This window comes from Lepidochelys kempii, chromosome 9 (genome assembly GCF_965140285.1).
Source record: "Lepidochelys kempii isolate rLepKem1 chromosome 9, rLepKem1.hap1, whole genome shotgun sequence".
NCBI classification, from domain to species: domain Eukaryota; kingdom Metazoa; phylum Chordata; order Testudines; family Cheloniidae; genus Lepidochelys; species Lepidochelys kempii.
In genome coordinates this window covers 56,731,929-56,802,875 of record NC_136388.1, presented here as the reverse complement: position 1 = coordinate 56,802,875, position 70,947 = coordinate 56,731,929, and the positions used below count along the sequence as shown (strand labels likewise).

General features: G+C 46.4%; 2 protein-coding genes and 1 pseudogene across 10 annotated transcripts in view; 1 reads left to right on the top strand and 2 right to left on the bottom strand.

Moving 5' to 3' along the window:
- The window catches only part of LOC140916812 (autoimmune regulator), a 14,314-nt gene extending 5,929 nt beyond the window's left edge, over window positions 1–8,385 (bottom strand). The window contains exons 1-7 of the mRNA XM_073358700.1: window positions 8,236–8,385; window positions 6,224–6,398; window positions 5,720–5,872; window positions 3,154–3,225; window positions 2,118–2,231; window positions 712–845; window positions 197–274 (exon numbers count right to left, since the gene is read on the bottom strand). Coding sequence (XP_073214801.1) covers window positions 197–274; window positions 712–845; window positions 2,118–2,231; window positions 3,154–3,225; window positions 5,720–5,872; window positions 6,224–6,398; window positions 8,236–8,385 — 876 coding nt within the window. The remainder of the gene's footprint in view (window positions 1–196; window positions 275–711; window positions 846–2,117; window positions 2,232–3,153; window positions 3,226–5,719; window positions 5,873–6,223; window positions 6,399–8,235) is intronic.
- Window positions 8,386–23,800: 15,415 nt separating this feature from the next.
- Window positions 23,801–31,359, bottom strand: LOC140917501 (uncharacterized; annotated as a pseudogene). The gene is made up of 2 exons (XR_013636239.1): window positions 31,015–31,359; window positions 23,801–27,609 (listed from the first exon to the last, which is right to left on the bottom strand). The product of XR_013636239.1 is annotated as an uncharacterized LOC140917501 (transcript).
- SCLY (selenocysteine lyase) lies at window positions 31,003–60,359 on the top strand. Of its 8 annotated transcripts, XM_073360518.1 has the most exons (14): window positions 31,003–31,289; window positions 37,491–37,608; window positions 38,045–38,156; window positions 38,657–38,769; window positions 40,884–40,984; window positions 43,129–43,312; window positions 44,142–44,269; window positions 44,981–45,145; window positions 46,325–46,431; window positions 48,620–48,656; window positions 50,347–50,430; window positions 51,512–51,614; window positions 53,587–53,662; window positions 54,596–60,359. In XM_073360518.1, the coding sequence occupies exons 3-14, from the start codon at window positions 38,056–38,058 to the stop codon at window positions 54,780–54,782; spliced, it is 1,386 nt and encodes a 461-aa protein (XP_073216619.1). In that variant the 5' UTR covers window positions 31,003–31,289; window positions 37,491–37,608; window positions 38,045–38,055; the 3' UTR covers window positions 54,783–60,359. The 8 variants fall into 8 exon arrangements, 6 of the variants coding, with proteins under 6 accessions (XP_073216619.1, XP_073216618.1, XP_073216621.1 ...); XM_073360517.1 differs by having other exon boundaries at window positions 37,491–38,156; XM_073360520.2 differs by lacking the exon at window positions 37,491–37,608 and having other exon boundaries at window positions 31,004–31,289; window positions 44,142–44,260.
- The last annotated feature ends 10,588 nt before the right edge of the window (window positions 60,360–70,947 follow it).

Genomic DNA, 70,947 nt, shown 5'->3' with positions numbered 1-70,947 from the left:
CTCTCACTGAGACAAGGTGGTGCCGCAAAGAGGCACACTGCTATCCACCACAAGAGAATCAAAAAAACGGGGTGTGGGCCCTGCACAACATTTGGAAAATTGTCCCTGGAGGAGAAGGGAATGACACTGGAGAGAAACGCTTTGCCTGCTCCTGGCAGAGGAGAAGAGAAGCTCAGCTCCTCAGCAGAGTTTTTACCTGGTAGAGGGTTTGATCCACGGTGTGAACAGGGGTGACATGGAGGCTGCTCTGTGAGTTTATTTTCAGCTCCCCATTCTGCAGAGTGAGATGGACAGGGGTGAGGCAGCAAATGCTACTGTGATCAGACTGGCGTTATAGATATAGATGCATGTCCTGACTCAGAAGGATGCTAAGTCTAGATTCCTGCAGTGGAGTCTGACTTGTGCCGACTGGCTGGAGTCGCTGTGGTGCTGAGGGAAGGACACTGCTCTGAGAGCGCTTTAGGCCGAGCTGGTTCAGAGAGTAGGGAAAGGTTAGCAACCCTCTCACATCTTTCACATACAGCACGAAGTCTGCCCGACCTGCCCAGGGCCAAGTCAAGCACAAACTTGCTCGATAGTTTATGAAGAAAAAGGACAAGGCTGAGCTGAGCTGTATGGGTGGAACCAGTGCAGAGTGTGAAACACCTTACTGCAAAGGGGACTCAAACAGGACAAAGAGGTAAAAAAAACTTGTATGTGCTGAAAGCATACGTATTGGGGCCCTTGAAATCCCTTGGCTCGCACACCAGGCTTCAGGCTTCGGCTTTTGTTCTTTCCCCCAGGTTCCTCAAACTTGCTTGGTGCATAAAACTCGCCTCCAACTTTGACACATTTCTTGGAGCCCCCTGGAAGAGAGGACACCCTGGCTTATGTAAGTTGTGTGCTAGGAGCAGACACACACGCTGCTCGAAAAATGCTCGGGTTCAGGGGAAGGTTTCATTGTTAACGTGGTAATGATGCTGGAGTTCAAGCAGATCAGGTGTAAAAAAGCATTACGTTTTAGAAATGTTTGAAAACCATCTTCTCTGTTTCACTCTCAAGGGCCCAGTACATGAGTCAGCACTTCCTCTGAAGCAGCTGATGACACCATGGGCCCCAGAAAATGTGGCAGGCAGGAGTTCAGGTCCCTGTTTAGCTGCTAGTGATGAAATGGACTCTTACCAGGGAACTTAATCCTGAGCCCAAGGCTTGGCAAGTAAATGAAGGATCTGACCTACATTGGCTTTGTCAAGAATCATCCACACTGGATGCTGAGGTTTCAAGGGCCAAATCCTAGGTTAGGGCAGAGAGCCAGTAGCAGGTAGCCATGGACCCTGCCAGGTGTAGCCTGTTTGTGAGAATCATGGGGCAAAACACCACCTGTCCAGCTGGCCCAGCAAGGTGGAGTGCTGGCTCCTGCTGCCACTTGCTACTTCATATTGCTGCAAAAATAACTCTTGTGCACCATGGCAGGATGCTACCTACATGCCCACATCACAACTACAAATTACAGCTCCACCCTCCTTATGCAGGCAGGGGGTAGCCAGAAGGCTGTGTTTGTTTATATTCTGCCAGTGTCTTTTAAAAAATTAAAGACCATCTATACTAGGAGGACAGGGTCTCCCAGTCCAGACTTACAGTACCACTATACTTTCCACCTGAACCGGACTCCCTTGGGGGGTTTCTCCATCCCCCAATATCCCAGCTCCTCCCCAGATGCTGACCCTATCCATGTCTCTGTTCTTCTTCTCACAGTCATCCACAATTTCCACCAGTGTATGCTACTTCCAGCGCCCTCTGGCTGGTCTGAGCTGCTAACCCCTCCCCCACACTGGTCCCAACATCCACTCTATTAGCCCCTCTGCAAGCCTCTACTGAAATCTTGCCCTACCTATAATTGCCTGGGTGGCTTCTAGCTTCACGAAGGAGGGTCCTGTCACTCTGATTAACCTGAACTAAATCTGTTCACTGGAACCAGGCAGTCCTCAGGAAAGGGAAAATCCTGGAATAGAGTTGGCCCACATTGTTGTCATGAGCACTGTTCTTTAACTCCCTAGATATTCAGCTGTGTATCTTATTATAGGCACGACCAGCCCCAAGTTCATGATTTTCTGGCCCCAGAACATTGGCATATCTACCTGACTCAAACACCTGTTTGATGAGAATTCCTTCTACAGCCCCGCAGCTCACTGGTAGTTCACTGGATGACACAGTGACAGCCCTCTGGACTGAGGCAGCCATACTCTGAATGCCTATAGTTTTAAAAACAGTCATCATCAATGAAACACAAAGCCTTTGTGCATATATTCTTCCAAGGAACAGGGGAGGGCTATTGTTTGAAGTATGTTAAAAACTGGCAAGGCATTAAATACAACCTGATGACCCCCAATCAGGGGATCCCCCAACCCCGATTGCATCTCCCTGCAAGGCCTGGCCCAATCTCTGCTAGATCACAAGCCCCTAGCTGGCCATTTGATGTGGTCCCATGCCTGGCTGGGCAGTAGAATGCAGACCTCTCTTCCCACCTGCTGCAATCAGCATCTGGGGAGGTGGGCTTAAATAGGGATTTGATTTCAAATGAAAGGAGATTGGTGGGCTCAGTCTAGTCCCAGTAAATCATTGGTCATATCACAAAACCAGCACACATTACAGGGCATGAGTGAAAGTCTCTGCACACTGGCCAAGCCCTGCTTTGAAGCAAGATGTGCTCAAGGTGTGTTGACAGAGCTGTGTAGGGAAAGTCATGCAGTTCATGGGTTTGCTGGGTTTTTTTAATCCATTGCTACTTGTCCTTTAGTTTCACAAACACTAAGAATCCTCCATTCACCCACTAATCCTCCCCATCTCCTTATACAAGCATGCTACCACCTAACCCTTTGAGGTGCCTATGTGGTGCTGCACTTGTCACCTGGTTCTGGGAGCTGCTGCTTCTCTGAGACATTTTACTTAACCTAATGTTGTGTATGGGAGACGCCAACCCACTAGCACTCTCAGGGTCCATGGCTCTGCGGGGTGTTGGATTCTTTTCCCATTCTGAAAGAGGCCCAGTGACACCCAGCTCAGGAGCGGTTTTAGCTTGTTCATTGCTGGATGGTGCTAACAACAAAGATTTTTCCAAACTGGGCTGCAGAAATGAGCGGAAAACTCACTGATGGGGTATGACACATCACTCACCATTTCCCAGAGGGAAACGCTGGATCTCCACACCTTCTGGTTTCTTTACAGCTTTTGTCTTTGGCAGAGTCCCTGTGTGGTTATAACATGGGTTAGAGACAAGGATACACATTGGATATTATTAGAAAGAGCCCTTGATTCCTCTCCTGGTGAGACAATGGAAACCTTACAAGAAATTGGAACAGTAGGCAGGGATGGTGAATGCTCCAACGTGAGCAGCCAGATCTAGCTATTTAGGTACTTAGATTGCACCTGCTTGGGTGTAAGAGAAACTATATCAGCAGTAAGAACTCCTAATTGAAAATGGTTACATTCCTTCTTGCACATGCAGCACACCTCTTGGCACAATGGGCAGCTTTCAAAACTCATCCGAACTCCAAAGACCATGAATAAATGATTGCATCTCCCTGCGATGTATATTATGGATTTATATTAACTTTCAAGAGATTCGTAGATTCCAAGGCCAGAAGGGACCATGGTGATCATCCAGTCTGACCCCCTGTATAGCACAGGCTAGAGACCTGCTCCCAAATAAGTCTGAGAACTAAGCTTTTAGAAAACGTCCAATGTGACTTTTCTTACATTTTCTCCAACTCTTTATTCTTTTTCCTCTTCTTCTGTCTATCACATTTCTCTCCTTTCAGCTCTTTTCCTCTCCTCTATCTCCATTCTTAAAATTCTCATTCTTCATTCTTTTCTCCTCTCTTCTTCCTCTCCTTCCATCTCTTCTTCCAGTCACCCTGGTTCTCCTCCATTCTTTCCATTTCCTTCTTCATTTCTACATTCTCCAGCTCATCCTTCCCTACTCCTCCTGCCCCCCCTGACAACTGGCATCTCCCTACAAGGAGATCTGGCATCTCCCTCACCTCAGTCCCTGGAAAAATCATGGAGCAGGTCCTCAAAGAATCAATCCTGAAGCACTTGCATGAGAGGAAAGTGATCAGGAACAGCCAGCATGGATTCACCAAGGGAAGGTCATGCCTGACTAATCTAATCGCCTTTTATGATGAGATTACTGGTTCTGTGGATGAAGGGAAAGCAGTGGATGTATTGTTTCTTGACTTTAGCAAAGCTTTTGACACGGTCTCCCATAGTATTCTTGTCAGCAAGTTAAGGAAGTATGGGCTGGATGAATGCACTATAAGGTGGGTAGAAAGCTGGCTAAATTGTCGGGCTCAACGGGTAGTGATCAATGGCTCCATGTCTAGTTGGCAGCCGGTATCAAGTGGAGTGCCCCAAGGGTCGGTCCTGGGGCCGGTTTTATTCAATATCTTCATAAATGATCTGGAAGATGGTGTGGATTGCACTCTCAGCAAATTTGCGGATGATACTAAACTGGGAGGAGTGGTAGATACGCTGGAGGGGAGGGATAGGATACAGAAGGACCTAGACCAATTGGAAGATTGGGCCAAAAGGAATCTGATGAGGTTCAATAAGGATAAGTGCAGGGTCCTGCACTTAGGACGGAAGAACCCAATGCACAGCTACAGACTAGGGACCGAATGGCTAGGCAGCAGTTCTGCAGAAAAGGACCTAGGGGTGACAGTGGACGAGAAGCTGGATATGAGTCAGCAGTGTGCCCTTGTTGCCAAGAAGGCCAATGGCATTTTGGGATGTATAAGTAGGGGCATAGCCAGCAGATCGAGGGACGTGATCGTTCCCCTCTATTCGACATTGGTGAGGCCTCATCTGGAGTACTGTGTCCAGTTTTGGGCCCCACACTTCAAGAAGGATGTGGATAAATTGGAGAGAGTCCAGCGAAGGGCAACAAAAATGATTAGGGGACTGGAACACATGAGTTATGAGGAGAGGCTGAGGGAGCTGGGATTGTTTAGCCTGCAGAAGAGAAGAATGAGGGGGGATTTGATAGCTGCTTTCAACTACCTGAAAGGGGGTTCCAAAGAGGATGGCTCTAGACTGTTCTCAATGGTAGCAGATGACAGAACGAGGAGTAATGGTCTCAAGTTGCAGTGGGGGAGGTTTAGATTGGATATTAGGAAAAACTTTTTCACTAAGAGGGTGGTGAAACACTGGAATGCGTTACCTAGGGAGGTGGTAGAATCTCCTTCCTTAGAGGTTTTTAAGGTCAGGCTTGACAAAGCCCTGGCTGGGATGATTTAACTGGGAATTGGTCCTGCTTTGAGCAGGGGGTTGGACTAGATGACCTTCAGGGGTCCCTTCCAACCCTGATATTCTATGATTCTATGATTCTAAGGCTCAGCCAAATTTCTGCCTGATCACAAGCCCCTGGGACTTTGATCTGCTCTCTTGCCTGGCTGGGCAGCAGAATACACACCTCTCTTCCCCACTCCATTTAGATAGCTCTGGAGGGGATGGGGAGCTACCTGAGGCCTACAAGAAGCCAGGATAGCAGCTGTTGGACCCAAGTGGGAAGAGCTGCTTCAAAGTCCAAAATAGGACAGCTGCTCTTCATTGCCTCTAGCGCCTGGGGGAATTGTGAGCGTAAGAAGGGCCTAGTGAGCTATCTGCTTGATGGGTTTGGGAGGCTGTGCACCAGCATGGCTCAGGATCCAGCATGAGCCAGGCAGTGAAAGAGACTCTGTACCAGGGTTCGAGTTGCATTTCAGCAAGGGCTGAGCTGGCTGGGGAGAGTCGCTTTCCTCTGGTGCTTTCCTCTTTGGCTGCTGTTTCTGCAGCACCAAGGTCTTCGGACTGGGGGGTGGTTTCCTCCCCCGGCGCTGTCTGCTGAGATCCACATCTGGAAAGAATGAAAGCAGAGAGATTGGCATCAGGGGTGGGGACACTCCAAACTGCCCAGTGCTTTGCTGGGGCTCTAGATTTCTTTAGGTCCCCAGTGATCTGGTCTGTACCCCTTGGTGCTGATCATTACTGAGACAACCACTGCTTGCTTCTCCCCTCCCCTCCCACTTCATTCCTGGTCTGATGGCTGCCATTTTGCACCTCTCTTGGGGCTGGAATTGGAGTATAAGAGGCTAAGCTCTTGGTTCCTAAAAAGGAGCAGGATGTGCTCTCTGAGGAAACCACATGGAGCAGAGGCCTGCTAGGTAGGGAGTCGTTCTCTTCACAGTCCATCTGAGCACCCTCCTACCTTTGGGAAAGCTGCTCTGAATATGCTGGAGCTTGGCGTATCTCTCCAGGTTGTAATCCTTGAAGAGGACCCTCCAGAAGTCCTGTATGGTGGATGAATCCTGGCTCAGTAGCCAGGTTAGCATGGCATGGAAGGCCTTGTGAGAACCCTCCTGCTCCTTCAAACTCAGTGTTTCCTTCAAGAAAAAAAAAGAGCAGTGTAATCAAATGTGCAGTTCTTAAGGGCATCCCTCATGTTCCCATGCCTCCCCTCCCCCTCCACCCTAGCTGTGCTGCACCCATGCTGTGTAATGCAGGCTATGAGCAAAGAGGGAGCCATGGTTACAGCACCTAGCACCCCCTCCCCTGGTGGTGCCTGGGTGTGCATGAATGGATGCTTCATTCATCCATTAAAGGAAAGCAAAAAGATCACATTCAACGGGAAGCTGGGGTAGGCTGTGTTGGGTTATGGGGGGAGTGAGACCCTAGGACGGAGCTGACTGAGTGAGGCTGAAACCATGTTTGACAAATAGCATGAGATTTGAAATTGTAGTGCCTAGAGCTGACGACACAGTCACATTATCACTGTAGCATTGGGGGGGAGGGGGGAGTCATGAAAACAGCAGAGGAAGGGCAGAAAGAAGCCAGGAGGCCATTGTAAATAGAAAAGCAAAGGGCTTTAATTGAAGATACCTTAAAAAGTACATTAAGTTGATTTACAAAGTTCCATTAACAACCTTCATATAAAATAGCCACTGCTTCCTAAAAATTGCTGTTAAGGGCCAAAGTGCATCTGACCTGCAATTTGACGAGCACTACAGTCTAATAACCGAGACTGAGCCTCTAGCACCGGAGGTCAGCTTTATAATTACTTGGCTCCACTCCTTTTGGTTTCATTCAATCAGCTCCCACTTCCTCCTCATGCTGTTCCCCCTTTTATTTGTGTGTTCCCACCATGAAAACACTTTTCACCCTATCTGTTCAAGCCAAGAGGACATTGGGGCCCCCACCAAGAAAACACCAAAAATCAAACAATTCAGAATGACAACAAACACACTGAGTATTCAACGTTCTGCTCCTTGCGAGGAGCTGCCATGCTGACTTCCTTGCAGTATTACATTCCAGACAGAAGGGGGTGCTGTGTAAGAATAAAAATAGCAGTATTTAAAAGCCCCACCTAATGACTCAAATGGAGTCCAGCAGCCACCTGCAGGAATTGAGGCCTCTGCTGATTCAAGAGAAAACTCCTGAAAACACTGCCCCCAAGTAAGACACAGCAGTTTTCACCCTCTGGGGAGGGCAGCTGAAAAAGGAAGAGGTCAGCTCTGCAGCATGTATCCTGCAGTTGTTTCTCCTTCCCTATTTTAACCTTGAGCATTATATATAACTCACCAGGCAGTTTTACTACAACTATATTTCAAATGTCTCTATCCACACTATCTGCACTAGCTTGTGCCAGTACGATCATCCTTGCTGATGAGACTCCCAGCTAGCTGAAGTGGGGGAGGGAATCAGAGCGTCAGATACAGATCAAGGAAATACACCTGGTCCCTCAATGGAATATTTCCAGTTTTTCCAATTCCTTTTCAAGAGTATAAATCTGGAGCTCCAGTCAAGCTTTTCAGAAGTGCCCAGTGGTTTGGGGTGCTCAGCTTGACAACTGACTTTCAGATGGTGGGTACTCAGCACTTTCTGAAACTTCTGCCCTTTTGAGGTGACTCTCATTGGGCACCCATAATCACTAGTTACTTGAAAATCTTGGTCTATGTATATGTACATGTGCACATACAGAGCAGTGCACAATCATTGCCCAGTCCCAAAGGAATGTAGTCATAACCCCAGTAATTCCCAAAGTGAGCTTAAAATATGACACTTTCCTCCCCCCACTGAGACACTGACAATCCCTTTTACAGTTCCTCACACCTCTGAGAGCCCTTCTTCCAGATTTACAGGTATCCACATTCAAACTACTTCTAGGGTTATAATCCTCACTAGAGCAGGTCACTTAGCATGGCATGCCCGTGTTCTTCTCACCTTGAACATCTCCTCTGTGACAACGTCATGATCAGCAAGTCCATGAAGCAATGGGAAAACGTCATCCACTGCCATGGAGATCTCCGTGCGGTATAGCTTCAGCAGCTGCCGCAGGTCCCCTTCTCCCAAGGGCCTGTCAGCGCTGGACATCCTGTAATGAATCCGTATATGTGGGGATTTCAGCTGGAGCGGGAGGATCTCCCCTACAGATCAACACCGCTGGGAGAGACTTGGACCGCAGTAACTGAGGCACCCGTGAGGCACCCGTGAGGCACCCGTGCTGCCTATGCTCTTACATCATTCCCTATGAAGCCTGGTTCTGGGACAGGCAGGCACTGAAACAGGGAGAAGAATGTGCATCTTACTTAGGACAGGACTTGCTGCGTCAAGACAATTGCCAAAACTTCCCTTTTAATAGACACCTAGGTGTCTTGTCACCAATAGCCAGCTCAGCTGTCAATCACTGGCTATTGAGCTGAACCCAGGAATCCCATTAAGTTCAGTTATTGCACTCACATTTGTATACTCATGTTAACGTCACTTTGCATGAATTTCTTCTCCTAGCGCTCCTCTCTGACTGTTCCTCACCTGTCCCTGGGCCAAGACACCACCAGACTGGATGTGCTATGCCTGAAGTGCTGACTCTTTGCCCACGCTGTTCAATAAGGCTGGGTGGTAGGTATTCTCCTCTGTGTGCATGTGTACACGAAGATACAGAAAGGGTGGGTGGTTGGTTGGTTGGTTGGTTGTACATCCACCAGCCACACTGAAATATGTTAGTTAGTAGCTAAGCTTGGTGTCTATGAAATCCAGTCTTTTCCCTTTAGCATGCAACACTTCCTTGGGCTCTTTATACAGGTTAATCTGTGGAGGGAGGGGAAAAAATATTATTATTGAGGAACCAATTGTGTCCCAAAGATGAGCTTCTGAAGCTTGATTGGAGTTGGGAAGGCATCTCTAATTAAGCTCATTTACTCAGTTTGACTTTCAGAGTTTGTCATTATTTTTCCCCGCTCACTTCACTTAAACCCTGCAGATTATTTTAAATTTGTGAAAACAAAATTGCTTAGTTAATTTTAGCCAGATGTAAAACTACAGTAGGTGCACCGTCAGATCCGTAATGTTTGTATGAAATAGTGAATACGCATTTTGCAAACACTCTCTGGCATTTAGTGGCCACAGAAGATTCTCCAAAAAGAAAAGGAGTACTTGTGGCACCTTAGAGACTAACCAATTTATTTGAGCATGAGCTTTCGTGAGCTACAGCTCACTTCATCAGATGTTTACCGTGGAAACTGCAGCAGACTTCAGTTGTCATAGGCCTTGTGTGCAGCTTGCTGTATGATTTACTATTTATGCCAAGTTTGGTTTTTTAACCAGTATAAAGTATGTAGGAATATTTTTGTTTATTCAGCCCCGGTCACATCTGATTTCGGAAGTGTTTAAGGTCTGGCTGCAGCTTATACCAGTTGTGTGGTTGTATTACAAAACAAAGACAGCTGGATGACACACATGTCAGCTTTTGAATAATTCTATTGATTTGATGGCAGTAAACTGTTTGGCAGTACCTGAAATTCTGACCTGCTCATATTGTCAGAATGACGAGGGTAGTTTCCTGCTCCTCTTAGGAACAGAACCTGCAAAACCTTAAATACATCCCTAACTTTCCAAGCAATATGAAATCAATACTCATGGGGGTAAAGTTATGCACATGTGTGATTGCAGGATCAGGACCTTAATTTTGAAATTATTAGTTGATACACTTCTGTTGTTTCCACCCAACCTTCAGTTTTTGTTTTGTCAGTGAACCCTTCTAATAACGGATGCTCAAAACTTCAAATGCATTTGTGTTTCAGCCCATGAGCAGGATGAGTATGTGTTTTGAGGCTTGCCTCTTCCATAGTTGCTTGCTACACAAGCTGCACTCTAACTCTTTAGGTGAATATTCTTTCAACTTCTGTAATTGAAGTCTGTATCTTTTCTATGAGTAAAATGCTGAAAACTGCTGTCTCCTGCAGAGGGGAGCCCCACACCAGCTTGTGGTCGGGAGCCAGGCCAGCTTGGTATGGAGTGCAAAGAGACTACTAAGGATGTTGGCTGGGCTCCTCACCCATGGAGCAGCAGGGCATGGTTTGGCATTTACAATATGACAAGCACCAGTTTGCATAGGGGTTCTGTACAATAAGCAATATATTCACACTGAAAAATGAAACTTTTATATGCAACTGCTTCCTCAGGGATGCTGTATACTGTGGGAAACAAACTTTATACTCCACCACCTAGCAGGAAGGGATCCTTTATTTCAGAATAAATGGGAGATCCCCTTCACCATGGTAAAGGTGGGCTTTTCAAGAGCCCTTGTGTAGATCTGTTCCATGTGTTTGGGTAACTATTAATGATGAATGCCTGGTGAAACTTGGAAGCCACAGAATCATTCAGATTTCCAAATGGAGTATCTCTGCTCTTACACCAATCAATGATCAGTACTACTTTCCCTATGAAGTATAATCTCTTCCCATAGTGTTCATTAGGGGGGAGGGATAGGTCAGTGGTTTGAGCATTGGCCTGCTGAACCCAGGCTTGTGAGTTCAATCCTTAAGGGGGCCATTTAGGGATCTGGGGCAAAAATTGGGGATTGGTCCTGCTTTGAGCAAGGGGTTGGACTAGATGACCTCCTGAAGTCCCTTCCAACTCTGATATTCTATGATTAGTGTCAGCTAATTGCTAGCTGTAGATAATTTTGTTTCAATATTAACCTTGATGAAAGAAATTCAGAGATTGCAGTTTATGCAAGGCAAAAGTAACCCAACCCTCAATATATTGGAGTTACTCACAATACGTTTCTTTGTTCTTGTAACGAACTAAGACTCACCTCAGAATTTATGTACTTTCCAGGGCATCTGTTTTTTTTCATCCAGAAACTCTCCTATGTAATTGTATCACTAGTGATTTGTCTCTTAACACTTGCTCCTGTTCTCAGTGAAGTCATTGGAGTCTTGCCATTGACTTCAGTGATGGTTGGATCAGGCCTGTATTGCACACAGCATGTAGTGCTAGAAGATGATGGCAGAGAAATTCAGCTCTGAGTTGAAAATCTAAGCAGCCCATGTTGGCTGAAATAAACTGACATCACATGTAGAGACACAATCTAGGAAGAAAAAGAAAACTGTTGCTTACTTAGGGCTACAGATTATCACAGGGTTGTACTGTAATTCACTGTAAAGCACTGTAATTCAAGGCTGAATATAGTCACTTGTTTATGACCTCTCTTGCCCCTTTAACAGTTGAAATGTGTTTACTTACCAACATTTTTTGTTCTTCTCCCATCCCCAGCTCTTCCTTACACTTCCTTTATACTGTAAGGCTGGTCATTATGTGTGTGCTGAGTTGTTGGCCTCTTCTGAGGAGTAGAAAATATTGTAGGATGCAATTCAGTAACCTAAATTTATAAAGGAAATTGCCTTTTCACAAAGTTTGTAGGCGTACAACATGACCCTTTAGTCTCCCCACCTCATACCTGCTCCACAATCCCTCTGAGCCCTGTCCTTCGCTAAGGACTCAGAAGACTCCCACAAAGTTTCTGGGAACAAGCTAGGCCCAGCTCCAGTTCTTTGGTGAAGGGTTTCAGGAAAAGGTTGTAAATGTTTATGGCAGCTCTGCTGATGAGTGCAATATGACAGTGGTGCTACTGCACCACTAGAGTTAAGGCTGCATCCTGACTTCTGTTTAAAGATTGCCCATTCAAAGTCCTCTAACATTAACATTCAGTCAGATTCCTTTGCAAATCTGTGTTGCTCAGGAGAGTGCAGGGCTTAGGCTTCAGGCCCCAGATTTGGGGTCACTTGAGTTTCTAGGTGGTTTTTATTTGTGTGGAGCTAGAGATCAAACTATTGATATGATGTGGGTCACAGTGGGCTCACTCTGGGCACATTTCCTCAGGTAATGCATAGTATACACTAAACCTTTGGAGATCTATGTTGAGAATGGTTCTAAGACAATGTGCATACTCAAAAAAAAAAAAAAAAGGCAGCTAGAGGGTTTCCATTCCTGTTTTATATGCTTTAAAGCTTGACTCTTGTCAGTGCTCTAACATCCAAATGGTTAACCAGATTGCTTCCAAATTTGGTGTGCCTCATGCAGTCAGGGGGCAGCATTAGTGATCCAAAATTTGGGGCTATTTGCCCAAAGTATTCCAAGTTATAGGCCCCTACCAAAAATCAGTTCCCTTCTGCTGCCTTGTACTGTTAAACTGAGAGGTACAAATGACTATATCAGTGGTTCTCAGCCTATTTACCATTATGGGCCACATATGCAGCTCTCAAGCATTATGTGGGCCATATCCACACTATATATATTATACCTTTATGGCCTTGAGGATATCATATGGGCTGCAAGCAGTCCATGGGTTGAGAACCATTGGATTAGATGAATCACAGAGCTCACTGAGAATGCTGGTTATGAACTCGCCCTTCAATTAACAGAACTAAGGATAAGTTTCTCACAAGCCCCCACCTAAGACAAAAGGAGTTTTGCATAAAGTGGCTAAAAGATACTAGCATTTGTGAGTCTTGGGGGGCAGTTTTATTTTGAGGGGAATGTAATCAAAGTATTTGGGGAAGAAAAATTAGACACATGAATGCTTCCCCATAGGGGAGGAATATTAGGGGGTAGAACAGTAGCAGAATAAGGGAAGAGAGGAGGGAGTTATGGGGAGGGGAATCAATGGGAATGGATTGTAGGGAAAAGAACATAAGAATGGCCATACTGAGTCAGACCAAAAGTCCATCTAGCCCAGTATCCAGTCTTCTGACAGTGGCCAATGCCAGGTACCCCAGAGGGAATGAACAGAACAGGTAACCATCAAGTGATCCATTCTCTGTTGCTCATTCCCAGCTTCTGACAGAGGCTAGGGACACCATCCCTGCCCATCCTGGCTAATAACTATTGATGGACCTATCCTCCATGAATTCATCTAGTTCTTTTTTGACCCCTGTTATAATCTTGACCTTCAAAACATCCCCGGGCAAAGAGTTCCACAGCTTGACTGTGTATTGTGCGAAGAAATACTTCCTTTTGTTTGTTTTAAACCTGCTGCCAATTAATTTCATTTGGTGACCCCTAGTTCTTGTGTTATGAGAGGGTATAAACAACACTTCCTTATTCAGTTTCTTCACACCAGTCACGATTTTATAGGCCTCAATCATATCCCCACTTAGTCGTCTCTTTTCCAAACTGAAAAATCCCAGTTTTATTAATCTCTCCTCATACAGAAACCATTTCATACCCCTAATCATTTTTGTTGCCCTTCTCTGAACCTTTTCCAAGTCCTATAAATCTTTTTAGAGATGGGGTGACCACATCTGCACGCAACGTTACCATGGATTTACATAGAGGGAATATGATCTTTTCTGTCTTATCTATCCCTTTCCTAATGATTCCCAGCATTCTGTTCGTTTTTTTGACTGCTGCTGCACATTGAGTGAATGTTTTCAGAAAACTATTCACAATGACACCAAGATCTCTTGTGTGGTAACAGTTAATTTAGACCCCATCATTTATGTGTATAGTTGGGATTATGTTTTCAAATGTGCATTACTTCGCATTTATCAGCATTAAATTTCATCTGCCATTTTGTTGCCCAGTCACCTAGTTTTGAGAGATCCTTTAGTAGTTCTTCGCAGTCTGCCTGGGACTTAACTATCTTGAAAAGAAAAGGACCCACAAGTACTCCTTTTCTTTTTGCGAATACAGACTAACACGGCTGCTACTCTTAACTATCTTGAGTAATTTTGTATTGTCTGCAAATTTTGCCACCTGACTGTTTACCCCTTTTTCCAGATCATTTATGAATATGTTGAATAGGACTGGGCCCAGTACAGACCCCTGAGGGACACCACTATTTACCTCTCTCCATTCTGAAAACTGACCATTTATTCCCACCCTTTGTTTCATATCTTTTAACCAGTTACCAATCCATGAGAGGACCTTCCCTCTGATCACATGACAGCTTACTTTGTTGAAGAGCTGTTGGTGAGAGGCCTTGTCAAAGGCTTTCTGAAAATCCACTGGATTCCCCCTTGTCCACGTGCTTGTTGACCCCCTCAAAGAATTCTAATAGATTGGTGAGGCATGATTTTCCTTTACAAAAACCATGTTGACTCTTCCCCAACAAATTATGTTCATCTATGTGTCTGACAATTTTGTTCTTTACTATAGTTTCAACCAGTTTGCCCAGCACAAAAGTTAGGTTTACTGGCCTGTAATTGCTGGGATCACCTCCGGAGCCCTTTTTAAAAATTGGTGTCACATTAGCTATCCTCCAGTCATTTGGTACAGAAGCTAATTTAAATGATAGGTTACAGACTTACAATTAGTAATCCTGCAATTTCACATGTGAGTTCCTTCAAAACTCTTGGGTGAATACCATCTGGTCCTGGTGATTTATTACTGTTTAGTTTATCAGTTTGTTCCAAAACCTCCTCTAATGACACCTCAATCTGGGACAGTTCCTCAGATTTGTCACCTAAAAAGAATGGCTCAGGTTTGGGAATCTCCCTCACATCCTCAGCCATGAAGACCGATGCAAAGAATTCATTTACAGTAGTTTCTCTGCAATGGCCTTATTGTCTTTGAGTACTCCTTTAGCATCTCAATTGTCTAGTGGCCCCACTGGTTGTTTAGCAAGCTTCCTGCTTGTGATGTACTTATTTTTTTTTTATATTTGGCTAGCTGTTCTTCAAATTGTTTTTCGGCCTTCCTAATTATATTTTTACTCCTCATTTGCCAGAGTTTATGCTCCTTTTATTTTCCTCACTAGGATTTAACTTCCACTTTTTAAAGGATGCTTTTTTGCCTCTCACTGCTTGTTTTATTTTGTTGTTTAGCCATGGAGGCACTTTTTTGGTTCTCTTACTATGTTTTTTAATTTGGGGTATACATTTAAGTTGAACCTCTATTATGGTATCTTTAAAAAGTTTCCATGCAACTTACAGGGATTTCACTTCTCGTGCTGTACTTTTTACTTTCTGTTTAACTTCCTCATTTTTGTGTAGTTCCTCTTTCTGAACTTAAATTCTACAGTGTTAGGCTGCTGTTGTGTTTTCCCCGCCACAAGACGGACAAACTTTTCTTGGTGGCCAGTCAAGATTAGATCGTCCTGGGCTTCAGCACAGTATGATTGGCAGGATGTTGAGGTCTGGCAACTCTGATCTTGGGCTGTGTCCTGGAGTTAGGTTTCCAAAGAACTTCCTTTTGGACCCCAGTTTATATATAGTTAAAACCTGGGTCCTACTAAGCTGTACCTTAACCAATCATTTTAAACTGAAGTACTACAAAACCGTATTTTTCACCAATCCTAGACCATTATGAAACAATTCTTTAACCAATTAGACCCCACTAGTTGAATTTAATTTGTTTTTGTCAAAATTTAAGAATAGACAGTGATAACTATAGGTAAACAAATGGAAGTATTACAAATTAAAGAACATACAAAAGCAATCAATGGTATCTTTTCAACCAAAACTTCTGGTAAGTGGTTTTGCCAAACAGACTGTTATCATAGAATCATAGAATCATAGAATATCAGGGTTGGAAGGGACCCCAGAAGGTCATCTAGTCCAACCCCCTGCTCGAAGCAGGACCAATTCCCAGTTAAATCATCCCAGCCAGGGCTTTGTCAAGCCTGACCTTAAAAACCTCTAAGGAAGGAGATTCTACCACCTCCCTAGGTAACGCATTCCAGTGTTTCACCACCCTCTTAGTGAAAAAGTTTTTCCTAATATCCAATCTAAACCTCCCCCACTGCAACTTGAGACCATTACTCCTCGTTCTGTCATCTGCTACCATTGAGAACAGTCTAGAGCCATCCTCTTTGGAACCCCCTTTCAGGTAGTTGAAAGCAGCTATCAAATCCCCCCTCATTCTTCTCTTCTGCAGGCTAAACAATCCCAGCTCCCTCAGCCTCTCCTCATAACTCATGTGTTCCAGTCCCCTAATCATTTTTGTTGCCCTTCGCTGGACTCTCTCCAATTTATCCACATCCTTCTTGAAGTGTGGGGCCCAAAACTGGACACAGTACTCCAGATGAGGCCTCACCAATGTCGAATAGAGGGGAACGATCACATCCCTCGATCTGCTGGCTATGCCCCTACTTATACCTCCCAAAATGCCATTGGCCTTCTTGGCAACAAGGGCACACTGCTGACTCATATCCAGCTTCTCGTCCACTGTCACCCCTAGGTCCTTTTCCGCAGAACTGCTGCCTAGCCATTCGGTCCCTAGTCTGTAGCTGTGCATTGGGTTCTTCCGTCCTAAGTGCAGGACCCTGCACTTATCCTTATTGAACCTCATCAGATTTCTTTTGGCCCAATCCTCCAATTTGTCTAGGTCCTTCTGTATCCTATCCCTCCCCTCCAGCGTATCTACCACTCCTCCCAGTTTAGTATCATCCGCAAATTTGCTGAGAGTGCAATCCACACCATCCTCCAGATCATTTATGAAGATATTGAACAAAACCGGCCCCAGGACCGACCCTTGGGGCACTCCACTTGATACCGGCTGCCAACTAGACATGGAGCCATTGATCACTACCCGTTGAGCCCGACAATCTAGCCAGCTTTCTACCCACCTTATAGTGCATTCATCCAGCCCATACTTCCTTAACTTGCTGACAAGAATACTGTTGGAGACCATGTCAAAAGCTTTGCTAAAATCAAGAAACAATACATCCACTGCTTTCCCTTCATCCACAGAACCAGTAATCTCATCATAGAAGGCGATTAGATTAGTCAGGCATGACCTTCCCTTGGTGAATCCATGCTGGCTGTTCCTGATCACTTTCCTCTCATGCAAGTGCTTCAGGATTGATTCTTTGAGGACCTGCTCCATGATTTTTCCAGGGACTGAGGTGAGGCTGACTGGCCTGTAGTTCCCAGGATCCTCCTTCTTCCCTTTTTTAAAGATTGGCACTACATTAGCCTTTTTCCAGTCATCCGGGACTTCCCCGGTTCGCCACGAGTTTTCAAAGATAATGGCCAATGGCTCTGCAATCACAGCCGCCAATTCCTTCAGCACTCTCGGATGCAACTCGTCCGGCCCCATGGACTCGTGCACGTCCAGCTTTTCTAAATAGTCCCTAACCACCTCTATCTCCACAGAGGGCTGGCCATCTCTTCCCCATTTTGTGATGCCCAGCGCAGCAGTCTGGGAGCTGACCTTGTTAGTGAAAACAGAGGCAAAAAAAGCATTGAGTACATTAGCTTTTTCCACATCCTCTGTCACTAGGTTGCCTCCCTCATTCAGTAAGGGGCCCACACATTCCTTGGCTTTCTTCTTGTTGCCAACATACCTGAAGAAACCCTTCTTGTTACTCTTGACATCTCTGGCTAGCTGCAGCTCCAGGTGCGATTTGGCCCTCCTGATTTCATTCCTACATGCCCGAGCAATATTTTTATACTCTTCCCTGCTCATATGTCCAACCTTCCACTTCTTGTAAGCTTCTTTTTTATGTTTAAGATCCGCTAGGATTTCACCATTAAGCCAAGCTGGTCGCCTGCCATATTTACTATTCTTTCGACTCATCGGGATGGTTTGTCCCTGTAACCTCAACAGGGATTCCTTGAAATACAGCCAGCTCTCCTGGACTCCTTTCCCCTTCAAGTTAGTCCCCCAGGGGATCCTGGCCATCCGTTCCCTGAGGGAGTTGAAGTCTGCTTTCCTGAAGTCCAGGGTCCGTATCCTGCTGCTTACCTTTCTTCCCTGCGTCAGGATCCTGAACTCAACCAACTCATGGTCACTGCCTCCCAGATTCCCATCCACTTTTGCTTCCCCCACTAATTCTACCCGGTTTGTGAGCAGCAGGTCAAGAAAAGCACCCCCCCCCAGTTGGCTCCTCTAGCACTTGCGCCAGGAAATTGTCCCCTACGCTTTCCAAAAACTTCCTGGATTGTCTATGCACCGCTGTATTGCTCTCCCAGCAGATATCAGGAAAATTAAAGTCACCCATGAGAATCAGGGCATGCGATCTAGTAGCTTCCGTGAGCTGCCGGAAGAAAGCCTCATCTACCTCATCCCCCTGGTCCGGTGGTCTATAGCAGACTCCTACCACTACATCACTCTTGTTGCACACACTTCTAAACTTAATCCAGAGACACTCAGGTTTTTCTGCAGTTTCGTACCGGAGCTCTGAGCAGTCATACTGCTCCCTTACATACAGTGCTACTCCCCCACCTTTTCTGCCCTGCCTGTCCTTCCTGAACAGTTTATAACCATCCATGACAGTACTCCAGTCATGTGAGTTATCCCACCAAGTCTCTGTTATTCCGATCACGTCATAGTTCCTTGACATCACCAGGACCTCCAGTTCTCCCAGCTTGTTTCCAAGGCTTTGTGCATTTGTATATAAGCACTTGAGATAACCTGTTGATCGCCCCTCATTCCCAGTATGAGGCAGGAGCCCTCCCCTCACAGACATTCCTGCCTGTGCTTCCTCCCGGTATCCTGCTTTCCCACTTACCTCAGGGCTTTGGTCTCCTTCCCCCGGTGAACCTAGTTTAAAGCCCTCCTCACTAGGTTAGCCAGCCTGCTGGCAAAGATGCTCTTCCCTCTCTTCGTAAGATGGAGCCCGTCTCTGCAAAGTTCTTCTTACACATTTTAAGATTTGTCTGTTTGGTCACTATTGGTGCTATTAGGGCAGAAATGCTTCTTAAAAACCTAACATATTATTTTGGTGCAGTTTAGATGGGACATCATATGACTCCCTGCCTCTTACCCCTCATGGCTGCTGCTGCTTACTGCAGAAAGCCCTTCGCCTGCAACAATCACTCTATATTTGACCTCTCAGTTCTCATATCAAAGGAAACCTGCAAAACCCCTTGAATAGAGCCTGAGAGCTTAAATTCATAACTTAACTGGACACTAAAAATCATGGACACAATAAAAACACTGGGTTTATGGCTCATTACAACAATTTGTAACCCACTAACCCTCCTCTGTCCTATGACTGCGGAGGTGTTAACTGCACACTTCACATTGAATAGTCTCTTTGCAATGTGTTAACTCCTTATCTGCTCCACCTTGTCTTTAGCTGTGACACTGAAGGCAAGTATACAGTTAAAAGGCTGCATTGGTGCAGCTGCACCACTGTAGCGCTTTAATGAAGACACAGTGGTTTTCAAACTTTTTTTCTGGCAATCCAATTGAAGAAAATTGTTGATGCCCGTGACCCAACAGAGCTGGGGATAAGGGGTGGGAAGGGCTCAGGGCTGAGGCAAAGGGTTGGGGTGCAGGGGTGAGGGCTGTGGGGTGGGGCTAGGGGTCTGAGAGGGAGTCAGGGCTCTGGGGTGGGGCTGGTGATGAGGGGTTTGGGGGAGCTCCAGGCTGGGGCAGGGGATTGGGGCGTGGGCTTACCTCGGGCAGCTCCCGGTCAGCGGGGGTGCTAAGGCAGGCTTCCTGCCTGTCCTGGCACCGCAGACGACGCTACACCCCGGAAGCGGCCAGCAGCAGGTCCGGCTGCTAGGCAGAGGTGCGCAAGAGACTCTCGCTTGCAGGCACACACACACCCCATCTCCCATTGGCTGGGAACTGGCCAATGGGAGTGCCAGAACCAGTGCTCGGGGTGGGGACAGTGTGCAGAGCCCCGTGGCCCCCCTGCCTAGGAGTTGGACCTGCTGCCGGCCGCTTCCGGGGTGCAGCACGGTGTCAGAACAGGTAGGGACTAGCCTGCCTTAGCTGGGCAGTACCGCCGACGGGACTTTTAACGGCCCAGTCAGCAGTGCTGACCAGAGCCACTGCAACCCAATGCCTTACATTCCGCAACCCAGTACTGGGTCACGCCCCACACTTTGAAAACCACTGCTCTAAGCTGACAGGAGAGAGTTCTCCAGTCGGTGTAGTTAATCCACCTCTGCACCAACATAGTGTTGTCTACATGGGGGGGTTAAGTTAGTATAACTATGTCGCTCAGAGGTATGAAAATGTGGATTTTCACACCCCTGAGCAACATATTTATACCGATATAGGTCTGTAGTGTAGACCAGACCTGAGTACCTTTGCCTGACCTGAAGAAGAGCTCTGTATAAGAGCAAAAGCGTGTCTCTTTCACCAACAGAAGCTGGTCCAATAAACAATATTACCTCACCCACCTTGTCCCTCTAATATCCTGGGACCAACATGGCTATAGCAGGCAAATGGTAACTAATTGACATATATAATAATTATTGTGATGTAAGTGGCTAATAAACCAATTAGCAGTGGGACTCCTCAAGAGAAATGGGATTAAAAATACAGATAAGGAAAAGATGTTAAAACCATTAGAAATATGCGTAAGATAAAGTGGGTATTAGCATAACAAAATAGGCATTGAGTGCTCAGAGATGCCATGATAACGAATACATACTGACTCTTGGGTATCTCCTCAAAGGATCATGTAAATAATGCAAGCGCTGGACATCTGGCCTCTGATTTACAAGGGGTTAGATTAGATGATCTAATGGTCCCATCTAGCCTTAACCTCTACAAACTAGGAACATTATCAAAGCACTACACAACAGTGTTAAAAATCATATTCAAACCACGCTGGGTTCCTGTTTAATACATTTCAGTTTACATCACTTGCTGTATGTGTAGTGTGAAGTAGGTCTTACAGCAGGGATTGAAAATCATACTGTTCCAAGATCTAAGACTGGCCACATTTGTTGTTCAAGCAGTGCTGCTGCTGTTAATGCCCAGTGACTGGTTAAAGGTCTAATATATATCTCAGGTCTTGAAGGCAAGAAGTTTAAATGTGGCATGCAATCATTAAATTTAATTTGCTTTTAAACTTTGTTAATGACAGAGTAAAAACTATGTTTACTGAACTGAGTTTGGTTAATATTTTGGAATAAATCCTTAAGGGACTTCAGCAGTTATTTATGTGAAAGTTAACCAAGTAACCAATAAGAAAAGCTAAGTATATTATTCAGAGAGACAGACAGTTACATCCTTTGAGGGAGAGAGATAATGTAGATACATATACTTGAGCCTGAGAGGCAAGGCCATTCACAATACCTCCTTCACAATACCAGCAGTAGTTCTTTATTCCATATGAATCTGAAATGCAACATTAAAACTACTAATTTAAGTAGGTACTCCCTGGGACTGGGATTTCAAAGCAGTCGAAGGACAAAGATAATTAGTCCCAATTCTAAAAGGTACTGAGCATCCTCAATTCCCACTGAAATTAATGGGAGTTGTGACTGCTCAGCATCTGTACTTTAAATTAGCTTTATCAACAATTTTGTATTACTCCCCAGTAGTCAACTGGAGTCCTGTCGACACTATTGGCCCACCATTGTTATCACTGGTAGAGCTGCAATGGTGGGAGTTTTCCCCCCAAAAAGTCTAGTATAGACAGGGCCTTAGATGAAGAGACTTGTTGTGCTCCATAACCGCCAGATCTCTAAGCCTTCATATCATTAGTTAAGGACTTCTTTTTCCTTTGGAGTTCATAATCTTTTAGAGTTTCTCCCAATCTCATTACTTCAATGCTCTTCCCTCCAAGGTGGATATTTCTGAACGTTAGCCCTGGTCTACACTAGGACTTTAGGTCGAATTTAGCAGCATTAAATCGATGTAAACCTGCACCCGTCCACACGATGAAGCCCTTCATTTCGACTTAAAGGGCTCTTAAAATCGATTTCCTTACTCCACCCCTGACAAGTGGATTAACACTTAAATCGGCCTTGCTGGCTCGAATTTGGGGTACTGTGGACACAATTCGACGGTATTGGCCTCCGGGAGCTATCCCAGAGTGCTCCATTGTGACCGCTCTGGACAGCACTCTCAACTCAGATGCACTGGCCAGGTAGACAGGAAAAGAACCGCAAACTTTTGAATCTCATTTCCTGTTTGGCCAGCGTGGCAAGCTGCAGGTGACCATGCAGAGCTCATCAGCAGAGGTGACCATGATGGAGTCCCAGAATCGCAAAAGAGCTCCAGCATGGACCGAACGGGAGGTACGGGATCTGATCGCTGTATGGGGAGAGGAATCTGTGCTATCAGAACTCCGTTCCAGTTTTCGAAATGCCAAAACCTTTGTCAAAATCTCCCAGGGCATGAAGGACAGAGGCCATAACAGGGACCCGAAGCAGTGCCGCGTGAAACTGAAGGAGCTGAGGCAAGCCTACCAGAAAACCAGAGAGGCGAATGACCGCTCCGGGTCAGAGCCCCAAACATGCCACTTCTATGATGAGCTGCATGCCATTTTAGGGGGTTCAGCCACCACTACCCCAGCTCTGTTGTTTGACTCCTTCAATAGAGATGGAGGCAATACGGAAGCAGGTTTTGGGGACGAAGAAGATGATGAGGAGGAGGAGGTTGTAGATAGCTCACAGCAAGCAAGCGGAGAAACCGGTTTTCCCAACAGCCAGGAACTGTTTCTCACCCTGGACCTGGAGCCAGTACCCCCCGAATCCACCTAAGGCTGCCTCCTGGATCCAGCAGGCGGAGAAGGGACCTCCGGTGAGTGTACCTTTTAAAATACTATACATGGTTTAAAAGCAAGCATGTGAAAGGATTACTTTGTTCAGGCATTCACGGCTCTCCTGGATGTACTCCCAAAGCCTTTGCAAAAGGTTTCTGGGGAGGGCAGCCTTATTGCGTCCTTCATGGTAGGACACTTTACCACTCCAGGCCAGTAACACGTACTCGGGAATCATTGTACAACAAAGCATTGCAGTGTATGTTTGCTGGCGTTCAAACAACATCCGTTCTTTATCTCTCTGTGTTCTCCTCAGGAGAGTGAGATATAATTCATGGTCATCTGCTTGAAATAGAGTGCTTTTCTTCAGGGGACACTCAAAGGAGCCCATTCCTGCTGGGCTGTTTGCCTGTGGCTAAACAGAAATGTTCCCCGCTGTTAGCCACAGGGAGGGGGGAGGGTTGAGGGGGTAGCCACGTGGTGGGGGGAGGCAAAATGCCACCTTGTAACAAAAGCACATGTGCTATGTATGTAATGTTAACAGCAAGGTTTACCCTGAAAGAGTGTAGCCACTGTTTTATAAAATGTGTCTTTTTAAATACCGCTGTCCCTTTTTTTTTCTCCACCAGCTCCATGTGTTTCAATGATCACAGGATCTTCTTCCCAGAGGCTAGTGAAGCTTAGAAAGAAAAAAAAACGCACTCGAGATGAAATGTTCTCTGAGCTCAAGCTGTCCTCCCACACTGACAGAGCACAGACGAATGCGTGGAGGCAAATAATGTCAGAGTGCAGGAAAGCACAAAATGACCGGGAGGAGAGGTGGCGGGCTGAAGAGAGTAAGCGGTGGGCTGAAGACAGGGCTGAAGCTCAAATGTGACGGCACCGTGATGAGAGCAGGCAGGATTCAATGCTGAGGCTGCTGGAGGACCAAACCAGTATGCTCCAGTGTATGGTTGAGCTGCAGCAAAGGCAGCTGGAGCACAGACTGCCACTACAGCCCCTGTATAACCAACCACCCTCCTCCCCAGGTTCCATAGCCTCCACACCCAGAAGCCCAAGAACGCGGTGGGGGGGCCACCGGCCAACCAGCCACTCCACCACAGAGGATTGCCCAAAAAGAAGAAGGCTGGCATTCAATAAATTTTAAAGTTGTAAACTTTTAAAGTGCTGTGTGGCATTTTCCTTCCCTCCTCCACCACCCCTCCTGGGCTACCTTGGTAGTCATCCCCCTATTTGTGTGATGAATGAATAAAGAATGCATGAATGTGAAGCAACAATGACTTTATTGCCTCTGCAAGCGGTGATTGAAGGGAGGAGGGGAGGGTGGTTAGCTTACAGGGAAGTAGAGTGAACCAAGGGGAGGGGGGTTTCATCAAGGAGAAACAAACAGAACTTTCACACCGTAGCCTGGCCAGTCACGAAACTGGTTTTCAAAGCTTCTCTGATGCATACCGCGCCCTCCTGTGCTCTTCTAACCGCCCTGGTGTCTGGCTGCGCGTAACCAGCAGCCAGGCGATTTGCCTCAACCTCCCACCCTGCCATAAACATCTCCCCCTTACTCTCACAGATATTGTGGAGCACACAGCAAGCAGGAATAACAGTGGGAATATTGGTTTCGCTGAGGTCTAAGCGAGTCAGTAAACTGTGCCAGCGCGCCTTTAAATGTCCAAATGCACATTCTACCACCATTCTGCACTTGCTCAGCCTGTAGCTGAACAGCTCCTGACTACTGTCCAGGCTGCCTGTGTACGGATTCATGAGCCATGGCATTAAGGGGTAGGCTGGGTCCCCAAAGATACATATAGGCATTTCAACATCCCCAACAGTTATTTTCTGGTCTGGGAATAAAGTCCCTTCCTGCAGCTTTTGAAACAGACCAGAGTTCCTGAAGATGCAGCGTCATGTACCTTTCCCGGCCATCCCACGTTGATGTTGGTGAAACGTCCCTTGTGATCCACCAGAGCTTGCAGCACTATTGAAAAGTACCCCTTGCGGTTTATGTACTCAGCGGCTTGGTGCTCCGGTGCCAAGATAGGGATATGGGTTCCGTCTATGGCCCCACCACAGTTAGGGAATCCCATTGCAGCAAAGCCATCCACTATGACCTGCACATTTCCCAGGGTCACTACCCTTGATATCAGCAGATCTTTGATTGCGTGGGCTACTTGCATCACAGCAGCCCCCACAGTAGATTTGCCCACTCCAAATTGATTCCCAACTGACTGGTAGCTGTCTGGCGTTGCAAGCTTCCACAGGCCTATCACGACTCGCTTCTCAACTGTGAGGGCTGCTCTCATCTTGGTATTCATGCACCTCAGGGCAGGGGAAAGCAAGTCACAAAGTTCCATGAAAGTGCCCTTACACATGCGAAAGTTTCGCAGCCACTGGGAATCGTCCCAGACCTGCAACACTATGCAGATCCACCAGTCTGTGCTTGTTTCCCGAGCCCAGAATCGGCATTCCACAGTATGAACCTGCCCCATTAGCACCACGATGCATGCATTGGCAGGGCCCATGCTTTCAGAGAAATCTGTGTCCATGTCCTGATCACTCACGTGACCGCGCTGACGTTGCCTCCTCGCCCGGTATCGCTTTGCCAGGTTCTGGTGCTGCATATAACTGCTGGATAATGCGTGTGGTGTTTAATGTGCTCCTAATTGCCAAAGTGAGCTGAGCAGCCTCCATGCTTGCCTTGGTACGGCGTCCACACAGAAAAAAGGCACGGAACGATTGTCTGCCGTTGCTCTGATGGAGGGAGGGGCGACTGAGGACACAGCTTACAGGGTTGGCTTCAGGGAGCTAAAATCAACAAAGGGGCTGGCTTTACATCAAGGAGTATTTCAGGCAGGACTTCACGGAGGGTTCCAATAAGAAATGGTGCACCTAAGTTATTGTTCTTATTGGAACAAGGAGGTTAGTCTGGCCTCTGATTGATACATGGCTAGATTTACCTCGCTGCACCTTCTCTGTGAGTGACTGCAGTGTGACCTAGAGGAATGAGTCCCCTAGACATGGGAAGGGGGGGAAGCAAATGAGTACAAAACAAATCTGGTCTATTTCTTGTTTTGATCCACTCCATCTATCTTTTACATCTTTGGCTGGCAGCAGACGGTGCAGGAGGACTGCATGCCATCCACATCTCATAGCTGCTCGGCAGAAGATGGTACAGTACGACTGCTAGTCATCCTCATCTCCTGCCTGCCCGGCAGAAGATGGTACAGTACGACTGCTAGCAATCCGTATCGCCTGCCTGCTCACCATAAGACGGTTCAATAGGACTGACTGCAGAACTAAAGAGAATGACCTCGTCAAGTCACTCTAAATTTAGTCCCTGCGCTCATGTCTGCCCAGGCGCTCCCAGCCAACGTGGCTAGGAGCACCTCGGACACGACGAGGACGGCTACCAGTCGTACTGCACCGTCTGCTGCCAGAAGGCAATGGGTTGCTGCTACTGTGTAGCAATGCCGTACCGCGTCTTCCAGCACCCAGGAGACATACGGTGACGGTTACCTGAGCGGGCTCCATGCTTGCCGTGGTATGGCATCTGCACAGGTAACTCAGGAAAAAAGGCGCGAAACGATTGTCTGCCCTTGCTTTCACGGAGGGAGGGAGGGAAGGGGGGCCTGATGATATGTACCCAGAACTACCCGCGACAATGTTTTAGCCCTATCAGGCATTGGGATCTCAACCCAGAATTCCAATGGGCAGCGGAGACTGCGGGAACTGTGGGATATGTATCCACAGTGCAACGCTCCGGAAGTCGACTCTAGCCTCGGTACTGTGGATGCACTCCGCCGAGTTAATGCACTTAGAGCATTTTCTGTGGGGACACACACACTCGAATATATAAAACCGATTTCTAAAAAACCGACTTCTATAAATTCGACCTTATTCCGTAGTGTAGACATAATATTAGAGTATCTACATCAGTGACTTCCAAATGATCATGGTATTTCAAGATCTCCTACACATTTTGTTGCTAACTTCTACTACAGTAGCCTCGGCTTGAGACAGACATGTACTAGCAGTTTTTAAACTTGTCAACTGTCTCATAGAACCCAGGCCTAACTCTCCTGATGCTTATACGTATATGTTGACACTCAAGAGGCATACTATCACCAGCTGATGTTGGTGAGCTGGCAGTCCACGTGGAATACAGATGCTTTCTTTTCCCTTTAGATGAAAAATCTGGAACACCTTCATCATCCAACTCTTCTACAACATATGATTCATTTACACTTATACCTTCATCTGACTTCTCATCAGTTTTGTAAGTCTCTTCTTTGACTTCACTTGCTTCTTTTTTTTCTGCAATTTTTCTCAAGTGCTCCAGGCACTGGAGTTTTCTTCTTTCCATCATCTTAATTTCTTTCTTGTCCATGATATCTTTATGGTACATTTTTCTTTCACTTCTTTGATCTTCAAGAAATTTCCACTCAACATCTGTCATTTTTATACCACTGCATTGTTCCATCTCATTTCTTATCACTGTGTCTGTACAAAATATGTCAAAGAGCTGTTCTGAACTCCTGTTGAATGTGTCTGCCTTTTCTGTAAATGACTGATTTTGTCTCTCCTTTCTAGTTTGATAGAGTTTTGTGAATTCTTCATACATTTTGAGAATATTAGTTCTTTATATTTTTTGTTGCTATGGTGTGTAAGTTGCAAAACAGCCAGTGTTCCTGCAGAAGTTCAGCAAGCAATTGGGCTGCATCTTCTTTTGACTGTTGTGCTTGCCCAACTCTTTTGGGTTGCAACAGATACAACATGTTCTGAATGACATCCTTATTTGTAGGCAGAATTCCTTGGGAAAATTCTGATGACTCTACATAGTCAATGTTTCCTAGAGTTTTCTTTGCTTTAGATCCTGTATCCAACGGCTCCATCACTATTCTTTATTGTCTTGTAATTTTGACAACCTGAAAGTAAAATGAAACTCAAAATTAGATTTTTGCAGCAAGAACAAACATCAGAACAGGCTGAGAAAAGGACAAAGTTTACATGAAAAAAGACATTCTAAGATATTATGGTATACACAGATACTGTTGGATAGCTACTCTCTTAGATCAGTCCATCTAGATGTCTGCACAATGAAACTGTCCTGCTGGTCTAACTTCTTTATATAATGTTAATATTTATTATTTGGTTAGTTTTGTCACTTTTTTGACTGAATTTCTTAAATATTAGCTTTTCAATATTACAAATGCTCAATCCATTGTGCTTCAACTTTTGAAACACAAAGAACTGAGTGTGTCCACACTAGCCACTCTGAAACAGTCTGAGCTTTACCCTGCATCCACACTAGGGCTGCCTTAAACTGATGCATCTGTAGAGTGGATGGGCTGTGATCTCAAAGAAGATCCAACCTCCTCACCCCACCCTTTAAAATGCATCCTGGCCACATCATCCAACTACTGCCCCTAAAGTATCCAATCCCCCTATAAACCTCAAAATACCCACAGGATCTGGTGCTGAACACTCTACAGCAGGGGTGGGGAAACTTTTTGGCTCGAGAGCCACATCAGGGTTGCAAAACTGTATGGAGGGCCGGGTAGGAAAGGCTGTGCCTCCCCAAACAGCCTGGCCCTCGCCCCCTCCAGAACTTCCAACTCATCGAAGCCCCCCTGCTCCTTGTCCTCTGACTGCCCCCTGGAACCCCTTACCCCTTATCCAACACCCCCCCCCCGCCATGCTGCTCAGAGCGGCAGGACTAGCAGCTGCGCCGCCCAGCCGGAGCCAGCTGTGCTACCCACACAACAGCATGGGAGGGAGGACAGCAGGGGAGGGCTGGGGCTAGCCTCCCTGGCCGGGAGCTCAAGGGCTGGGCAGGACGGTCCCAGGGGCCAGATGTGGCCCGCAGGCCGTGGTTTGCCCACCTCTGCTCAACAGTGACACTGTTGAATCCTTTGCAAAAAATTATTCATCGTCATCAAAAGATGATGTTGCTCTGTTAGACCTAAACAGCTCCGACAAAGCAGAGCCCTAATAAGGCACTTTCTTTTGGCCCCGGGGAGGGAGGGAGGGGGTATGGAGGTGTGGGGGACTGCTGTCAATGGAATCCAAGCATCTGTATTATTTGGTTCATCAGCCGTAAGTCATGATTTGGCACCTGTACTTGCAGCTGGTGAGCCACAGTTGGCTCAGTTTGGGACATCTGGTGGCCAGGACAAGAGGTATGACTGAAGTGGGGGCAGGGCATTTCAGGGATGAGGGTTAATGGGGTGGGTTCATGGGCAGAGGGGAACATTTAACAGGAGACTGTATACTCTGGAGGCCACTGCTAGGAGGGGGACCCCAGAGGGAAATGTGTCAGAAGTTCACACCTGGATTATTAGCTTAGAATGTCTATGCAGGAACCCTTAGTTGAACATGGAGCTTTTGGAGGGAGTGGGGGACCATTTCTGGGGAAGAGTACTCTGAGGAAGTCATGGTTTGAAAGGGGACTCTTAGCTGGCAACTAAGGAGGCTCACTGGCTGAAGGGCCTGTCACTTCTAAGCTGTGTCAGTCAGTAATGCACAATTGTGCCAATGTTCATGCTGGATTGATCCCCAATTGATTGAAGTATTACCCCTAAAAATTTCAGGCAGAGCATACTCTAATTGTTACATAACACTGGTTGAAGCACTTCTGTACATGGACACAAGGTGCTTTTCACTTTATTAAGGGGGAACAATCTACATTAACCCTGGTACATTTTTCTAAAGGTGACAAAACCCATGTGTGGGGTAGGGTTACCAACTTTCTACTCTCACAAAACCAAACAGCCTTGCCCCACCTTCTACCCCACTCCTCCTCCGAGGCCCAGCTCCCGCTCCCTCCATCCCCCCTCCCTCTGTCGCTCACTCTCCCCACCCTCACTGACTCGCTCATTTTCACTGGGCTGGCTCAGGGGGTTGGAAGGGGGTGAGGGCTCCATCTGGGGGTGCAGGCTCTAAGGTGGGGCCAGAAATGAGGAGTTTAGGGTGTCAGAGAGGGCTCTGGGCTGAGGCAGTAGATTGGGACATGGGAGGGGGTGAGGGCTCCAGCTGGGGGTGTGGGCTCCAGCTGGGGGTGTGGGCTCTGGGCTGGGGCCAGGGATGAGTGGTTTGGAGTGCAATCCGGGTTGGGGAGGGAGGGAGCCAAGCAGTTCGGAGTATGGGAGGGGGCTCCAGGCTGAAGTGTGGAAGGGAGTGTGGGCTCTGGGCTGGTGGTGCAGGTTCCAGGGTGGGGCCAAAAATATGGGGCTCTGGGCTGGGGTGCCGTAGGGAGCTCCAGGCTGGGACTGAGGGGTTCAGAGAGCTGGAGGGGCAGGGGGTTGAGGAGCTGGTGCTTGGGGCGGGGGCAGCACATGGAGCCCCCTGGCTGCCCCTACACCTAGGAGCCGGGGGCGGGGGAAAACAGGGGACATGCCGCTGCTTCTGGGAGCTGCACGGAGCCACCGCAGGCAGGGACCCTGCCTTAGCCCTGCTGCACCGCTGATTAGACTTTTAACAGCCGGGTCAGCAGGGTCCCTTTTCAACCAGGCATTCCGGTTGAAAACCACACACCTGGCAACCCTGGAGGGGGACGGAGAGAAAGGGTCAGCTGCCCTGGTTTTGGTGGAGCCAGGAGTTTGAGTAGGACCCCCTTGCTTCACAAACACTGTTAGCAACTACTGCAATTTTAGGTTTCAGAGTAACAGCCGTGTTAGTCTGTATTCGCAAAAAGAAAAGGAGTACTTGTGGCACCTTAGAGACTAACCAATTTATTAGAGCATAAGCTTTCGTGAGCTACAGCTCACTTCCTCAGATGCATATAGTGGAAACTGCAATTTTAGTTAAAGTTTTGTGCCTTTTGATGTCCGTAAAGCCCCAGCTGCTCCCGGACTCTAGTGATTCCATGAGAATCTCCATTCATTACATGCCAAGAACGGTTCTAGAGTGCAGAGAAAATCTGACCGCATAACATGAAAGCACAAAACCCCGACATTCGGGGGGAAACCCATTTGTTACTAACATCCAGCTCCTGATCTGTAAAGCCTGGGAACTGGCCCTACGGTAGATTAGGTGGGTGGAAGCACAACCCAGGGCCCCTAGAGGCAGGAGAGCGCCTCAGGCCGGTCCTATGCCCCTGCCATCCATGCCCCCCCAGCGCGGCCCTGACACCTCCCCTCCGCCCCCGCATTGGCTGCTCAGCACGGACCCCGGAGGACGCTGTGGGCTCGACATGTTAAAGCCCCGCAGGTTCCTAGGCCCGAGCCGTGTGCCCTGACCCACCCCGGCCCAGCCCCTCGGCAGATCTCGCCGCCGTCTTAGAGACGGCTCTATGGAGTTTGCGCAGCTCTGGGGAGAGAGGGCGGAGATACCTGCGCCATCTTGGAGAGGGGCAGCGCGGGAGCAACACCCCCTTCCGGGAGTTCCGTCCTAGCCTGGCCTCTCTATGGCCTAAACCGGAACTGCTGCTCTTGCTGCGTCTTCTCCTATCGCGTCTGCCCGTCTTGTCTTTCCGCCCGGCCCGACTCTGTGACCGGCGTGGACAGAGCTTCTGCTCTAACGTACGGGAGCGAGTAATCACGGCTACTTGCGGCAGCTTCTGCCCGCCCCTGCGATCGGCCCAGGCTGCCTTCGGCGGGCGGCGCAGGTAAGGGGGAGAGGACTTTGCCAAAAGAGCAGCCCCTGCCCCTAGACAAGACGATGATTGGTCGGTGCCTGGATATTAACTGTTGGTAACCAATGACCACTCCCTGAGGGCCAGTGAGTTGATTGGTCAGTGCCTGGGTATTAGTGCTAGTAACCAATGGCTGAAGGACAGGGAGCGGATTGGTTGGTGCCTTGGTATTAATAGTTGGTAACCATTGACTGCTGCCTGAGGGCAGTGTGCTGATTGGCCAGTGCCTGAGTATTAGTGCTGGTAACCAATGGCTGCTCTCTGAAGCATTGGGTGGGTTCGTTCCAGTACAACCCACCGATGAACCAGTACTGAGCTGGTGTCTGAAGGAGAAGTTGGCTGGGTAGAGTTGGACTGAATTAACTGTCCCTAAGCTAGGACCAAGGACTTGCTGCTCCAGGTCTTAACAGTGGGCTCAGCTGGACATATGCAGCTCTCTCTCACTACACTGTGATCAGACCCAATCTGAGGGCAGGAATTAACCACTGGTAGCCATATGGCTCATTGCAGCAGTAATAGTGGTGTTTGGTATCAGGGCTCTTTTTTCTGTTGCTGGTATTTCAAAGGCCTTCCTCATACTCTCAAGCCAGGCATTTGCTGACCATTGCAGCCTGGTCCAGCTGGATGAAACAGTAGAGCAGAGGTGGGCAAACTACGGCCCATGGGCTACATCCGGCCTGTGGGCCTGTCCTGCCCAGCCCTGAACTCCTGGCCTGGGAGGCTGTCCACCACCCCTGTAACCATGCCGCCATGCGGCGCAATGCTTGTGGGCAGTGCAGCTGCAGAGCCTGGCCTGACCCGGTGCTCTGTGCCGCGCGGCTGCCTGTCCTGGTGCAGCCGTGCTGCCAGCCACTGGTGCTCTAGGCAGCATGGTCAGGGAGCAGCGGGGGGGGGGGGGGGTTGGATAGGGGGCAGGGGAGTGCATATGGGTTGGGGCAGTCAGAGGGTGGGGAATGGAGGAGTTGAAAGGGGGCAGGGGTCCCAGGGGGCAGTCAGGAAGGAGAGGAGGGGTTGGATGGGGTGGGGGGGCAGTTAGGGACAAGGGGTCGTTAGAGACAAGGGGTCCGGGGGCAGTCAGGGAGAAGGAGTGGATGGATGGGGCAAGGGTCCCAGGGGGGCAGTCAGGAAGGAGAGGAGGGGTTGGATGGGGTGGTGGGAGCAGTTAGGGACAAGGGGTCTGGGGGCAGTCAGGGAGAAGGGGTGGATGGATGGGGCAGGGGTCCCGGGGGGGGCAGTCAGGAAGGAGGGGGGGTTGGATGGGGTGGCAGGGGGGCAGTTAGGGGCAGAGGGTCTGGGGGCGGTCAGGGGACCGAGAGCAGGGGGGGGTTGGATGGGGCAGGAGTCCCGGGGGGGGCCATTGGGGGTGAGAAGCCAGGGGGGTCGGGCCCTGGCTGGTTGGGGAGGCACAGCCTCCCCTAACCGGCCCTCTATACAATTTCAGAAACCCAATGCGGCCTTCAGGCAAAAAAGTTTGCCTGCCCCTGTAATAGAGCCTCAGAATTATGAACTGACCAGTCAACCATACGTCCCATTTGATACCAAAAGTACACAATCAGGCAACAGGGGGAGAGGCGGAAGCAAATACAGTATAGTACTGTGTTAAATGTAAACTACTAAAAAAATAAAGGGAAAGTTTTGAAAAATTTGATTTGGCAAGGTAAGGAAACTGTTTCTGTGCTTGTTTCATTTAAATTAAGATGGTTAAAAGCAGCATTTTTCTTCTGCATAGTAAAGTTTCAAAGCTGTGTTAAGTCAATGTTCAGTTGTAAACTTTTGAAAGAACTGTAATGTTTTGTTCAGAGTTACAAATATTTCAGCTTTACGAACAACCTTCATTCCTGAGGTGTTCGTAATTCTGAGGTTCTACTGTATATCTGATGCAATAACTAGGAATGTTTACAGAAGGATGGGATGAGTTTGGAATTAATAAAGACTATTAAAATGACCACTTCTGAAGGTATAAAGTACAAGACACAGAAGCACTAATTACATGAGTCTAGCAGGTAAAACATTAAACAAACACTATCACTATCACCACTTGTTTGGTGGCTGTAGTTTTTTCTTTTCCTTTGTGTGTCTGTAAAATGTTCTAGGTGTTTAATTCAAAAGGCCTTGGTCTACATTTCACAGAGAAATAAGAATCTTTTAAAACTACTTTAATTTGCTAAATCTTAGCTGGCACACTGTCTGCAGTCTAATTACAGATAGAACCATAAATGTTGATAAAGGAAGGTGAAAATGAGATAAAATGTAAAATCTGAGAAATGCCATAGAAGATTCTCTGTCAGTATTGGAGACAAGACTGCTGCTGTCTTCATGCTTAGATAAGGGAAGCTTTAGTCTCTCTACTGTGGATATGGTTTAATCAATTAATGATAAAAGCCAGTAAAAGAGAAGCAACTACTAATTTAGCAAATAATTAAAACAGCTGTTCATTTTCTCCAACGGAAGAATAAGATGCCACTCAGGGGTTTAAAATTGCCACTTTCAAAGTATTTTCTCTTTTAATATGTTTAGTACGGCTCACTGTTCCTATTTAACGTGATCAATCAGAGAATTTTTTTTCTCATCAGGACTGTCAAATGACTAAAAAAAAATCACAATTAATTGCAAGATTAAAAAAATAGTTACAATTAATCGCACTTTTAATTGCACTGTTAATAATAGAATACCAATTAAAGTTTATTATAAATATTTTGGATGTTTTTCTACATTTTCAAATATATTGATTTTAATTACAACACAGGATACAAAGTGTACAGTGATCTTTATACTATTATTTTTTATTATAAATATTTGCACTGTAAAAAAGATAAAAGAAATAGTATTAAGGTTTAAGAATCTGAAGTGCCTTCCAAAATCTGAGAAAGATGAGGTGTGGAATATAATGTCAGAAGTCTTGAAAGAGCAACACTAGAACCCGGATCATCAAAAAAGAAAATCAACCTTCTGTTGGTGACTCAGATGATGAAAATGAATGTGCGTAAATCGACACTGCTTTGGTTTGTTATTGAGCAGAACCTGTCATCAGCATGGAATCATGTCCTCTGGAATGGTGGTTGAAGCATGAAGGGGCATGGGCGGAGAGTATAATAGGCCGGGGGAGGCTCAGCCTCCTGTGGTGCTGCCGGGGCCACCGGACCCCCTGTTGCAGGGTTTTGGAGGGAAGTTTTTTATTTTTTATGCCCCATGCAGGTTCCGGGGCAGCTGAGGAGGTGGTATGTGCTATTCAGCTTCCCAGGTTCATCAGTAATCTCCCTGAACTCTGGAGCATACTAATGTTTAACACATCTGGCACGTAAATACCTTGTAACCCCAGCTACAAAAGTGCCATGTGAACTGTTCTCATTTTCAGATGACATTGTAAATCAGAAGCAGGCAGCGTTATCTCCTGTAAATGGATATAAACTTGTTTGTCTTAGCGATTGGCTGAACAAGAAATAGACTGACTGGACTTGTAGGCGCTAAAGTTTTCCAATGTTTTGTTTTTGAGTGCAGTTATGTTAAAACAAACAAAACCTACATTCGTAAGTTGCATTTTACAATAAAGAGATTTCACTATCATACTTGTATCAGGTAAATTGAAAAATACTGTTTCTTTTGTTTATCTTTTTTACAGTGCAAATATCTATAATAAAAATAATATAACGTGAGCACTTTGTAATTGAAAGCAGTATATTTGAAAATGTAGAAACATACACAAATATTTATAATACATTTAAATTGGTGTTGTATTATTGTTTAACAGTGCAATTAAAACTGTGAGCAGCCACTGCTCTCCAGCTGCCCAGCTCTGAAGACAGCGCTGCCACCACCACCAGCAGCAGCACAGAAGTAAGGGTAGCAGTACCACAATTCCCCTACAATAACCTTGCGACTCCCCCCCTCCCCAACTTCTTTTTGGGTCAGGACTAGGGTGACCAGCTGTCCAGTTTTCGACCGGAACACCCAGTCGAAAAGGGACCCTGGCGGCTCTGATCAGCACCGCCAACTAGGCTGTTAAAAGTCCTGTCAGCGATACTGCGATGCTAAGGCAGGCTAGTCCCTACCTGTCCTGGGGCACTGCTCTGCGCCCCAGAAGTGGTCAGCAGGCCCAGCTTCTAGGCAGGCGGGTCATGGGGCTCCACGCGCTGCTCCTGCCCCAAGCACCAGCTCTGCGCTCCCATTGGAAACAGGGGACCAGCCAATGGGAGCTGCTGGGGCGGTGCCTGCGAACAAGAGCAGTGCGTGCCATGGAGCCTCCTGCCCTTCCCCGCCTAGGTGCTGGGCCTGCTGGACACTTCCGGGGTGCAGCATGGAGCCAGGACAGACAGGGACTAGCCTGCCTTATCCCTGCTGCTCCGCTGACAGGGAGCCGCCCAAAGTAAGCTCCAGCCCTAACCCTCCCCCCCCCAACCCAGAGCCCCCTCCTGCACTCCAAACCCCTCATCCCCGACCCCACCCCAGAGCCCGCACCTTGAGCTCAGAGCCCATACTCCCTCCTGCACCCCCGAACCTGCACCCCCAGCCCAGAACCCTCAGTGAAGATTTTATATATAGTCTTAGATGACAAGTGAAAGTATTTGGTACTCTTAACTGTATCCTTAGTGAATATTCATATCCTCACTCATTTTGCTTTAATCACTTCCTGTTTTAATACTGCCATTCCTCTTTTTTATATCCAAGTACAACTTAGTATCCACATGATATTATGGTAGCCAGACTATTCTCCTATTTAAAAAAGCCAGGATCACTCATTCTCTGATATCTCATTCAGATTTGGCCCTTGAAGTGTTTAACTGGTCTTGGGACAGATTCAGATTCTACAGAAAGGAAGCTTTCATGTTTTAAAGAAAAACTTCTGGTTCTTATGGTTATGAATAGAATTTGCCAAACGTGAAGCAAGTGTAACGGTTCTCAAAGTGATCTTGGAATCTGCAGAAAGCCTGAAACAAGGCTTTGAGAGGTGTGAACTGTTCCAGTCAACTCAGTGGCATTTTAACTCTTAAGACTGATTATGACCCTTTTAACAGCCAGATATTAAAACAGTGTAGGTGTGCAATTGCATGCTTAATTTACACAATTACTGCAATTATATGTGTCAAGGTTCCTTCCCCACTCTGAACTCTAGGGTACAGATGTGGGTACCTGCATGAAAACCTCCTAAGCTTACTTTTACCAGCTTAGGTTAAAACTTCCCCAAGGTACAAACTATTTTACCCTTTGCCCTTGGATTTTCGCTGCTACCACCAAACGTTTAACCAGTTACTGGGAAAGAGTTGTTTGGAAACATCTTTTCCCCCCAAAATCCTCCCAACCGTTGCACCCCACTTCCATGGGGAAGGTTCGGTAAAAATCCTCACCAAACTCTTGGATCTTAAGAACAATGAAAAAGCATTCAGTTTCTGAAAAGAAGAATTTTAATAGAAGTAAAAAGAATCATCTCTGTAAAATCAGGATGGTAAATACCTTACAGGGTAATTAGATTCAAAACAGAGAATCCCTCTAGGCAAAACCTTATGTTACAAAAAGACACTAAGACAGGATTATCCATTCCTTTCAGCACAGCGTATTTTCTCACCCATTTAAACAAACATAATCTAATGCATATCTAGCTAGATTACTTACTAAGTTCTAAGACTCTATTCCTGTTCTGTCCCTGGCAAAAGCATCACCCAAACAGACCGAGACCCTTTGTTTCTCCCTTCCCCCAGCTTTTGAAAGTATCTTGTCTCCTCATTGGTCATTGTGGTCAGGTGCCAGCGAGGTTATCCTAGCTTCTTAACCCTTTACAGGTGAAAGGGTTTTTCCTCTGGCCAGGAGGGATTTTAAAGGTGTTTACTCTTCCCTTTATATTTATGACAGCATGCATCAAGAAATTGTAGACAAGTAAGTAGCCTGATAAATGAAGGACAGGTATACCAGGTACTTTTAGGGTCACTGCTGTCGTGTTTTCCTACTGAGTGATGCTGAATGAAACAGTAACTTTACTAACTAAAATCTGAGGTACATAAGACCCATATTGATCTTGGTACAAGCTTCCAGTTGTTACTGGTGGGAACTCTGCTGTAGACTGAGAGCAGTGTATGGCCCTTGATGTGCAGACTTGGCTTACAGACAATCCTTAAAAATATAGTTTAGCCTTCTGTATAGAATGAATAGACATCTTTATTTTGGTTAAACTCTGGTGCGTAGGTATTACACTACCCGACACCACAGACAAGGCTGCTACAGAGTGAAGGATCAGTGGATCGCAGAGTTCAATAGAAGCTCTCAAAGAATTGTGGAAAAGAATCAGAACCACTTTAGAAAGGTGAGGATATTTTCACAGATGGTATAGGAGAGATGTAGAATGAGAGGGAGGAGAGAGGGTTCCTGATAAAAACCTCCCCAGTCCTTTCTACTAGAGCATTCCTGAAAATACACATCATGTGCCAAGTATAAACAAACCTCTGAACCCTTTTATTAAAACTTCACTGGAAAGGAGAGGCATAAATAATATGCAGAAATGTTACTGTAGAGATATGTTTACTAGGTTACTAGAGAGAGTCAGCATTTCAGCATCTCATCAAGAATTCTGTGATTACGATAAGTTTGCATAGAAACTACAAAATGTTTAGGGAAGAATGAGACAAACTATAGACACTTGTGTTTTATGTAGAAATCATAATATGATCAGGAGACTCGTGTGTGTGTGTGTGTGTTTGTCAAGCTTAAACTTTTACTGTTCCTACTGATCTTGTATGTAGATTTTTGCAGAATGGAGGGGAATCAAGTGGAAAAAATGGTGCTAACAAAAGATGGGAGAAAAACTGCTGTGGATAAGAAGTGTGATAGGGAAGAAAATAAGTCAGTGGAAAGGTGAGTGAGTGGCTTCTCTATTTTTCCTGGGTTGTGGAGGGGGAGGGGAGAGTGGAGAGTGAGAGCATTTTTATAAAAAAGTAGAAGGTTGAAATTTTTCTGAGTTACTGGGAAATCTATGCTTAAAATTCATAAGAACAGTAACAGGTTTTAGGCCTAGATATTCGTGCAGGTCATGATTAAGACTCAGCTCAAAATGTCTGACTTAAGATCCAGTTGTGATCTCTTCTGACATGGTGATGGTCAGGGCTGGGATCTCTCCGTTTTTTTTGGAGGGGGGGTGGTCATTCTGCTCTAGTGCTATGATCTTATATGAAGGAGGAGGAGGTTAATGCTTGCTTCAAATGAAACTTGGTTAAAGCACTATTTTAGGTAAAAAAGACGTGTTCTCTCTGATGGAGCCGTAACGTTCATTGTTTGGGGATCCTGCTGAAAGCTGACTCTCTTCTCCTCTCCTATTCTAACTTTCTCTCTCTTTCTCTTTGCTTCCTTACCTACAGCAAGGTTTACATGGATTACAATGCAACCACCCCAATGGCACCAGAAGTGATCCAAACTGTAACAAAGGCCATGCATGAGGCCTGGGGCAATCCCAGCAGTTCTTACACAGCAGGTAAGAGCAGCTTTTGAAGGAAGGGAAAGAGGTGATCTCAGGAAGGAGAGGGGGAGTTGGGTTCACAGGCAGTCCTGATCATTATGAATAGAAGATTCCACTAGCTGGAAACCTCTTTGAGACTACTCGTGTGCAAATGTTTGCAGGATTAAAGCCTATTATTGTAGAAAATTTATAGTTACAAAGCTGAGCATATGCAGACATGAATTTTAATGCTTTATACATTGCATCGTATGTAAGATTTATGTCTACATATGGCTAGTGGCACATGCTACACTAAAGCTTACAGCTAGGGATGTCTGGAAGACAAGAATTCCATTTTGTGAAAAATTTGAAAGTTTCAATATTTGCTTCCATTCAAGTGCAGAATGAAACCAAGACTGTTCTAAGTTTTTTGTGGGACCGGGGGGGGGGGGGGTGGGAATAGAGAAAGAGTAGCAAGAATAGTGAAAAGCAGGGATTTGACATTGGGTCTGCCACAACCCTGATGAGTGCCCTAAACACCAGGGTATTGGCTGTCTGGGGTGGGTTGGTCTCTCTCTCTCTTGCTTTCATCAGAAATTCCATCCTGGACCTGAGAAACCTTCCTGTCACAATTGATATGCTTCCACGACAGGTTTCAGTTTTGATAAATCAGCATTTTCTGACAAAAAAGTCTTTTGTTGAAAAGTTTCTGACCAGCTCTAATTGGAGCCATGCCAAATGTAAATGTTCTGCCATTTTTTAGTTATTTGCCAACAAAAACTTAGAATGTAAGCTTTTCAGGGTGGGAACTGCCTAGCACAACGGAAACCCTAGATGCTAATGCAATGCAAATAAATAATCATACTAATAATTAGTAATAAAGGCTGCACACTTTTTAAAAAGCTGGTGCAGTGTAATTTAACCCACTCCTGTAACTCAAAAATGGCAGAGCTGATTGAATTCAATCACTCTAAAGAGAATTTCACCTTGAACTGAGACCAAGCATGATGACTTTCATACAAAAATTAAAGTTTTTGACAGTGTTCATGAACAGTAGAAAAAAGGGTCATAAAAAAAAAGCTCACCTCAAGAGTCCAGGATTTTCAAAAATGGGTGCCTAAAGATAGGCTCCTAAATCTATATTTGGTTATCTAAATAAACATCCTGACTCTCAAAAAACAAAGAACAGTGCTTCCAGCAAGTCTCATTGGTGCTCAGCACTATTAAAAGTCAGGCCACTTATTTAGGTGCCTTAATATGGACTTCAGAGTCTAAACTTTAGGCATCCACTTTTGAAAATCTTGGCCCCTAGCTACAGAGTTCATGACCCAGAGAAATTAATAAAAATAAACTTCTAAATAAAAGAAAACTTTCTCATTCTTTCAGATTGGAGATCAGAGAGTTACAGCCTCTGCTTGGTTGTTCAGTGTAGGTGCTGTTAGGACACCCCTTAGTGAGAAACATAAAGTTCATTTAAATGTCAATTTAAAAAAACCAAACCAACGTTCAAAAAGAGTTCCAGGGAAACAAGTTCACCTACTGTGCTAGCTCGCTCTGACTCTGAAACATTCTAGATACCTCCTTTGTCTTTTCTCTCCCTGCTCCTGTCTGCTAACTGATTCTGTTTGAACTGTGATTTATTTTTAGTTTGTTTATATTTTCAGGTACTGAGCAACTGCACTGAACTTGCATGGAGGGGAAGAGCTTCCTCATAAGTCCCATGATTAATATATGGACAGTGCACATATGAAAGGAATATGTCTTTAGAAAGAAGTACATGAAATTTAAGGAGGCAATCCTTTTTTGCTGAGTGCAGCTTCTAACTGCAAATGATGGGGATTTCCTGTGTTTGTGATGTCATCTGTATGAAAGTGATTTTTGTTTGCTATCACTGTCACCCAAGGACACTCTCTTCTAAACACTCTATTACCTCTCCTTGATCTTTTAATCTTACAGAGAGAAAATCAAATAAATGTGGATAAGAATCCACCTCATACATTCAATCAAACATCTGTGGAAATACATTAAATCCCTTTTAAATGAACTTCTAGTACAAGAATAAACATCCAGTGTTGCATCCTTTCTAACAGTTTTCTACTGTAAATATGTAATAAAAACAACTTGATCAACTGTGTACATGGATCCCGCAGGTAGAAAGGCCAAGGAGATCATAAATGAAGCTCGGGAGAGCCTAGCCCAGATGGTGGGAGGAAGGCCCCAGGACATCATTTTCACCTCAGGGGGCACGGAGGTGAGCATATGAATCCTAGCCCCAGCCTTTCCGAACAGGATGAGTGCTTATATTGTGGCATTTGAGAGAACAGACAGTAATGGCTCCTCTACATGCGGTGATGCACTCTGCAGGGCTGGGGGGAGAGTGGCATACTTAAGTGCACTAAAATGGTGCTCATTAGTTGATCCATGTAGAAATTGCTGGTGCACAATAATGGTTCCATGATACACTTTAACATCATACTGTTTCAAACAGCACTGCGTGCTTTTACAAAGACCGATTAATGCCAACTATGCATGTAAATATGATGGGGGTCTAAATTAGCTGTTACCACTCAAGAAAGAGATCTTGGAGTCATTGTGGATAGTTCTCTGAAAACATCCACTCAATGTGCAGTCAAAAAAGCAAACAGAATGTTGGGAATCATTAAGAAAGGGATAGATAATAAGACAGAAAATATCATATTGTCTCTGTAAATCCATGGTACTCCCACATCTTGAATACTGCGTGCAGATGTGGTGACCCCATCTCAAAAAAGATATATTGGAATTGGAAAAGGTTCAGAAAAGGGCAACAAAAATTATTAGGCGTATGGAACAGCTTCCGTAGGAGGAATAAGACTGGGACTTTTCAGCTTGGAAAAGAGACGACTAAGGGGGGATATGATAGAGGTCTATAAAATAATGACTGGTGTGGAGCAAGTAAATAAGGAAGAGTTATTTATGCCTTCTCATAACACAAGAACTAGGAGCCACCAAATGAAATTAAGGGGCAGAAGGTTTAAAACAAAAGGAAGTATTTTTTCACACAGTGCACAGTCAACCTGTGGAACTCCTTGCCAGAGGATGTTGTGAAGGCCAAGACTATAACAGGGTTCAAAAAAGAACAAGATATACTCATGGAGGATAGGTCTATCAATGGCAATTAGCCAGGGTGGGCAGAGCTGGTGACCCTAGCCTCTGTTTGCCAGAAGCTGGGAATGGGCGACGGATGATGGATCACTTGATCCTCTAGGGCATGTGGCAGTCAGAAGACAGGATACTGGGCTAGATGGACCTTTGGTCTGACCCAGTATGGCCATTCTTATGTAATGCATAACACATTAGTGCACTTGAGAAATCCTGCCCCTCAATAGAGTGCATTACCCCACTGCATAGACAAGCCCCAAAACAATAACAAACATAGACTCATAGAAGATTAGGGTTGGAAGAGACCTCAGGAGGTCATCTAGTCCAACCCCCTGCTCAAAGCAGGACCAACACCAACTAAATCATCCCAGCCAGGGCTTTGTCAAGCTGGGCCTTAAAAACCTCTAAGGATGGAGATTCCACCACCTCCCTAGGTAACCTGTTCCAGTGCTTCACCACCTTCCTAATGAAATAGTTTTTCCTAATATCCAGCCTAGACCTCCCCCACTGCAACTTGAGACCATTGCTCCTTATTCTGTCATCTGCCACCACTGAGAACAGCCGAGCTCCATCCTCTTTGAAACCCCCCTTCAGGTAGTTGAAGGGTGCTATCAAATCCCCCCTCACTCTTCTTTTCTGCAGACTAAATATGCCCAGTTCTCTCAGCCTCTCCTCATAAGTCATGTGCCCCAGCCCCCTAATCATTTTCATTGCCCTCCGCTAGACTCTCTCCAATTTGTCCACATCCTTTCTGTAGTGGGGGGCCCAAAACTGGATGCAATACTCCCCCTTTAGTCTGTTTTTTATTTGAAAGACACAACAATGCAGTCTTTTTCCTCCTCTGTGTGGTAAGTTCCAATTCTCTATGAAGATATAACCACGAACCTGTTAAACTGACAGAAACTGTATACTGGCTTTATAGCATGACCTTTTCCCTTATTTATAACTTGTAAATGGATGTGTTTTGAAATGAGAGCCTGGAGTGAAAACTGTTACCCAGAGATGATGAGCACAAATGACCCCTCCTCTCACAGTCTGAAGATGGCCTAACGCCCTTGGTTAAAGGATCTGTTAGAGGAGTTCATTTCCCATTGACATTTTCAGTCTGCCCTAATGATTATGTTTTCACCAAAAGTATTTTAAGCTCTGACTTGCATACAGCTAAGTGAGAAATTGAAAGTAAGGGATTCTGTGCCCTACCCACTGCCCTTGGTTATACCCTCCTCTGGCGGTTTCCCTCTTACCTCTCTGCAGGCAAATAATTTAGTTATCCACACGGCACTGAGGCATTTTAGAGAGAGTCAGATGCTGGGACAGGATGGGCCTGGTGAGGATCACAAAAGAGCAGCCGGGGCCACTCCTCATTTCATTACATCTAATGTGGAACATGACTCAGTCCGTTTGCCATTGGAACACCTTGTGAAAGAGCACATGGCAGGTGAGTACATGGGGATTGCAAGGGAGTGTCATTGATATATACTCCCCACCTACAGGTCCTCTGTTGAGCTGCTTTTCACAGCAGCTTTTGTTTCAAAATAATATAAGTTTCAGTTCTTTCTTGCACACTGGACTTTTCCCAGTGCATGAAATGAAAGGTTCTGAATGGGGTGCTAGCAAAAGCAATCTCAAGCAGCGTAGTTACTGGAGTTACTTTGTCAGATCATTATGATCAAGGTCCTGCAGGGAGCACAGAGTTTGAGGTGCCGATGGTAGCACCAAGGGAATTTTCACTTCTTTTAAACTACAATGGAAAAGTCCAGTGTTTTGTGCTGTTTTCTTCAGCCTTCAGTGAAGGGAACATTGCACTCCCCCTCACCCTCTGACCTGGCCAAATGTTGCTTTCCCTGGGCAGTAAATGTAGAATTTTAATGGCAGCTATGAAGGCTTTAGCTCAATAATCTAGGCCTCTTGCCCACCTTTTCTGTTTGTCCTCTCTATCCTGCATTCACTGTGTATGGTCAGGAAGGCAAGCAGCCACCACATCTGCAAGGACATCCCTCATGTGGCCACTAGCTGGTGTTACAGCATGTGTATTTCACCCATTGCTTAAAAGCTGGGAGCATAATCCTCATATCTAGTCAAATGTCTCCTTCCCCAAGATATGAAAGACCCTGAGTAGTTTCTGACATTCCACCCACCCTCCCTGTGCAATATGCAACCACTGTTTTATCACGCCAACTGCTAGACTATACTCTTTAAGTTCTTGTTGTTGTCTATGCGGTATTAGTCTGTATGATGAATCTAATTGCTCGTGTCTTGACATGCAGAAGCCACCTTTGTTCCAGTGTCCAAGATGACTGGACAAGTGGAAGTTGATGATACCATTGCAGCAATCCGTCCAACCACGTGCCTGGTTTCCATCATGCTGGCCAATAACGAGACTGGGGTAATCATGGTTAGTTGGTCCCTGGGTTTTATTTATCATGGGTTGGAGAGAAGGGGGGTTAAATCTGTGCTACATACTCTGTTTAACATTTGTTATTTTGGCATCTTCTGTGCACTGAGGTGCTTCTCCTGCCTGGTCTTTTGACCTGGTCTCTCTTTCCCTATCTCTCTTTTCTTTTCTCCCTCTTTGTCATCCCTTTCTCATATTCCTATCTTCTTCTTTGCTCCCCTCTGTCTGTCAGCCTAAAACAGTGGTTCCCAGATTGTGGTATCTGGAGCATTTTTTGGTGGCCTTCAAAGATTTGGCTGGTCACTTGCTACTGGTGTCTCCTCCTAGTTATTAGCTGCTAAATGTCATTAAAAATGGCTACACTTCAGGTTAGACAAACACCGGTCAGGGATGGTTTAGGTATACGTAATCCTGCCTCAGCCAGGGGATGGACTAGATGACATCTTGAGGATCCTTCCAGTCCTACATTTCTATGATTCTTTTATTACAAAAGTATTCAATGTCACTTTTCCATGCAAGCTCTTTCTTTATGGGGATGTTATGTGATAGTGAATGGAGGGAAGGTGGCCTGCAGGATAGTGAATAGGAAGGGAGACAGTCGCCAATAGAAGGGGAGGTGTTCATGAAACATTCTAACAAGATGTGTTACACAGTCTGAAGAGTTTGAGACCCCAGTCACCTGTCACCTGTGACAGTGTTCTCTCCCGCCAGCCCATCTCAGAGCTCAGCCAGCAGATTCAGATCCTGAATCAGAACAGAATGGCATCAGGGCTGCCCAGGATTTTGATGCACACAGACGCGGCCCAGATGATAGGGAAGGGGCGAGTGGATGGACAGGAGCTGGGAGTGGATTACCTCACCATTGTGGGACACAAGGTATGCCTCTATTCCCCTTGGATTTCTCTCTTCATGTCACACTGGAGCTGTCCATATATTTAAATCGCCTTTCAATATGAGAACCTTCTCTTCTGAATTGCTGCATCCTCTGAGTAGAGGCTTTGTATTCTCTGCCTTAGGCTGGCCAAAGAATGGCTGATGATGAAAAGCGGTTTTCTAATTTTTTACAAAAGGGAAAGGAAAAGCCAACTTTCTTAGTAGAAGTCTGGAGGACAAAAACCATGCCTGCAATGGCTACATCAGGGCTAAAACATGTTACCCCAACCAGTATTGTGGCAGGGGATTTGGGAATCCAAATGCTGTCCGCATGCTCTCTGCTTTTCTGACTCCAAACGAGGCATGTGGGTGAATGTTCTTCTCTTGTCAAGGTAGTAACTCAGGATTTGGGTTGATCTACTTGTGTATGGCTCACATAGACAGAGCATCCTCATCTCCCTGTGGCACAGAGAGAGAGAGGAAATAAGGCAGTCCAGCCAGTTTCTCTTTCTACTGTGGAGGATTTAGTGCATTAGACTTTTAAATATTAAAGCTTCTCACTAGATGGCACTCTGAAGACAGTCTTTACTATACCCAGCTGTCTTTTGTACGTGTATATATACAGTGTGTGCATACAGGTGGATACAGTGATGTGAGGACATGGACAGTGGACAGTCAGTTATACACTACTTTACTTTTGTTAAACACTCTCAACCCTATGGCAGACTTGTGTCTACATAACTAGCCTTGGAGCAAGATGGTACAAAAGTTGAGAAGGTTCCATGGTTCCTAGGCCATCAGTAAAATGAAAATGGAGGATAAGGCTTTTATTCTTGTTCCAGAGGTATCCTGTTTGCAAAAGAACCACAATGAAGGAGGAACTGGAGTTTGCAACAGCAGGGAGTTGACTAGGATTGTGCAGGGCTGTTGTGAGGACTAACTGGAGAGAGATAGTAAATTGCTTGGAATGGGAAAAGAATACAGTATAGGGGAAGTGCTGAGTATTATTCGCAGAGGGCAAATTATTATTATAAATTGTTGGGAAAGTGAAAGTGAGAAGGATCAGGATCAGAACAGGTAGAATCCAGCAACCCTCTCCAAGAGGTGCAAAGTGAAGTGGGGAGGGGGAATTAAGAAGTTTCCTTGAGTTCCCTTTCTTAGAGGTGGTATTTGTCATTGCAGTTCTATGCCCCACGGATTGGAGCACTGTACGTGCGAGGGCCTGGGGTCACCACTCCTCTGCATCCCATGCTGTTTGGAGGGGGACAGGAGCGGAATTTCCGTCCTGGGTAAGATGGATGGCCTGATGGGTAAGCAGATGTTTCATGGGTCAGTACATTTAGAGGACTGGCTAAGTAAGCAGATGGCTTTGCTATTTAGTGAATGCACCCTGTGAGAAGCTTTGGAGTACTCACTTCCATTGGTCTTTCTGGGGTGACAAGTTGTAAAATGCTTAGAGAAAAAATGAGTTAGTGTGTTAATTGCACTGAAGATGTCAAGTGTCATATAAATACTAAACACAAAATTGTAAGCATTGAAGGCCACCAGGATTCCATCACTATACTCCACGACGCAGTTAGAGCCTCGCAGCAGCAATGGGCCTAGAACCCAGAACCTCCTGATCCTGCACTTGAGCTGAGAAACTCTGTTACTTGTTAGTTGTGTGGGGCCTGATGCTCAGCTGTGCAATTCTAATCTCTTCCAGTAGAGGGCGAAATGTCAGGTACATGTAGCTACATCCTCCATGAAAGACAGGCTGCATCCACACTTAGGGCGGTATGTACCTACACAGAGCCATGAAAGGGAAGCTGACGGAGCCTTTCCCCACTGCCTCTCCCCTCCCAGAACCTTTTCCTGCTGCTAGAGCCTTTCACTGTGGAGAGGAAAGGTGCTGGTGGAGGGCTGCCGATGACTTTCTCTGCTTAAACAAAAGTCTCAGAGCCCTTCCCCATTGCCTTTCCCGTTGTTGGAGCCTTTCACCGCAACAGGGAGGTAATGGGACACTACATGGCTAAAAATTACAATGTAGACATGGGAGGCACTGCTTGGGCATGTAGATAGTCTTGTAGGTATACACCCTAGGATTCAGGAGTGTGGGGCACTCTACTTGCCTAAGCTGTGCCTCAGCATCTACATTATAGTTTATACCTGTGCTAGCTGGACATGTAGTGTCTGTACTCTATATGCCACCGCATCAGTAGATGTATCCTAAAAGTCCACATGGTTGGAAGTCTTTCCACATTGGAAAGAACAGTCTCATCAGTCAGCCAGTTTTAGGGTATAGTTAGATTGAAAATCAAACACATTTCATTTTATTCCCAGCCTGTGTCTCCTGTGAGAACTGTCCAAAGGACAGTAAGATTTCTTGTGGGTATGGGAGAACTGTGCTGCTGACACATTGGTGTCTGTTATGCTCTTGACTAAATGCATTCTGAATACAGTATTGTTGCTGGTACCCAGTGCCGAGAGGCTAAACAACAGCTGGAGTTGGTTCGCTACCCGGTGTGCTATACCCAATAATCACAACGAGGTGGGGAAGCAGAAAAGTTTATTTGCAGCTGCAAAAAAGTACAGGGAGAATAAAATCTCAAATCCTGCACACAGAGCAGGAAGTTACACAGGCTTTTATACATCCTTTTTCCCAGCATACTTATCCAATAGCAAGCTGCCCCAAGTATCCATATAGCCAGCTAATCCAATTCCCAGCTAGTTCCCGTGTTCTCTGTATCATTTCTTAAACCATACATAAAGCTGCTTTATTCAGAATTGTTCTTCCGTATCTGCCCTGTTTGGCCTTGCTTAGTTTCAGGCAGTCTGACTCTGCAACATATTGTTGCAGATTCTCAGCATAACTGCTGTGTGTGCCTCCAGGCGGGGGGGGCCAAGGACACTTGGGCCTAGTACACAGAGCTGCTGCGAGTGCCTCCAGGTGGGAGGGGGAGCCAAGGACACTTGGGCCTAGTGCAAGGGGGCTTCATCGACACTCGTGGTCTTCCATCCCCTCGAATTACCTAGTGGCCATGCCCCAGTGTCCCCAACAGTATCACTGACTTTGTGGAAGCCACATGTCAAATTTCTTTGGAGTCACAAAGAGAAGACCATTTTGAAGTTCTCTTGGATTCCTAAAAGCCATCTGCAGACATCTCAGTGAGAGCTTCAAGCTAGTAACTGATTTTTGCAGCCAGAGGTAGAGTTTTCCATGTAGGAAAAGGAAACATTGATTCTCTTGACGAACTGAAAAATATCAGTTTCCCTTACCACAGCTGTGAACAAATAGGGAGTTAAGCACCAAACTGGCCATTTGTGCACACAGTTGTTTATTGTGGTAATTACCCCACATGTTGCCGTGCAGTTGTGCTCACATTACTTGTGTATGCAAGTGGGGCTACTGCCTTTTAAAAATGGGGCTCTCGGCGCCCATTGATTTCCCGGAGAAGGTGGAAATAGATAATTTCTGTACAAATGTTTCTCTTTCAGGACAGAGAATACGCCAATGATCGCTGGCCTTGGCAAGGTGAGTTCAGAAGGAATAAAGGGAGAAAAAGGAAGCATGTGAGTCAAACATTAGTGCTGCCTGATGGACAAGTATGTAACTTGTCTGCTGTACTGCAAGCTCTTTTAAAAGAAAACCTAACTAAAAAAGAAAAGTCAATTTGTAGCAAAACAAAACTGCAGTGTAAACCCTTGTTTTCTGTCATTAGCCAAAGGAAATTTTTCAAAGTGCGTCTGGGAGATTTAGCTGAACAACTTCCCATGCCAGTAAAGGGAGTCACCAAGCTAAATCTGCACAATGCTTTGAGAATGTTGGGATAAGTGTGTATTTCACAGGAAGAGGGGAAAGTTGTGTGTGGTGGATATGAGTCTTAGAAAGCATTAGTCTTGACCTTGAAAAATGGCCTCTGTAATTCATGAAAGATCTGTAATAAAGCACAGCACGATCTGCTCTTTCTTCTACTTCCCCCTCCTTTCCTCTTCTGAGAACTATACAGTCCTGTTCCCCAGCGCTCACGTCAAGGTTTGGGGGAAGATGGCTACAAAATGTTTGCATTCACTTGTGGAGTAATAGCATATTTGAAAACTATATCACCCAGAAGAGATTTTTTTATAAAGAGGCCAAAACTACATAGTGGTTTTCAGTGTACGGAGCTCTGATTAGGAAAAGTTAGAGCTAGGGGACTTCCCCGCCCCTTGTGGAACTCTATACCAAGTTTGTTAGAGGGGCTGGGGGGAAAGCTGAGAGCCCATGCACAGTTTGATATCCAGGAAGCATTCTTCAGAGAAGATGAACAAACTACATAGTGCCTAGCACTGGTTTGGCAAGTCACCAGGAGCCTGAACGCTGCACCAAATTGTCCTATAAATGTGCCAAACTAGGGCCAGGACTTTGTAAGGAGCTTAGCTCCTGTTTAGGCATTGAAATAAGGGAACAGATTTTTGAAGTGCTCAGTATGCCGAATGCAGAGCTGTTGTGAAATCTGGCCCGACACCACACAAACAAATGTGCTGGTACTTGGGTTCTGAAAGTACCCCTTGGAGGAGAAACGCTTTGAGGGTCCAGAGTATGTGGAGTTTGGGATTCATTTCACCAGACTAGGATTTGTGCCCCACTGATGGTACCAGCATCCCCCTCAAGGTGGCTTCCTTCTCTGGATTGGGGGCTAGGCACCTTAAGAACATAAGAACAGCCATACTGGGTCAGTCCAAAGGTCCGTCCAGCGCAGTATCCTGTCTTCTGACAGTGACCAATGCAAATTCCACCTCGGTGGAATTAGTTCATGTATAAGCCTTTCCACCCCCAAGTGTGCCTCCTTTCAGGTCAGAAAAGTTGGCTTATATACAGGTACATGAGGCAGAGGAAATGATTCCATTCTGACTGGTTGTTAGTACTTGTACACCCATATCCATAGTTCCTGGTAAAGGCAAACATATTCCTACCTTGACTTAGACTCAGAAGCTGAGAGTGGACAACAGGGGATGGATCACTCTATGATTCCTGTTCTATTCATTCCCTCTGAAGCATATGGCATTGGCCACTGTCAGAAGACAGGATACTGGGCTAGATGGACCATTGGTCTGACTCAGTATGGCTGTTTTTATGGTACATTTCCAGGGGATTACTGTTCTTCTCACATGATTGTCACCAGGTCTTGTGTTACAATTGCTGAGAAATATAGCATCTGATTTGTTTTCCTCTCCCCACTCAGGCTGCTGAGCTGGTGAACAAAAACTGTGAGGATTATGAGGCTCACATGAGGGAGGTTCGGGATTACCTGGAGGAGAGGCTAGAAGTGAGCATACCTGGTTCATGTTACATTTATGCCCCTGCTGGAGTCTCTGATCTCTGGGCAGCCTGTATAGCAAGCTTCTTGGAGGAGGAGAAAAGGGCGTGTTTTTCAAGAGAACCAGCAATTTGGAAGGACTGTGACAAAAGCATCTGGCAGGGAGAGACACAGCCCACACCATCAGTGGGCTCTGAAATGGTGGGAGGAAGCAATTGAAATATAGCAAGCTGAGCAGGGGAGTGCATATGTGATCATAAAGAAAGGGGGGAGGAGGAAATGGACTGAGAAGGATAGCAGGAAGAAGGGTAGGTGCTCACACACTATATGAGCCAGGTAAGTACCTAGATAATAGATAAAAAAGGGCGTGAAATGGGACTCCCCCCTTTCAGGTTGTTCGGCTCCTCAGCCAACACTGGCCCTCCCCAGCTTTCTTGTAGAAGGAAGTCACAACCCTTTTCACTGGTTTTCTGTTTGTGGCCATGACTCCCTTCTAATTCGGTGGCATGCATCCCCCCTATTCAGTGATGCTGGATGCTGTTTTGCCCCTGGTGCCCCTAACTTGTAGCCCTTCTGCACTGGCCCTTAGGGCCCTCTGAAGGGGTGCAGGAATCATGGGGAAGCAGGGTTGTCCAGGTTACTTCCACAACATGCTACTCACCCACCCGGGAACTCTCCCTGCAGCAGGGCCTCTTTCAGTGGCAGTGGGAGTGTGGAGTCAGCAGAGCAGGGTCTTCAGCTTCCTTAGGGTGACTCCTATGCTGGTTTATTTCCTGTGGGGGCCTTGGATCCCCCTTGCACCGGGTGTGTAACCAGAGCAAAGTTGCCATGGCACAGTGGTGAATTCCCCAGAAACAGTCTAGAGCTTGTGTCCCAGCCTGCCAGCTCAGTGTTCAAATCACCAATCAGCCTGGGCTGTGTACATGTGAAGTCCCAGGAGGTCTCCCCAAAGCCCTAGTGGTGGGTGGGGATGAAGGCTTATAGGGGCTCTACGGCATGTTCCTCATGCAGTCTTCCTGTCCAGCTGCGTCCTACCCAGGGGAGAGCAGTTTACATTCATGGAGCTGTTAATGTTTATTTTATTTTCCAGCTTTCGTTTGGAAAGCAGAGACTCCACCTTAACAGTCAATTTCCAGGCACCAAGCGGCTCTGCAACACTTGTAACTTTTCTGTTTTGGGGCCAGGGCTGCAAGGTATCTCTCTTCTATCCTAGCCACGGTCATCCTTTACATCTCTGTCTGGGGCCATAATTCCCCTTCCTCTAGCATGCTGCTTCTCCTCTTGTACTATCAGACTCTGAAGGAGACGTATTGCATGGCCACCTCAGCCATGGAGCAGGATGCCAGAAGGCCTGCACAAGAGAGAGATCAGAGAGCCAGAGAGCAGCAGCTCATTGATCTTGCGGGAGGATGCCAGGCACAGGGCTGAATCACCAGAGTCCCCTCATCTGTGGAGAAGCATGTCAGGCCTGCCAGGGCCGTTGGCCATTATCTTTGAAAACTCATGGCGATTGGGCAAGGTCCCGGATGACTGGAAAAAGGCTAATGTAGTGCCCATCTTTAAAAAAGGGAAGAAGGAGGATTCAAGGAACTACAGGCTATCAGCCTCACCTCAGTCCCTGGAAAAATCATGGAGCAGGTCCTCAAGGAATCAATTCTGAAGCACTCGGAGGAGAGGAAAGTGATCAGCAACAGTCAGCATGGATTCACCAAGGGCAAGTCATGCCTGACTAATCTAATTGTCTTCTATGACGAGATAACTGGCTCTGTGGATGAGGGGAAAGCAGTGGACATGTTATTCCTTGACTTTAGCAAAGCTTTTAATACGGTCTCCCACAATATTCTTGCCAGCAAGTTAAAGAAGTATGGACTGGATGAATGGACTGTAAGGTGGATAGAAAGATGGCTAGATCATTGGGCTCAACGAGTAGTGATCAATGGCTCCATGTCTAGTTGGCAGCCAATATCAAGCGGAGTGCCCCAAGGGTCGGTCCCAGGGCCGGTTTTGTTCAATATCTTCATTAATGATCTGGTGGATGGCGTGGACTGCACCCGCAGCAAGTTTGCAGATGACACTAAACTGGGAGGAGTGGCAGATACGCAGAGCAGTGCTACTCAAAGTGGTGGTCTGCGGACTGGTGCTGGTCCGTGGGCCATCAGCTGCTGGTCTGCACACACATTGGAAAGAAAATTGCCAGTCCCCCATATCAGATAGCTTGAGAAGCACTGTGCTAGAGGGTAAGGATAGGATACAGAGGGACCTAGACAAATTAGAGGATTGGGCCAAAAGGAATCTGATGAGGTTCAACAAGGACAAGTGCAGAGTCCTGCACTTAGGACGGAAGAATCCCATGTACCGCTACAGACTAGGGACTGAATCGGTAGGCAGCTATTCTGCAGAAAAGGACCTAGGGGTTACAGGGGATAAGAAGCTGGATATGAGTCAACAGTGTGCACTTGTTGCCAAGAAGGCTAATGGCATTTTGGGCTGTATAAGTATGAGCATTGCCAGCAGATCAAGGGACGTGATCATTCCCCTCTGTTCGGCATTGGTGGGGCCTCATCTCGAGTACTGTGTCCAGTTTTGGGCCCCACACTACAAGAAGGATGTGGAAAAATTAGAAAGAGTCCAGCAGAGGGCAACAAAAATTATTAGGGGGCTGGAGCACATGACTTATGAGGAGAGGCTGAGGGAACTGGGATTATTTAGTCTGCAGAAGAGAAGAATGAGGGGGGATTTGATAGCTGTTTTCAACTGTCTGAAAGGGGGTTCCAAAGAGGATGGATCTAGACTGTTCTCAGTGGTACCAGATGATAGAACAAGGAGTAATGGTCTCAAGTTGCAGTGGGGGAGGTTTTGGTTGGATGTTAGGAAAAACATTTTCACGAGGAGGGTGGTGAAGCACTGGAATGGGTTACCTAGGGAGGTGGTGGAATCTCCTTCCTTAGAGGTCTCTTCCAACCCTGATATTCTATTATTCTTACCCTGAAAGCAGAGAGGAAAATGACCCTGCCAAAACATTGCTCAGAGGTTGTGCTGAAAGGGTTGTTTGAAGTTAAGGTTGGTCATTTGCATATGGGAGGTTTAAAGAAGGGTCCCTGTGCTGTCATTCTGCTTGGTAAGTATCCTGTGCTGAGTGGGGCCTGTGCTTTGTCTCTTCTGCAGGGCAGATGGTGCTGTCCCACTGCAAGACTCTACTCGCCAGTGTTGGTGCTGCATGCCACTCTGAGAAGGGTGACCAGTAAGCAATACATGTTGTGATACTGAGTTGTTCTCCTGGGACGAAAGAGGTCAGGTTGAAGGGGACTGAGTTTGCACCTTTATGAAATAGTTTCTCATAAAAAATTGCTCCTTCAAACTGCTCCTTTGGGATCACACAGGAAGAGTAGTGCTTTCCACATGGTCCTGAGTAACCCCCAGGAGTAGGTTGAGGATGTACAGTAAACAAATCGAGTCACTGAGTAACAGGGATTAGTGTGACATTGGGTAGTTTCTCACTGAATAGACAGGGCAGTGAGGTGCTCAGGTGGTGACTCGCTCTCCTGCTGTTATGTGCCATGTCACTGATGGTACGCTCAGAGCACTTGGAAAACAGGGAAGCTGACCTGAGGAGCTCAGCATTTGCAGGGTCAGAATGAGAGCAGTCAGACTGGAAAGATAGGACACCTCATGACCAGCTGAGCCATGAGGCTAGAAGATTCCAGATTGTCCAAAATCTGAGTAAGAAACCTTGGTGTTTTCATAGAATCATAAAGCTCGGTACCCTGAGCGTCTTTATTTTTAGTGCTATCGACTGCCACGCGGAAGATGGGTTTGATCCCAGTTTGTGGCATGGGTCACTGCTTACTCCTGCCTGGCTGAAATACTGCAGGCCAAAAGTACTGTGGAATCAGCGTGTTTAGCTCCAGTAGGCAGAGGCAAGAGCAAGTATCTCACATCATTGTCTTGACACCTCCAGCTGACTAGATTGAACAGCACTGACCAACTCCTAGAAGAATCCAGTGCCTTCCAGCCAGAATGACAGGGAGAGTGTATAATCTGCTGCGGAGGAGGGGGCTGCCACTGCTCAGATAATTATACTTGTTTTTACTATCCTAGTGAATTTTACAGGGGAGGAATGTGTTTCCGTGATGTTTAAAGGGTTAAACCCTGCTTTCATTCTGTTGTTTTCCAGGCCCTCCTCTGTACTACTCAGCTGTGGGATTCCCTATGAAGTGGCTCAGAATGCCCTGCGGCTCAGTGTGGGGCGGGACACCACCAAGGAGGATGTGGACGTGATAGTGGAAGACCTGAAGCAGTCTGTGGCTCAGCTGGAAAAGAACAGAGTCACTGAGAGACAAGGGATCAGGAGGAGGAACTGAGAGGGGAGATCTCCTTGAAAGAAACAGATTTTTTGGGCGCGATTCTCCCCTGCCCTGTACCTGGTGTGTCATTTATTGAGTGTGACAAGCTGTCCAGTCAGAACAGTAATGTTTTACACCTGCCTTGCCTTGGTGTAAATGACTGCAGAAGGTGCAAGGCAACGGAGTGTCCAGTTTTGGGCCCCACACTACAAGAAGGATGTGGAAAAATTGGAAAGAGTCCAGCGGAGGGCAACAAAAATTATTAGGGGGCTGGAGCACATGACTTATGAGGAGAGGCTGAGGGAACTGGGATTGTTTAGTCTGCAGAAGAGAAGAATGAGGGGATTTGATAGCTGCTTTTAACTACCTGAAATGGGGTTCCAAAGAGGATGGCTCTAGACTGTTCTCAGTGGTACCAGATGACAGAACCAGGAGTAATGGTCTCAAGTTGCAGTGGGGGAGGTTTAAATTAGATGTTAGGAAAATCTTTTTCTCTAGGAGGGTGGTGAAGCACTGGACTGCGTTACCTAGGGAGGTGGTGGAATCTCCTTCCTTAGAGGTTTTCAAGGTCAGGCTTGACAAAGCCCTGGCTGGGATGATTTAACTGGGAATTGGTCCTGCTTCGAGCAGGGGGTTGGACTAGATGACCTCCTGAGGTCCCTTCCAACCCTGATATTCTATGAATGAAGCATTTACCGAGTGACTACAGATTAGATCTGAGCATCCTGATAACATTTATCCTCCTGTGCCAATAACATTACTGGTGTCCTGTTTTAATTACTATGATTTTATAACCTTGTGACAGCAATCAAAGAAACTTTGTGAAACTGCACTATGTTAAAAAAGCCACCCCCATTCCTAAGCCCACACCTTGTTACTGTGGAGTTCTGTGTCAAATACTACAGGGTCATAGTTGCATTCTGGGTGCCTGATTTTGCTGCTATTGAAATCAGTGGCCAAACTTCCACTGACTTCATTTGATCAGGATTGGGGTCAGGAAGGAGCTGGTGATCTTTCCTCTGGGGGAGCTGTAAGGAAAGGTAAATGTAAATGCTAGTAAGTGCTCAGTGCCCCTTGCCATTTGAAGGCCTGAGCCTATTACTACAGTTGCTGGATTTTTTTTTTCAGGTCACCTTTAAGAGCAGACTGTAGCTATAAATATCTGCTTATGTTTTTGTAAAAATGGCCTCTTGTGGTACCACAGGATAAATTCATAAATTGTCCACTGTCTATAACACTGATAGAGAAATACATGATGATCACAGACAGGAGCTGGCTGTAGACACCCTCTCCCGCAGGGACCTGCCTTGATGGTCTTGAGCATCCCTGCCCCCAACGGCCCATTTTCCACTGCTACAGAAGAATTAAAGAAGAAAAGGAGTACTTGTGGCATCTTAGAGACTAACCAATTTATTTGAGCATAAGCTTTCGTGAGCTACAGCCCAGCAGCCCATGTGACTTCACCCTCCTCTCTGGGGCTTTCAGCACAAGATTCCTTCTTGCTGCTAACAAACCCTGGGACAGACTCTGCTGCATCAAAAAAATCATTTCCCAGAAGAAACAGTGCAAAATTGTGTGCCACTGCTGTGACAGTCAGTTCAACCTGCAAATCACCAGTTTCCATGTGTACCTTAGCTAAAGGTGCAAGGACTTTAATCTCCCAACAGTTCTAATTCTGCCATTTTTCCTGGTAATAAATCCTTCTCATGGATCAGGTCCCTCTTGACAACAGAAATTTCTATACCAGTATCCCTCCAACCTTGGCATACTTTGCCATTAAGCTTAACAGCACGCATATGCTCACTGCTTGGTTGCATAGAAGCAACCTTTACAAATCCTGTGTGGTAAGAGGCAGCAGCCTGGGATACCCCGGTGCTCGGAGAAGCAGCAGGTTCATGTGTTACCTGCTCAGTTCCCCACTGCATCCACCTTTTTGTCCCACAAATACTCTTTTACCTCATTGTAGCATTCATTCAAGGTTCATGCACTTGGCAACATTCAGGGCACACCCGGAGTGTTGTGTAGGAGCAGTGCACACACGGCTCCTCTCAAGGGCATGAACCTTGGAATCTCGCCCAGATGACATGAACCGTGGGAAGCCTCCCAGGACTGGGCTCAAGGCCCGAGAGCAAGGAATGCGGTAGATAGATATCGGTAAATAAGAATAAGAACAAAGCCAGTGTATTCCTTTTATCTGTTGGAGTATGTAATGCGCGGGGGGAGAGAAAGAATAAAAGAGAGGGTGGAAAGCTGACAGGAGACCAGCCTGTCGGCAGACCAGCCTGCTTGCTTGCTTAAAGCCTTGTTCTGTCTGGTATTTGAACCGCAACACATCATCACTGCACATATTTAGGAACTGCCCCTGAGGAACCAAATTGCACATTTCTTCAAAGCCTGTACTGCCTTTTCCCCTCACCTACTTGACTCACAAATCCTTCATTTCATTTACATAAAGTACATTACTTAGTCCAGTTCCCCTCTTAAGGCTCCTTAATTTAACCCTGTAGGTTCCAGGTGTAATCTGATAATGTTTCAAAACCAATTCCTTAACGGTACCATAGTTTGAAGCATCAGCAGTAGGCATCTTATTGAATAAATCCAGAGCTCTTCCAATCAATTTTGCTACCAAAGTAGTCATCTTTTGATCCTCGGGAATTGCATGGAGAGTGCAGTCTCTCAAAGGTGATGACATTTTGGGCAGTATCACTGAATTCATCATATGGTGGGAATAACCGTTCCCATTTGTGGACTTTTGGGGAAGTGGAGCAAGCTGCTGAAGGTTTTTGATTCTTCCACTCCATTACAGCAAGCTCATGCTTCTGGGTCTCAATATGGGCCTGTATTTCTTTGACTCTTAACTCCAGGAATTGCTTCCTCTCTCTTTTCTTTTTCTCCTGGGCAGCTTTCTGTGCTTCAATCTCAGCCTGTTTCTGGGCCTCAATTTCTTTGTCTTTTAAGTCCAGGGCTTGCTGGTGGGCTGCCTTTTGTCAGCCTCCAGCTGCCTGAGTTCCAGGGCTTGCTGGTGGGCAGACTTCTTTTTCCAGGAGAGATTTTTATGCTTCAATTTGGACCTGTTTCTGGGCCTCAAGTTCTTTGCCTTTTAACTCCGTGACTCTTTCATGAGCAGCTTTCTCCCTGGCAATTTTCACATCAATTTCCATTTGTCTTAATTCCATCTGCCTTTTGTGTTCATTTTCCTTCTCAGCAATCTGCAGCCTCTGAAGTTCTAGCTTCTTCTGAGTTTCACTCTCACTCATTTTGCTTACTTTTCTGTCCTTATTTCCCTAACCCAAAATAAGCAAACAGAAAGTAACAAACCAGTAACTCCTTTGTCTGTTCTCCAGCCACCACACTTAAAACTCACTCAAACTCACTACCAGTGTCTCAAAGCAATCAGCTGTGCACATATCCTGTTTGATTACACCACTGTGGTGGGTTCTGTCTCAGAGACCCCCTTGAGACTGCCCCCTGATGTGCTGAGACTATCTCTGAGCCCATTTTCCCTGCCCGCCTGGGGCTTCCACAACCCTGTCTTGTTGAACCAGACAAGGTAGCCTGCTGCAACACAGACCCAAAGTTTGGTTAATGCCCTCAAATCTGAAGACTAAACAAAAGAGCTCAGCAAGTACTCCTGTCTCCAGCACCCAGACACCCAGCTCCCAATGGGATCCAAACCTCAAATAAATCTATTTTACTCTGTATAAAGCGTATAAATCTATTTTACTCTGTATAAAGCTCTGTATAAAGCTCCAACCCCTTGCCCCATAAATTTTCCACCCTCTATAACACTGATAGATATGCACAGCTGTTTGCTCCTCCAGTAGTTTATTTGAGGTTTGGAGTTAGTATTCTGCGCTACCCTGCGCATGGAGGTCCTGGTGCGTGCGGAGGTCTATCGGAGGGGGACCCAATACTGCAGTGCCTGCCACCGCCTCATCGGATGAGGGGGAGGAGGTGGGTTGTCTGGGGCCTCTTGGAGAGCTGGGCCCAGTTGCCCTGTGCCAGCGACCTCAGTGCCTGGACCAAGAACTGGAGTTGGAGGGGGACCTGAAGCAGGGAGAGAAGCCATCATGGGGTGGGTCAGCTGGCGGTAGCCTCTGGTACTCGTGGCTCAGATGGGGCTGATTGAGAAGTCCCAGACAGAGCACCCTGGGCTATTGAGTAGACCCTTGAGTGGGACCTTGCTCCTGTGCCTGCCAGTGTCCAGCCCCTTAGTCCATGTGGCTGTGGTCCAAATGGCAGCGTTCTGAGAAGTATGAGCCCGCCTCCGATCCTTTAGAATGAGAGGAAGAACGAGATGGCCATGGTGGTGCTGAGTGGATCTGCGCCAAGTCACGTCGATGAGGCGATAGAGAGTGGTGTCACGATGCTGGGGAGCGGTGCTGGGACCTGGACAGTACTAAGATCTGGAACCGTGACTGGATCTGTACCTGGGCCAAAATGATGAGCAGCATCAGGTCTGGGATTGGCTTCTCAACGGCGACTGGCACACAGAGCGGTGCTGAGACAAGTGCTGCGAGTATGAGCAGTGTCGCGATGGAGAGGGGTGCCAGGATTACGAGCAGCATCAGGAGTGGGAACAGGGCCGAGAACGGAATCAGTGCCACAGCTCAACCAACGGTGCCAGCAGGTGGATGAGTTCTGGCTTGCCTCAGGGTGGTGCCACATGTACAGGTGCCGGCGCCTTGGTCTGAGCTGAGTGGATGCCGATACTGTCAAGATAATAAGATCCCTTGCAGCCGCAGAGGTATCTGGTGTAGGAGGCAACTGGACCTCAACTAAGCTGCAAGTCAGGGAGTCGGGGGGCACCTGACTCAACGGCACTGCCCCTGGGGCCTGAGTCAGTGGTGCCAAAGCTGCAGGTTATGCTCCTAGTTTGTAAGGATGTATTAAATTAGAGGAATTTTGGAGGGCCAGGACCCAATATGGGAAAGGATAGTTACAAAATTTAGTAGGGTCTAATTTATGATGCCTTTCTTGTTCAACATAAAACACTGCTATTTGTTAGGACTCTGCAAAAACCTGTAAATAAGGAATATATGCATAGGAAAAAAATAAAATGTGAAGGCCATTTTTGAAGCCAAATGGTCAAGGGAGAAGGAGTAAAAAAACTAAAGAGACTGAAGACTCAGAGAGAGCAGAGAACCATCAACACCCATCCATGGTTGAGGAGGGGCAGATTGACAACCCTGAGGTGAAGGCTGGCAACCTTAAACCACAGAATAAAAATTAAATCAAAACCAGACAGAATGACCCTCAGATGTCACCAAAAAATAACACCAAATTAAGAAGTAACCGGTCACAAACTGACACAGAAAAATCCATAGACTTCAACAACAACAAAAAAAGACTATAAGAACAGAGTGCTTTGTCATGGGACTTTGGGTTCGTCTTGACACTACTCCAGGAGCATCGGATTGTGACCAACAGAGCCCGGCTCCACTCTGTGACCAATCTGGCTGGCCACTAGATTGATCCAGACTCTGGATTGGTAACTATAAACATCAACTGGCAGGACTGTGTGCATGGACTGTGCGCATGGGGTGCGGGGGGTGACTAAAAAGAATATGCTAGCTGTATTCTCAATAAATGCGTGTTGCCTTCTCCCCTATAAAAAGATCTCGTGTGCTTTGTTTAAGGATAACATTTTTGGTGGAGAATTGTGAAAGGGGGCAGAATTGTAATTGTTGTAATTGTTGAGAATACTGCTAAAAGGTATACCATACACTCAAAAGCGATTGGTCATTCAGGTGTGCACACCCCCTGGTCATAGAGATAAACAGTAAAGAGGAAACTATTTGTGGTTAATATTAGTTAATTGTTGGTATTCTGTGAACTAAGAATTTTAATGATTCAAAGGTTTAGCATTCCTCTCTCCACCCCAAACTGCTAGGGGAGAAATAATTGAAGGTGGGTATACTCCCGATTGTAGCAGGGCCAGGCAATAGGGGAAAACTATACAAATAAAATATATACAAACTGTCTAGGTATAAAGAAAAGGAGTACTTGTGGCACCTTAGAGACTAGCAAATTTATTTGAGCATAAGCGCTCGTGAGCTACAGCTCACTTCATCAGATGTGGCTCACGAAAACTTATGCTCAAATAAATTTGTTAGTCTCTAAGGTGCCACAAGTCCTCCTTCTATTTTTGCGAATACACGGCTGCTACTCTGAAACAAACTTTAAAAGTGGTGCTTTAAGAGCTAAAGATAAAAAGTGCTAGGTAAACATTAGGTGTTGTTCGCATCATCTCCATTTTACAGATGGGGAATGGGAGGACAGATTTCAAAGGCACTTGGTGTAAAGATGCAGAGAGGAACCTAGTGCCTAGCTGCATCTTTAGGTACCTAAACACCTTTAAAAAATTGGCCATAAGTGACTTGCCCAAGGTCACACAAACGTACGGTGGAGCAGGAAATTGAGCCAGGTTCACTTGAGCCTTGAGTCTACACTACAGTTAGGTCGACATAAGACAGTGGTCAGCAACCCATGGATCATGATCAACTGGTCGATCCTGAAGCCTCTGCTAGTCAGTCATGATCTCTGGGCCACTAAAAGTCCGGTGGTGGAGCGGGGCTCAGTCAGACTGCCCTGGCCCCACACTGCTCCCAGAAGCAGCTGGCTGCTAGCATGTCTTCACAGCCCCTGGAGGGAGGAGGTGAGGGGGAGGCAGCTCCTCATCCTGCCCTCTCCCCACCCAGCAGCATCCCCGCAGCTCCCACTGGTCGGTTCCTGGCAGAGACCCGCTGCCCCCTCTCCCACAGGGGCCGCAGAGATTTGCCAGCAGCAAGCCACTTCCGGGAGTGGCATGGGGCCAGGACAGGCAGGCAGGCTGCCTGAGCCCCACTGTGTCGCTGACTTGGAGTCATCTGTGTTAAGCGCCTCCTGGCTGGAGCCTACACCTCGCATCCACTCCCACACCCCAACCCCCTGCCCCATCCCGGAGCCTCTCCTGCACCCAAACTCCCTTCCAGAGCTTGCACCCCCTCACTCCTGCACTCCAACCCCTTGCCCCAGGTTCAAGCAATGCACACACCACAGTTGAGAATGTGACAATCCCCGAAGGATTTTGGAGCTCAAAACTACAAATGACACGAATAAAAAGTAAAGCTCAGTGTAAAATTGTGCTCTACTCTGGGGGATCGATCTAAGATATGCAACTTCAGCTACAAGACTAGCGTAGCTGAAGTCGATGTATCTTAGATCAACTTAGAATCATAGACTTCACATCCTTGCAGCACGGGATCGATGGTGGCCACTCCCACGTCGACTCTGCTTCCGCCTCTCGCAGTGGTGGCGTTCCAGAGTCGATGGCAGAAAAGATCGGGGATTGATTTTTCGCTTCTACATTAGTGTATAGAATCATAGAATATCAGGGTTGGAAGGGACCTCAGGAGGTCATCTAGTCCAACCCCCTGCTCAAAAGCAGGACCCATCCGCAATTAAATCATCCCAGCCAGGGCTTTGTCAAGCCTGACCTTAAAAACTTCTAAGGAAGGAGATTCCACCACCTCCCTAGGCAACGCATTCCAGTGTTTCACCACCCTCCTAGTGAAAAAGTTTTTCCTAATATCCAACCTAAATCTCCCCCACTGCAACTTGAGACCATTACTCCTTGTCCTGTCCTCTTCCACCACTGAGACTAGTCTAGAACCATCCTCTCTGAAACCACCTCTTAGATAGTTGAAAGCGGCTATCAAATCCCCCCTCATTCTTCTCTTCCGCAAACTAAACAATCCCAGTTCCCTCAGCCTCTCCTCATAAGTCGTGTGTTCCAGACCCCTAATCATTTTTGTTGCCCTTCGCTGGACTCTTTCCAATTTATCCACATCCGTGTAGACCAGTGTTCAGTGGATTCTATGACATTAGGTGCAGTGTGACTATATGACCCCTGCACCAAAACGCCCTTCCAGAGCTTGCACCTCTCACACCTGCCCCCAACCTGCTACCCCAGGCTCAGGCCGGAGTTCCCTCCCACACTCCAAACCCCTGTCCCAGCCCCATGAAAGTGAATGAGGCTGGGGGAGAGCAAGCGAAGGAGGGAGGGGGAATGGAGGCGGGGGCCTTGGGGAACGATCATGGCCTTGGAGAAGAAGCAAGGTTGATCTATCCTGGGTTGATCGTAAATTTAAAAAGTGATCTTGTGCATAAAAACATTAGAGACCATAACAGAGGGCATCTTACATCGACCTAGTTATGTCAGTGTACATACTACGGCCTTGCTCCTGCCGATGTACATGCCCCAGTACAGCGGCATAATAGTTTCACCTCCTTGAGAGCCGTAGGGCTTATGTCCTGTTGTGTAGTTAGGGCAAAACAAAGTCTACGTAGACACTGCGTTACTGACATTGTCAAGGTTGCTTCCCCACTCCAAACTCTAGCGTGCAGATGTGGGGACCTGCATGAAAAAGCTCCTAAGTTTATTTTTACCACCTTAGGTTAAAACTTCCCCAAAGTACAAACTATTCTACCTTTTGCCCTTGGACTTTCGCTGCCACTACCAAACGTCTAACCGGGTTTATTTTATTAGGAAAGAGCCTGTTTGGAAACGTCTTTCCCCCCAAAATCCTCACCAAAACCTTGCACCCCCCGCTTCCTGGGGAAAGTTTGATAAAAATCCTCACCAATTTGCATAGGTGACCACATACCTAAACCCTTAGATCTTAAGAACAATGAAAAAGCATTCAGTTTCTGAAAAGAAGAATTTTAATAGAAGAAAAAAATAAAAAGAATCACCTCTGTAAAATCAGGATGGTAAATACCATACAGGGTAAGTAGATTCAAAACACAGAGAATCCCTGTAGGCAAAACCTTAAGTTACAAAAAGATACAAAAACAGGAATATCCATTCCATTCGGTACAGCATATTTTCTCACCCATTTAAACAAACATAATCTAACGCATATCTAGCTAGATTACTTACTAAGTTATAATGACAGGTTTCAGAGTAACAGCCGTGTTAGTCTGTATTCGCAAAAAGAAAAGGAGTACTTGTGGCACCTTAGAGACTAACCAATTTATTAGAGCATAAGCTTTCGTGAGCTACAGCTCACTTCCTCAGATGCATATCGTGGAAACTGCAGCAGGCTTTATATATACACAGAGAATACGAAACAATACCTCCTCCCACCCCACTGTCCTGCTGGTAATAGCTTATCTAAAGTGATCATCAGGTGGGCCATTTCCAGCACAAATCCAGGTTTTCTCACCCTCCACCCCCCCACACAAATTTCTCTGGGGTGTGTTTGTGGGGGGAGGGGGAATGATCCATCCTATCCCATCAAGGTGCAAGATAGTGTACGGGTCCACCTCCAATTCTGGAGAGTGAATTTGTGTGGGGGGGGTGGAGGGTGAGAAAACCTGGATTTGTGCTGGAAATGGCCCACCTGATGATCACTTTAGATAAGCTATTACCAGCAGGACAGTGGGGTGGGAGGAGGTATTGTTTCATATTCTCTGTGTATATATAAAGCCTGCTGCAGTTTCCACGATATGCATCTGAGGAAGTGAGCTGTCGCTCATGAAAGCTTATGCTCTAATAAATTGGTTAGTCTCTAAGGTGCCACAAGTACTCCTTTTCTTTTTACTAAGTTATAAGACTCCATTCCTGTTCTGTCCCCAGCAAAACCATCACCCAGACAGACCCAGACCCTTTGTTTCTCCCTGCCTCTAGCTTTGAAAGTATCTTGTCTCCTCATTGGTCATTGTGGTCAGGTGCCAGCGAGGTTATCCTAGCTTCTTAACCCTTTACAGGTGAAAGGGTTTTTCCTCTGGCTAGGAGGGATTTTAAAGGTGTTTACCCTTCCCTTTATATTTATGACCGACATCAGCTCTTGGCTGCTGCCGTGTCTCCGTTCCAAGCTGGGCTGCCATCCAGTTTCCCAGCTACGGCTGTCGCTGGGGTTCCCCACTCCCTACAGAGAGCTCTGCTGCGCTGCAACCCCCCCGGCAGGAAGCCCGATGCTTGGAGCACAGTTCTCCCGCCTCCAGCTCTCGGTTCTCCCCACTGGACGCGAGAGACGGCTTCCGTGCCACCCACTCCCGGCTGGGAGCAGGAAGGCATGAACCCCGAAGAAACAGCTGGGCTCCGGGCTGGGAGTTCCGTGGTGTTGAGAGTTAAGTCTGAGGCTACTGCTCTAACCCTGAGCCCTCCTTTCCCTCTCATGTGCCTCCTTGTCCTATCTGCTATGTATTATTATTGTTACCGAGAGCTAGAACAATGCTAACTGGTCAGATTCCATATGCTTTATCTGCTGACATCCAGTTTTGGGGGAGCACGTCCAGAGGCTAAGAGGCACCATCACCATACAAACAAATAACAGTACCTACTTCTTATATAGCACTGCTCATCACTAGTTCTTACAAAGCATTTTTACAGTGAATTGTGCAGGTAGCGAAACTGAGGTATACAATGGCAATGTAACGTGTCCCATGTCATGCAGCAGGCCAGGATCAGAACAGAGCCCAGATCTGAGAGTCCTACCTAGGTGATCTATCCCCTAGACAATGCTGGTCTGTTAAATATATAATAATAGCAAGATGTATTGACACAAGAGGGGATACAAGAGGGAATTTGTTAGCAGCTTTCAACTACCTGAAGCGGGGTGGGGAGGTTTCAAAGAGGATGGCGCTAAACTGTTCAAAATAGTGGTAGATGACCAAACAAAGAGCAATAGTCTCAAGTTGCAGTGCGGGAGATCTAGGCTGCTTGTGTTCCAGGACATAAACATTCAGGATATGAGTTAGTTAACATGTGTTCACTCTTTAGTTACAGCAGAACAGAAAAGGCTAGTCTAGACATGGCCTCAGAAGAGAAAGTCTCCAGTCTTTTAATTTTTTCTTATGCATATTTCTCAAGTGTCTGAAAAAAACAAACAACCTCCCAATATCCTAAATTCCTAAGGGATTTAAAGGGGACAGCTGGGATTTTATCTAAGGGGGAACAGAAATTGGGCCTTTTCAAATCTCGAGTCACTGAAATAAATCCGGTGAGAGGACAGTCGTGCTTCTATAATGAATGGCTGAGGAGAAGGGGGGAAATCTGTCAAGTGAAATTTGGATTAAGTAAAGTTAGCTGGGAATATAATGGAAATTTAGTACACGTATTGGAGATGATGAAAAACAAGTGGCAGCCAAAGGAAGAGAAAAGCAGCATTGCTAGCCCCAGGCGTTCATAAATGAAGTCAGGCTCCGAAAAATGAGTCCCGTAGTAACTCACGCGATTCAAAGGATGCGTTTGCCTTCAAGTCTTTAAACCTTAGACCCACAAGGGCAAGAAATTAACTTTTTTTAAAAAATGGAAGCTGAGAGTTTCCCATAATCACATCATTCCAGGAGTTGGGGCTTTAAGAAGAAAAAGCCCAAATATCCTGTGACGTGATAAAAAAATCCACAAGAGTTGACAATGCTGGGAAATGGGGGAACGAGAGATCAAAAACACAAATACAGTTGCTTCATGTGCTAGAAGCAGGAGGGGGGTCACCTGCGGAAAAAATATTTTTTTAAAAAAAGCCGTAGGCTATTGAGTGGTTAGAGCGCTCAGCTGTCATATTACTGTCTCCTCTGTGTGACTCCTTGGGCAGCAGCTGTGTGGCATTGCCAGCACTCAGCACCTCCTGTTGTTCTGCAGCAATATGTCCGGCCTGGCTGTAGCAAGAAGAGTGTTGATAGGTCCTTGAGGGAGCCATTGCAGTAGTCCTCGGATCGTCACTGTGAGGGACCTGGCGGAATATAATGGACATAGGCAGTGTTCTGAGTAGCTGCAGGATATGGCGAAGCTGGTAATAAACGATCTTTCATCACAATCACAAAGTCACAAAGAGTTTGCATTCTGGGTGACTGGAAATGGGGAAAGGGTGTGTGTGCGCGATTCAGTCAGGTGCTTTTGAACCTTACTGTATGATTTCTTTCGGCGCATCAGATGCTCTGACGAGAGACGAGATAAACACAAGCTAAACTATGGTTAACCTCCTCTCCAGGAAGGGAATAACATTGTAGCAGGGACCACGTCACTGAGGCGCTGAACACTGTTCATTCAGGAGCTAATGGGATGACAGACTTGAGCCTGAGGACGTGGAAGGGGCTTGAGGAGGTGAGTGAACAGGGGCAGACCTGCCTCAGTAAATGGGAGAGGCTTGGGGTCAGCCAGGGTCTGCATGGGGGAGGATTCCCAACACCCTAACAATTCCGCCTCCCGAAAGAAAACACCATCCAAGGCTCCTTCCTTCTCCCTCAGCTCTTCCCGTTACTCCCCCAAACCTGTGCACTGCTTCTAATAGGTGCAGAAAATACAGTTCTGTATTGTAATTTAAATGAATTACACAAAGTTCTGTATTAGGCTTTGTAAGGAATGTATTTGGCGAAAAAAATAATTACCAACATCTTTTTATTTTTTTTTTGGTCTGTAGTGTTAGACATACTTGTTGACAGATATTTTGAAATAAATTACCAAAATAATTATAACTGGCATGATTATATTGTGTTATTTTGACAACCAAAATATGGGGGAGGAATGATGCACCATGGTCTTGTTTGAATTAAATTCTGCATAACGCAACAACAAAGGATGATGGAGCTGGTGTGGTTGTCTCCAAAGAGAAGTAAATTGTATTGGCTGTAATGATAACAAGGATGGAAAAGGTATTTTACACAACAAACACTGGGGTGTGTTTGTGGGGGGAGGGGAATGATCCATCCTATCCCATCAAGGTGCAAGATTGTGTACGGGTCCACCTCCAATACAAAGAGGGAAAGGGGACTTAATACAATAATAATGTACTAGCTAGGCCTGAAGGCTGTGTGGGTTTTTACTGCATCTTTCTTTTCCCCATCTCTCTCCTCCTCCTCTCCCCACAAGATCCAAATCTTTCTTTTTGCTCAGGGTTTCCCCACATCTCCTTGTACAGCTTTCCTCTTCATGCCCTGTTTTCCTCTCTACCGTAGCGCATTGGCAGGGACTGGCGTACATGTGGACACCTGTCTGCCTACTTGAGCCCTCACTGCCACTTGTTATCTTTGCATAGCCAGAGACAGATGTTTGTGTGCGGGCCTGAGCGAAAGGCTGGGTAGACATCTGCTTTTTCAAGTTCCATCTATCACTGCCCCAGGTGGTGACACAGGTACTCAGGGAGCCATTAGCAGCATGTTGATACAGAGGTGACAAGGAGTCTTTCTGAAGGCCTTGGTGTCACGATAGATGGTAAAAAATTATCTCGTTTTGCACAGATTTCCATGGGCTCTGTTCTTTGGCATCAGGAGAGAATGGCAGCTGCAGAACTGGCATTATGATCTCGCAGCAAGGAGACCTGAGAAGCCAGGTCTGAAATTCTGATTGGGCTCTCGGATTTCCTCTAAATAGTTCATTGAACATACTCTGGAAAATAGTTGCCACGGCCTGAGATTTGGAGTGGGCACTTCTGAAAATGGAGCCCTGTGTCACTTCTGAATTTCCAGCTGAAATATTGATGGGAAAAATGTCTCCACCAAACTCTCCAACACTGAGTGATTACCACTGGGCTGTGCACATGCCTTTGCTTCGTCCTTCCTGCAATGACTCTGGCTCACTGTAGCGTATCCTCCTTCTCGGATTTGTGCTGATTCCTTCCCTGCGGAGCCCCTCCTACTGGCTGGAGTTTATTCCTTACAGCGTAACCAGGGAAGTGAGCTGCCTTATCACAGACACACCTCACTGCTTTGTAAATAGGCCGGTAGGAGACACCTTTCCAACAATGAGCGGTCACGTTCCAGTCTCCTCTTCACCTGGCCACACAGAGCTGACGCATGTTACATTTAAAATGCAGTGTATCGAACAGAACCGCTCTCCGACCTGCAATTGAAAAAACATTGTATGAAAAAATTAAGGTGGAAATTGTTTCACTGAAGTCCAACGAAAACCCAAAACAGTAAATTTCTACCCCAAGCACCGGAAAGCCTGACAATGAATAGGTCAGGTGTCCAGCCAGTCTCCTCAAGTTATTTGAGGCACTCTGGCTTGTAATGGTGAACTAGGTGCAACATTAATAACTACTGAGCCATTCCATAATAAACAGGTGTTTCTTCTTCGACAACTTTACTCTGTCCTCAGCTTACCTTCCAGGCACACACTCGATAGAAGCCAGTTTTAGTCACGAATTCCCACATGACCATAAGTAAGAGATAGATCCGACAGTACTTCATGATGTATTCCACAGACTTGTTCACCACTCACCTGAACAAAGACATGTCCATGCTATGCTCATTTCATTCCCTGAAACAAGGACTTTTTCTATGATTTTCCTCCATTTCGCCAAGTTTTGAAGGTGTTGATAAAAAGAAAGGAAGCCCATGGCATTCTGATTGCTCTTACTTGGCCAAGACAGACCTCATATTCTTTCTTATCTGTCACAGCTCGCGACATGCCTACCAATCCGTCTACCGACCATTTTACATCTCCTTTCACAGTACAGAGGACGTGCCCTGCATCTGAACTTGGAGATTCTCCACCTCAAGGCATGGCTTCTGCTTGGTTCCATAGAAGGCTCCGGTTAAAAGGAGGTACTAGTAGAAAGTTCTGCACAGTAGAAAGTCCTCGACGTACTTTTACCTTCAAAAAGTGGACCAGGTTTCAGATTTTGTATTCGTACCAACAAATCTCCCCAACATCCACGACTCTTTCATATATTCTAGACTCTAACTCTATCTCTAAGATCTCTCAGGGTCCACCTAGCAGCTATTACTACGTTCCCCCTGTGACGGGGTTCGATCACAGAGACCGTTTTTCGACTGTCACCTGAGGGGCAGAGATTACCTTTGAGTCCGTTTTCCCTGGGAGCTTGGAACTCCAGAACCCTGCCTTTTGAGACAGACACACTAGCCTGCTGCAACCCACACCCAGGATCTGGGCCAACCGATGCCTCCTAAATTGGTTTGTGAGTGCATCTTCACACTCATACAGTGCAGAGCAGCTGGTCCTTAACCAGATACACTCTGCACATTAACCTCCTAGAGCTACGAGCAGTCCGCAATGCCTGCAGACACTTTATCCCAGGGATCGCACACTGCACCAGAGTCATGATGGACAATACCGCCTGCATGTTCTACCTCAACAGGCGACGTCCCACTCTCTGCTCTGAGGCACCAAAAGTATGCAACGATGTATCCAAAACGGCATCGCCATCTCAGCCGCATACCTCCCTGGACACCAAAACATCACTGCAAACTGGAGGGGATTTTTCCCACGATCATGAATGGGAACTCGACACGTGAGTCCTTCATTACATCTTCATCTGCTTGGGATTCCCCACCATAGACATCATTGCCACTCCGGAGAACATTTGCCCTCAAAATTGTGCTCTAGAGCGCGCCTGGGACATGGATTCCTAGGAGATGCATTCCGCATCACATGGGATGCTCTATTAGAAGTGTGAGCAACCAGAGTGATGTAGTGGTGGGAGTCTGCTATAGACCACGGGACCAGAGGGATGAGGTGGACCAGGCTTTCTTCCGGCAACTCGCAGAAGCTACTAGCTCGCAAGCCCTGGTTCTCATGGGTGACTTTAATTTTCCTGATGTCCGCTGGGAAAGCAATACAGCGGTGCATAGACAATCTAGGAAGTTTTTGGAAAATGTAGGGGACAATGTGCAAGTGCTAGAGGAGCCAACTACGGGGGAAGCTTTTCTTGACCTGCTGCTCACAAACCAGGAAGAATTAGCGAGGGAAGCAAAAGTGGATGGGAATTTGGGAGGCAGTGACCATGAGTTGGTTGAGTTCAGGATCCTGACACAGGGAAGAAAGGTAAGCAGCAGGATAGCTTCCATCCATGCTGCCAAATCCAACGCTAAAGAGCTTCGTTTCATCAATCCCAAGTGCCTACAGCCTGCAACAAAACTCAGCAAAAAGCATCATGGATCTGCCCCCCCCCCAAAACCCACCAAACTAAGAGAGTACAAGCACATTAAAGCAGTCCTGGCTATGCTAAAAGAGTCTCAACCCTACAGCTGTGGCTCTGACCCATTCCCATACTCGCTGGTGAAAGTTATAAGTAAGGCTACAATTTAGTCACGGGTTACAGGCAATAAACAAAAAGTCTTGGCCTGTCCATGACTTTTACTAAAACTACCCCTAGTTATGCGTTAGGTACTGGGCGCGGGGGGTGAGGGGGTGCACTTCTCGGACACCGCTGTTCCTGGGAGGGCGGCATCAGTA

Coding starts and splice junctions, on each gene's coding strand:
- SCLY (XM_073360518.1), top strand. CDS start 38,056: ATGGAGGGGAATCAAGTGGAAAAAATGGTGCTAACAAAAGATGGGAGA. Junction 38,157..38,656: donor GAAAATAAGTCAGTGGAAAG/GTGAGTGAGTGG, acceptor CCTTACCTACAG/CAAGGTTTACATGGATTACA. Junction 53,663..54,595: donor CACTCTGAGAAGGGTGACCA/GTAAGCAATACA, acceptor GTTGTTTTCCAG/GCCCTCCTCTGTACTACTCA.